A 72,089-nucleotide genomic window follows, 5' to 3' on the forward strand; every position below is an offset into this window, starting at 1 on the left:
TACCTTCTCTCTAAAAATAAATAAATAAAATATTAAAAATAGATTTTATCAATAAATATATAATTTGGTAACTTTAAATATTCCCAGTATTATAAAAGATTAAAATTTCAAAGCACAGTTTGATATGCAGCAGTTTTAAAACTACATATTATAAGTAGTTGAAATGCCTAGATATCACAAAAACCATAAATAACTTCCTTATAAAATCAGCATAATTAGAGCAATTGTTTGCATGGAAACATTACAGAACTCCTTTCTTAGAATTATTATCAAATAGGACTGTCATGTTTATGCTTAAGTAATATGTAATACGCTTATTACTAAGAGACTTAAAACAATGTTTTAAAAATATACTACACTTGTAAAATTTAATGTTCAAGTTAATCTTTGGCATTTTGCCAAATTTGTTTATTAGGTCAAGTAGTTTTTTGGTGGAGTCCATAGGATTTTCTATGCAAATTACTATTTCATCTGCAAACTGACAGATTTACTTCCTCCTTTCTAATTTGGATCCCTTTTATTTCTTTTAATTGTTTGTTCATTGTGGCTAGAATTTCCAATACTATGTTGAAGAGAAGTGGTGAAAGGGGACATCCTTGTTTTGTTCCCAATCTTAGTGAGAAAGCTTTCAACTTTTGCCCATTGAGTATGATGGTCCTCTAGGTTTCTCACATATGGCTTTTATTTTCTTTTTATTTAATTATTGTTCAAGTACAGTTTTCTGTCTTTTACTCCCATCTCAGCCCACTCCCCCATGCTCCTCACCTCCCTCCCATTTCCACCCCTCCTTAGTCATTGTCTATGTGTCCTTCATATTAGTTCCTCTAAATCCCTCTCCTCTTTCCCCTGGAATTCCCTCCCCTCTAGTCACTGTCCCCCTGTTCTCTATTTCAGTTTCTTTATTTTTATTTTGCTTGCTTATTTGTTTTCTTGCTAGCTTCCTGTCAAAGGTGAGAACATATGGTATTTGTCTTTCACCACCTGGCTTATTTCACTCAGCATAATGCTTTCCAGTTCCTTCATACTGTTGCAAAGGGTAGGGGATCCTTCTTTCATTCTAATGCATAGAATTCCATTGTGTATATGTACCATAATTTTTTGATCAATTCATTTACTGACGGGCACCTAGGTTGCTTCCAGCTCTTGGCTATTGTAAACTGTGCTACTGTGAACACTGGGATACATAGGTTCTTTTGGATTGGTGTTGCGGGGTTCTTAGGATATAATCCCAGCAGTGGAATTGAGGGTCAAAAGGCACATTCATTTTTAGTTTTCTGAGAAAATTCCATACTTTTACCTATAGTGCCTTGGCTGTACCAATCTGCAATTTCCACAACAATGAACTAGGGTCCCGTATTCCCCACAACCTCTCCAACAATTGTTTGTTGCTTTGTTTATGATAGCCATTCTGACTGGTGCAAAGTGGTATCTCATTGTGGTTTTAATTTGCATCTCTCTGATAGCTATCAATATTGAGCATCTTTTCATGTGTCTCTGGATCCTCTGTATGTCCTTCATGGAAAAGTGTCTGTTCAAGTTCTTTTCCCATTTTTTAATTGGGTTAGTTGCCTTCTCAGAGTGAAGATCTGTGAGTTCTTTGTATATATTGGAGATTAAAACCTTTGTTTGAGGTATCATTGGAAAATATGTTTTCCCAAAGTGTTGCTTCTCTTTTTATCTTGATACTGTTTTCCTTGCCCCTGCAGAAGCTTTTTATTTTGATGAGATCCCATTTGTTTATTCTTTCCTTTATATTCCTTGCTTAGGGATATCAGTAAAAATGTTCCTGCATCAAATATCTGAAATTTTCCTGCCAATTTTCTCTTCTAGGACTTTAATGTCGTCACAGCTTATACTTAAGTCTTTTATCCACCTTGAATTCATTTTGGTGTATGGTGTAAGTCGATGCTCAATTTTCGTTTTTTTTGCATGTAGCTGTCCAATTCTCCCAACACCATTTGTTGAAGAGGCTATTTTTACTCCATTTTATGTTACTGCCTCTTTGTCAAATATTAATTCACTGCAGAGAGTTGGGTTTATTTTTGGGCTGTCTGTTTTGTTTCATTGGTCTATGTGCCTGTTTTTATGCCAGCACCAGGCTGTTTTGATTACAGAGGCCTTCTAATACAGTTTGATATTAGGTATTGTGAACCCTCCTACTTTCTTCTTCTTTCTCAACATTGCAGCTGCTATTCGGGGTATTTTATGGTTCAATATAAATTGTTGAAGTGTTGGTTCTATGTCTGTGAAATATGCCATTGATTCTTTAATAGGTATTGCATTGAATCTGTAAATTGCTTTAGGTACTATGGACATTTTGATGACGTTAATTCTTCCAATCCATGAACACGATATATGTTTTCATTTTTTTGCGTCCTCCTAGATTTCTTTCTCAGTGTTGTGTAGTTTTCTGCATACAGGTCTTTTACCTCCTTGGTTAGGTTTATTCCCAGATATTTTATTATTGTTTTTGCTATATCGAATGGGATTTTTTTCTTGATTTCTGCTTCTGATGATTCATTGTTAGTATACAAAAATGCCTTTGATTTCTGGATCAAAGGATTTACTTATTTACTAATAAGTAAATTTCTCGAATTTACTTATTAGTTCGAGCAGTTTTTTGATAGAGTGTATAGAATTTTCCATGTACAATATTATGTCATCTGCAAAAAATCACAGTTTTGTTTCCTCTTTTCCAACTTGAATGCTTTTTATTTCCTTTTCTTGCCTGATAGTGGTGGCTAAAACTTCCAATACTATATTGAATAGAACTGGTGAAAATGGGCAACCTTGTCCTGTTCCTGATCTTAGTGGAAAAGATTTTAGATTTTGCCCATTGAGTGTGATGTTGGCTGTAGGTCTCTCACATATGGTCTTTATTATATTGAGGAATACTCCCTCTATTCCCATTTTGCTGGGAATAGAGTACCCATTGAGTACCTTTATCATAAATGAGTGTTATACCTTATCAAACAATTTTTCTACATCTATTGACATGATCATGTGTTTTTTGACTTTGCTTTTGTTTATGTGATGTATTACATTTACTGATTTATGAATATAGAACCATCCTTGCATCCCTGGGATGAATCCCACTTGGTCATTGTGTATGATCTTTTTGATGCATTGTTAGATGTGATTTGCCCATATTTTATTGAGGATTTTAGTGTCTATGTTCATCAGCGATATTGGCCTGAAATTTTCTTTCCTTGTTGTGTCTCTATCTGGTTTTGGAATTAGGATGATGCTGGCTTCATAAAAAGAGTTTGGGAGTTTCCCAATGTTTTGGATTTTTTGGAATAGTCTGTGAAGAATAGGGGTTAGCTCTTCCTTAAATGTTTTGTAGAATTCTTCTGTAAAACCATCTGGTCCAGGGCTTTTGTGTGATGGGTGTTTTTTTTAATACTGCTTCCATTTCCTCTGCTGTTATTGGTCTGCTCAGGTTTTCTGCTTCTTTTTCATTGAGTTTTGGAAGATTATATTTTTCTAGAAATTTGTCCATTTCACCTAGGTTTTCAAATTTCTTGGCATACAGTTCTGCATAGTAATTTCTTACAATCCCTTCTATTTCTGTGTATCAGTTGTAATCTCTCCTCTTTCATTTTTGAATGTGTTTATTTGCTTCCTCTCTCTTCTTTTCTTGATGAGCCTACTTAAAAACTTGTCTATTTTGTTTATCTTTTCAAAAAACAAACTCTTGGATTCATTGATCCTTAGAATTGTGCTTTTAGTCTCTATGTCATTTAATTCTGCTCTGATCTTGGTTATTTCCTTCCTTCTACTTGCTCTGGGTTGTCATTGTTGTTGTTCCTTGAGTTCTTGCAGGCATTGGGTTAGGTTGTTTGTTTGGAATGTTTCTATCTCCTTTAGGTAAGCCTGTATTGCTATGAACTTCCCTCTCAGGACTAACTTTGCTGTGTCCCATTAATTTGGGGTTGTTGTGAGTTCATTTTCATTTGTTTCGAGGAACTTTTTGATTTCTTCCTAATTTCAATCTTGACCCATTCATTGTTTAATAGCATACCATTCAGCCTCCTTGATTTTGGGTGTTTTGGGTTTTTTCCTTTGCGGCTGGTTTACAGTTTCAGTCCCTTGTGGTCAGAGAAAATGCTTGGTATGATTTCAATTTTCTTAAATTTCTTGAATCTCTTTTTGTGTCCTATCATGTGGTTTATCTTTGAAAATGTTTCATTTGCATTTGAAAAGAATGTGTATTTAGCTTCTTTGCAATGAAGGGCTCTATATATATCAGTTAAGTCCATTTCATCTAGGGTGTTGTTTAATGCTGCTCTAACTTTGTTGATGTTTTGTTTGGAAGATCTGTCCATTTTTGACAGTGGGGTGTTAACATCCCCTACTACAATTGTGTTGCTGTCAATATCTTCCTTGAAGTCGTCTAAGATTTTCTTTATATATTTGGGTGCTCCCATGTTGGGTGCATACACATTTTCGATGTTAATGTGTTCTTGGTGGATTCTTCCCTTGAGTATTATGAAGTGACCTTCTGGGTCTCTCTTTATGGCCCCGTTTTTGAAGTCTATTTTGTCTGATATGAGAATTGCTACCCCAGCTCTTTTTTTCTTGTCTGCTTGCTTTAAAAATTTGTTTCCATCCTTTCACTTTTAGTCTGTGATGGTCTTTTGTCCTGAGGTGGGTCTCCTATAGGCAGCATATGTGTGGTTCACGCTTTTTTTATTCATTCAGCTATTCTATGTCTTTTGATTGGAGCATTTAATCCATGTACATTTAAGATCATTATTGATAGGTACTTATTCACTGCCATTTTTGTACCTGTGTTCCTCTCTTTCTCTCTCTTTTCCTTCCTTTCCTTAAAGCAGTCCTTTTAGTATTTCTTGTAGTGCTGATTTGGTGGAGGCATATTCTTTTAGACTTCTTTTGTCTTGGAAGCTCTTTATTTGGCCTTCTATCTTGATTGAAAGCCTTGCTGGGTTAAGTAGCCTCGGCTGTGGGCCTCTGTTTCTCATTATTTGGAATATTTCTTGCCATTCTCTTCTTGCTTGGAGTGTTTCCATTGTGAAGTCAGTAGCTAACCTTATTGAGGCTCTCTTGTATATTACTTCCTATTTCTTCCTTGCTGCCTTTAAGATTCTCTCTTTGTCTTGGAAGTTTGCCATTTTAATAATAATGTATCTTGAAATGGGCCTCTTCGTGTTCCTCTTGATTGGGACTCTCTGTGATTCCTGGATTTGTGTGACTTTTTCTCTCATCAAATTAGGAAAATTTTCCATTATCACTTATTCAAATAGGTTTTCTATCTCTTGTTCTTCTTCTTCTCCTTCTGGTATTTTTATTACTCGGATATTATTACGTTTCATATTGTCTTGCATTTTTCTTAATTGCTTTTCATTCTTTCTGAGCCTCTTTTCCTTTTCTTGCTCTTTCTGGGAATTTTTTTCTACTTTGTCCTCCAACCTACTGATCCAATCTTCTGCTTCATTGATTCTGCTTTTAATTCCTTCTACTGTGTTCTTCAGTTTAGAAATTGTATTCTTCATTTCCTCTTGACCTTTGCTGATAGTTTCTATTTTCTTTTTCATGTTGATATAGTTTTCTGAGTCCATTGTTGTTCTCCTATAGTTTCTGGTAGCTCATTGTGAGCTCTTTGAATTTTCTGATAACCAGTGCTTTGAATTCAATATCTGATAGTGGACTTGCCTCTCTTTCATCTAACATTCTTTCTGAGGCTTCCACATTTTCTTTCATTTGGGGATTTTTTTTTTCTTTCTCTTGTCATTGTTTGTGAGACTCTTCTTGTTAGCCTCAGCTTCTTAAATTGATCTGTTCTGACTCCCTGTATTTATGGTGTGAACTTCTGTGGTAAAATACCTGTGAAATTCGGTGGTGCAGTCTCCTGCAAGTATCTTGATATTTTCCACTTCCACCTACTCCCTTTTGTGTGTGTGTGTGTGTGTGTGTGTGTGTGTGTGTGTGTGATCAGTTGGAGGGGGCAGCTAAATTGTCTATGACAGCAGAATGTATATTATGATATTTACAGTTACTGCCAGTAGAGAAAAGATAGAAGATCTTTAGGCTATGCATAGTGTTGACCATAATCTTCAACCCAACTTTCCACTTTTATGAAAGGACGGACAAAAGATAAGTCTCTTGTTGGGGAGAGAAGGCTTGTGAGTTGGATCCAGAAAGCAGTGAGGTTGCGGGTGGTCAGATTTTGAGGTAAGGTGAGAGTAAAAATAGTTAACAGGTGTAGCATGTGAGCAAGTAGAGTTAATCACTATAGTAATAGAATTCAGGTACCTGTAAATTGGGCTAAGATCTGGCAAATGTGTTGTGAAGTATTTATAGTTGTATAGAACAGCTATTATTTATAAGAATATTAGAGCAACAATCATATGGCAGACTCTATGTGATCTCTCTGAATAGGGGTACAGAGCTTTGGTAGTGTGCCAAAGGAAAACAAGTGGTGTGAAGTAAAGAAAATTAGCAATACACTCCAGAGGAAAGAACAAGGGAAAGCTGCCAAAAAAATACAATATAACCAGCCAAGAGTAAGAAGCCTATACAGAAAGAGGAGAAATACAAAGACACTATTAAAATATAAAAGAAGTGAGAATAATGAAAAATACAAATATGAAGCAACTTGTGGCTTCTCTGCTATAGCAAAGTAAAATTTGTCTCTCTGTCTTTATTTTTGAGATGACCCCTCTTTGGGATTTTTCATAGTTTTTCAAAACACCCCACTCTGGTATTTTCATAGTTCCCAGTTGTTTGTGTCTCTTGTGGTTAAAAAAAAACAACAAAGCAACGAACAAACAAACAAAAAAGCAGGTTAAGGGAGGACAAAATGATAAGTCTAGGAAGAAAGGAAGAAGGACTAAAACAGGAAAAAATAAAGGAGAGGAACAAAGTATGGAAAGATAAAGCAATAATAAAATTAAAAACATATAAGACTACTTAAAAAAAAAAAACCTTCCCTTGTTGGTTTCAAACTGTTCAAACCAGTATTTCTGGTTGCAGCAGGACCTCTCTGTGGGCGAGGATGCAGGCGTGCCAGCCAGGGTATCAGACTGGGGTGCAGGTACCCGCCAGGCTGACTGTGGCCCGCAGGATCTAGCACTGTCCTTCCCAGTCCTGGGGTGGGACTCAAGTGCTTCCCCTGGATCGCTGCCAGGCTGGGTGGGAAGCAGGCCAAGCTGCGGTTGCAGGAGAACACCTCAGTCCATTTTCCAAAAAAAAAAAACTTCTCCAGAAAGCCTGCCTCTCAGCCTAGCTCAATCCCCAGCCTGACCGGTGATGACAATACGCCTCTCAATTCTCCCAGGCTGGGGACCACAGAGTCCTGAGGACAATGACCCTTTGTCTTTGTTACCCTCTCTCTAAACTCAAGCAGACAGGTCTCTGCCTGGCGTTGCTCAGCCTTGCTTAGACTGGGAGGGAGGGAGCTGATGACTGGCACTGGTCACCTACTGATGCTGCTGGGTGCCCAGGCTCCCCGTGACAGACGCCTCCGGCGCTGGTCGCTGGTCCAAGACCGATGCCTCTGGACCCCAACTGTGGCGGCGGCACCGGAGCCACCTGGTCGCGGGGCCGGCCTGCCACCACCGCCACTCCTGTCTCCACTCATGTTCCCAAGACCCCACTGACCTGCCGCTGTCCAGTCCCTCTGCGTCCGTCACAATCTCTGGTCTCCGAATTTCATAAGTGCTGGATAACTGTTGGTTGATTGCACGGTTCCTCAGTAGATCTGCCAGGATTTTCTCTCATGTATGAGGGCTGGAATTCGCTCCATCCTACTCTGTCGTCATCTTCCTGGTCAGCCTTTATTATATTAAGGTATGCTCCCTCTATTTCCACTTTGCTGAGTGTTTTCTTTTAGTAATTTTTTGTACCCAAACCTCCCATGGTAAGAAGTAAATTTAAGTGTGTACACACATTACATTCTAGCTTTCCGGGTTTAAAAAGCATGCTAAGAGTGGATAGTAGACTCTTCTAAATTTTTTTCCTCATAAACTGAAGCAACATTCCTATCTGAAGTAGTAATTTCATGCAGTGAATTCCTGTGGGCATTTTTATCAAATGTGTGTTGTACTTTACCAAATGATTTTTCAGCATCTATGGTATGATCATGTGGTTTTTGTCTTTGGTATTGTTTATGTGGTGTATTACATTTATTGATTTATGTATAATGTATCATCCTTGCATTCCAATGCTGAGACTATACCCTAAGAATCCTGAATCATCAATTCAGAAGAACTTATGCACCCCGATGTTCATAGCAGCATTATTTACAATAGCTAAGAGCTAGAAACAGCCTAAGTGCCCATCAGTAAATGAGTGGATCAAAATACTCTGGTACATTTACACAAGGGAACTCTATTCAGCAGAAACAAAGAATGAGCTCCTACCCTTCACAATATTGTGGATGAAGCTGGAGAGCATTATGCTAAGTGAAATAAGCCAGGTGGTAAAAGACAAATACCATATGATCTCATCTATAAGTGGAACTTAACCAACAAAACAAATAAGTAAGCAAAATATAACCAGAGACTTTGAAATTAATAACAAATTGACAGTAACCAGAGTGGAGAGGGAAGTAGAAGAAGGATCAAGTAAAAAAACATGTATAGAGGACTCATGGACAGGGACAAAGGGCAGGATTGGAGGGGAGCACTAATTGATTGAGGGGGCACTTTATGAGTGAGAAATGTGGGAAAAGGTGGTACAACTGTAACTGTAGAATAATTAAAAAGAAAATAAATGAAATATTACTAAATTAGCAAATAATGCAATAAACATGTCATTATTCCTATTTTTAAGAAAATTAACCCATAGATTAACTAGTATGTTGAAATCATAATTGACAAGAAACAAAAAATTGTCTAGAATTATTCATTGCACATTTGCACATCTCTGTACATTGCACATTTCACTACAACATTTTACCCTCTCATAAGTGTTTTCCATGATTGTTACCAATAGCACTATTTATAACTTGAATTATTAATATAACTATATGTAGAATAATAAATATACTCTTGATTTCTTATTATTTGTCCTTTTGTGTACGGATTCTAAAAATACATGAACAAAAGTTTTCTTGTTTGTTTAGTGCTTTTGAGCAACAAGTTTTTCTTAAAATGTTTAAAAGGAGACTACCTTTAATTCAAGCTGACAGTTAAGGGTCTAGAATAATGAAAGTAACATTTTATGCTAAGACTTTTGAGGGAGAAAACAAAATAAGAATTATGTGCTTAAACAAACATTTACGAACTATGGTTTCAAAATTTATTATCATGAACCTAAATGCCATTTATAAAATTGAAAATGGTACAGTTTTCATCAGCATTTCAGTTTCTTTCCAGTAGCAAATTGAACAAACCCATTAAAGCTAAAAATATATTTCAGCAGGAGAGAGTTCACATAGACTCTTCCTGAACAGACTGTGGTTGGCACCCAGGAAGCAACAAGAAGGTCCTTGATCTCTGATACCTGAAGGAATTTAGCACATGTGATTTATACATTACCTAGTAGCTCTGAAAATTTCTTATATTCTCAGAGTTATGTGTGAAGCGACATCTGCAATTAATTATTTCTGAAAATTACTGTGATATATCATGGGATAATATCACAAGGGTTATTTAACTAAGAATTGCATTTTCTCTGAATTTATTGAGAACTCTGCGCAGACTTTTGGTGCATCTTGGGAACACAAGATGCAAATCTCTCAACTACAAATATTGATTATCTTTCATGAGTGGGGACATCCTGTTCTAGCTATGTTAGGGAAATGATCCTGACTAGACAAATAATGTTCATTTTGTAATATCAGCTGCTATGACAACTCAGCCTCTCGCCTTCCCTGAAGATGACATTCTCATTGAAAGTTTTCCATTTCACCTTGTCATATTTGACTGCATTCTCTTTCCTCTCCTCTCAGCAGCCTCATTTGGACTATTTGGCTTGGTACACACTCTGCAACCTAAAAGGGTTTGACTATAAAATACTCATTAGGCCATGCAAAAATTTTCCTTACTGTTTTGTTTTCTCGTTTATGAACAATCAAGAAAAAAGTTTTCTTCTCCCCCTGGGATATTTAAACACTTACCTTTCCTCAAAAAAACATGGGACTCATTTTTTAAAACTGCAGTAATAGCCCCCTGTGCACAGGTGGTATACCTGGCTGACCTTCTGAAGAACAAAATGAACAGCCAATGATATCCCAGCATATATGAACGTTAGAGGGCAAAATTACAGAGGACATTGAAAAGTAAGGAGATTGCTTTGGGACAGTAAGGTCCCTGGGACCAGCATGGGAACCAGGGCTGCTGCAGCCCCAAGTCTGGTGACTTCCAGGCATGCTGCAGGGGTCTTGGAAGAGAGCCAAGTCAATGGCTCCCTCACTTGACAAACAGGGAGGATAGAGTGGCACCAGGATGGACCTGGATGCTTGAAGTTGCTTGGGGGAATAAGGATGAAGTGACAGATGCACAGGAATAATAAAATTTCTACTGCAACAGAACAGTGATAACTCACAAGGAATGCGACCACAGTGTTTGTATTATTAGATACATAGGTTCATTTAACTTGTCTATAATGCTATAAAAATTTTTGGAAGCTATGGCAACTTTACTTTTCATGGAAGAATATGGATGGAGATGATCAATTTAATCAGTTTTCAGAGAAATCTGATAACCATACCTCTTGAGAGTATAGCATTTAATGTAAGAACAGCGCTTATATTCTTTGTGTGCACATTTAAACAATAGAAGACTAGCTTGGTTTTTTTTAAAAGCACTAGGCTCATTTATAAAATACATATATTACCAAAACTGGTAGGCATTTTTTTCATTATTTTTATAAACTGTCTTCAGGGTAAATTATCATCTCTCTAAAGAAATAAACAATGAAACCATCAAAAATGTTCAAATCTTCCAAATGACATATGTAATACTGAATGTCTGTTAGGGTTTACATATATAAGGAACCTGAGACCAAGCAAAGGTGACCAAGAGACTGAAAAGCTAAAGATACCTCAAATGGGATAAGCTCTGAGACACTCTTCTAATACAGACTTTGTTAAATTTTAACCAGGGTCTTTCTAGTCACTAGGTTGAAAATCCAAATGACCATTAATCCATTTGAACACACATTTTATTCAAATTTGAAAGCAATTATTTGCTCATCTCCCTGAAGTATCTTGTTATTTCTTTTACTGTATGTTATCCATAGACATATCACTTGCTTATCAAATAGCAAGAAGACTGTACAAGATGTTAATATCTAACAGAGATTCACAATATATGGTAACATTAGCAGTGACTCACCATGAATAATGGAATTCCTTCTTTTATTCTTATTTCATTATATAATATAATTAAATGTGGTCTACTTTCTTCTCATTCATAGTAACTCATTATGTACCTCATCCTTATGATTCAGTTATTTGTTGTCTGTAGTTTCCTCACTATTTTACACCTTTAAAATTATTTTGTACATATTTTCTTTTTTAAAATCAAACACTGGCAAACATCCACAGTTTTCTTATATTCTGTGGGGGTGAATTTCCTCGCAAGTCTCCCCATGTGCCACGGATGAGAGTAAATATGCCTGAGACACAATGTGATCTGTTTAGGGAGGAGAAGTGAGCAGTGGCCAGTTTCTCAGGGGAGACAAAGGCCAGCAGTGGCCAGTTTCTCTGAAGAGAAAAAGGTCTCAAACCCCCTTCTCCAGGGCCTTTTATTGGGTTCTAATACACAGGAATACAGGGCAGCAAGGATCAAATAGTAGATAACAATTGAAAGAAATCTGAGGGTTTGGTATGAGTCAGAGTCTGTCAGGAACAGAGCTTTAGGGAACCCCCTTAACAAATGAATGAAAACACTCTTAGCAGAGCAGATTTCACAGGTTTATCAGGAAGTCTTTGTGGTGCCAAATTTTTCCCCAGGACATGCATGATCTAGCAAGGCAAGGAGCTGCACCTCTACCCATCAGGTATTCCTGCTTAAGGGGATTAGAGCCAGGGAAGATTTCTCTCAGAGAACATGGGGACTTGGGCTGTCAAAGCCTGGAGGATGAGGGTCCATTGCTCCCTCTTTGTTGCACCCCCCCAAGTCCTTCCATGAAGGCCTCCCAAGTGATGGAGTCTGGCTTAGGTTGCCCCCCACTGTGAGGGGTTTTACCTGTCATTGACTTCTGAACAAGCTTTGGGGACAGGGAGAGGAAACTGAGGCAGCATTTGCTACCAAAGACAAGCTTTGTTTTCTGCAACTGGCATTACAGAGGTCATCCCTCGACCTTAGCCACAAGGGGTCGAGATACAATTCCTAGAACCAGGCAGAGCGGTATACAACAATATTCAAGAAAAAATTAATTGATTAATATGATTTACTGAAACTTATAATGAGCTTGGGTATCATTTTTATTATTCCTCTTTACAGAATACTTTTTAACATTATTATATTTACTATTACATGCTTTGCATGTGAGTTCATTAGGAAAATTGTTTATTGCATCAGTAAAATTCATTAAATGTATTCTACATCTGTTCAAATGTTTCAAAGAGGAATAGAACCCATGTGAAACCTATCTACAAAAAAAATATTGTTTCTGGTGATACTATGGTATTCAGGACATTAGTTTTTTTCCACCCCTCATTTCCTACATAATTTTAGGTTTTAAAGACCTCTTACAACTGTCAGTCTCAATATTCATTTCACAGTTCATATTAACCAAACGTAGTCTATAGTAAAGGGGGGAATGAGGACAACAGTAACTGAACAGCAAAAAAAGAAAAATAATAAAAAATAGCAAATCTTGATCACATACAACTAGAAAATTTGAAAATGAGAAACAAAAATCACGATATCAATGAAGACAGTTTCCTTTGAATTATGTATAGTATTTAATTAAAAACCAACTCAGAAAAATATATGTATACAAAAGTCTGTCCAGAAGGTATCCATCTATATAATATGAAAAATAGAGACATTTATAGAACATTCAAGATATTAAAAAAAAACCATTGGGGGTGACTGAGGAAGATGGCGATGGGGTAGGACAAAGGATTTTGCTTCCCTCCACTCCGCAGAGAAAAACCGGGCTGACTGGCGGAGGAGCGCAGCAGATACTCAACAGGGACCCAGCATATAGGAAGGCAGGACTCCAGAAAGTGTAGCAGACACTGAGTGACCAGAGGTTGAGGAGAGGAGACCACCGCAGATCAACAAGGTACAAGGGAACAGCGCAGAGGCTGCAGTCTCTCCACCAGGCTGCACCAGGGCCCTGGCCGGGCCACCTTGCTCTCTGAGAGCCGAGGGCAGGCAACAACAACCCTGGGAGAGAACTAGTCATCGGCACCCTCCCCATCCAGCAGGGCACAGATTGGAAAACTCCAGGAGAGATCTATTTGCCTATAGTGGAAGAGAGAGGAGTGGGCATTGGGAAGCAAACCAGAGAGCTCTGATAGCCTGTGGAGTCAGGCTGTGGTTGCCTGCTTGGGGAAATGAGAGTCACCTGTTCGTTTCCGGTAGCGCGGGACCTGAGCTGGCGCTCCCAAAGTCTCGGGGAGCTGCGAGCTACTGGCAGAGACCCTGGAAGAGTGCCAGTCACCAGCTCCCTCCCAAACCAGCCAGCACAGACTGAGAAGCACCAGGAGTCAGGCTGTGGCTGTCAGCTTGGAAGAATTGTGAGATGCCCTGTGTGTTCAGCCACAAAAATGGGAAAGGTCCAAGCTCAAGCCTGCAAGACCAGGAAAGCCTGGCTGGGAGCTCGCACCCTCACCCAGTCCAGGGCTGGAAAGCCTGGGAAAAACCCTGCTATAAGTGGGGCATGGGAGAGCAGCGCCAGTCTGGATCTTGGGAGGGCACTAGCCAGACCAGCTGAGTACACTGAGATGAGAGAAAGGCCACGCTAATAGCGCCTCTGGCTGCTGCAGCTAGTGAGAAAAGAAGAAAAGGTTTGACCAGCTGGAAACCTACAAGAGGAGTAGGTGGAAGCGTAGAACACCAAGATACCTGCAGGAGACTGCACCACTGAATTTCACAGGCATCCTACCACAGAAGTTCAGACCATAAACCCAGGGAACCAGAATAGATGAATTTAAGAAGCTGAGGCCAACGAGAAGAACAACATAAAAAATGGGAAGACAAAGAAACGATCCCCAAATGAAAGAAAAGGAGGAAGTCTCAGAAAGAACGTTAGATGAAATAGAGGCAAGTCAACTATCAGATATTGAATTCAAAGCACTGGTTATTAGGAAAATCAAAGAGCTTACAACGAGCTACAAGAAACTACAGGGGAGCTACAATGAACTCTCTGCAAACTATACCAACATGAAAAGGAAATAGAAACCATCAGCAAAGGCCAAGAGGAAATGAAGAATACAATTTCTGAACTGAAGAACACAGTAGAAGGTATGAAGAGTAGGCCTGACTGGTATAGCTCAGTGGATTGAGCGCGGGCCTTCGAACCACACGATCGCGGTTCAATTCCCAGTCAGGGCATATGGCTGGGTTGCAGGCCAGTTCCCAGCAGGGGACTCACAAGAGGCAACCATACATTGATATTTCTCTCCTTCTCTCCTTCCCTTCCACTCTAAAGATAAATAAATAAAATATTTTTAAAAAGGGATCTATGAGGCAGAAGATCCCATAAGGGAGATGGAGGACAGGGTAGAAAGAATCCCCCTGACGGACCAAGTACTAAAAAAGAGAATCAGAAAAAATGAGGAGAATTTAAGAGAAATGGAAGACAACATGAAACGTAATAATATCCGAACATGAGGAATACCAGAAGGAGAAGAAGAAGAACAAGGGATAAAAAACCTACTTGAAAGAGTAATAACGGAAAATTTTCCTAAGTTGAGGAGAGATAAAGTCACACGAATCCAAGAATTGTGGAGAGTCCCAAGAAGGTGGAACACAAAGGAGCCTACTGCAAGACCCATCATTATTAAAATGGCAAACTTCCAAGACAAAGAGAGAATCCTAAAAGAAGCAAGGGAGAAAAAGTAAGTAACACACAAGGGTGTCCCAATAAGACTGGCTATTGACTTCTCAATGAAAACATCCCAAGCAAGAAGAGAATGGCAAGAAATATTCCAAATAATGAGAAACAGAGGCCTACAACCAAAGCTACAGTACCCAGCAAGGCTCTCAATCAGGATACAAGGCCAAATAAAGAGCTTCCAAGACAAAAGAAGTCTAAAAGAATATGCCTCCACCAAACGAGCTCTACAAGAATTACAAAAAGGGCTGCTTTAAGGAAAAAAAGGAAAAGAGAGGGACGGAGAGGAACACAGGTACATAAATGGCAATGAATAAGTACCTTTCAATAATAACCTTAAATGTAAATGAATTAAATGCACCAATTAAAAGACATAGAATAGCTGAATGGATAGGAAAGCATGACCCACACATATGCTGCCTACAAGAGACCCACCTCAGGACAAAAGACCATCACAGACTAAAAGTGAAAGGATGGAAACAAATTTTCCAAGCAAACGGACGAGAAAAAAAAGCCGGGGTAGCAAATCTCATATCAGACAAAATAGACTTCAAAAACAGGGCCATAAAGAGAGATGCAGACGATCACCTCATAATACTCAAGGGAAGAATCCACCAAGAGCACATTAACATCATAAATATATATGCACCCAACATAGGAGCACCCAAATATATAAAAAAAATCCTAGAGGACCTCAAGAAAGATATTGACAGCAACACAGTTATAGTAGGGGATTTCAACACCCAACTGTCTAAAATAGACAAATCTTCCAAACAAAATATCAACAAGGATATTGCAGCATTAAATGACACCTTAGATGAAATGGACCTAATTGACATATAGAGAGCCCTACATCCCAAAGAAGCTACATACACATTATTTTCAAATGCACATGGAATATTTTCAAAGATAAACCACATGATAGGACACAAAATGAGTCTCAATAAATTCAGGAAAATACAAATCATACCAAGCATTTTCTCTGATCACAAGGGACTGAAATTGAAAACAAATCCCACAGAAAAAAACCCAAACACCCAAAAGCCTGAATGGTATGCTATTAAACAACGTATGGGTCAAGATTGAAATTAGGGAAGAAATCAAAAACTTCCTCAAAACAAATGAAAATGAACTCACAACAACCCAAAACTTATGGGATGCAGCCAAGGCAGTCCTGAGAGGGAAGTTCATAGCAATACAGGCTTACCTGAAGGAGATAGAAACATTTCAAACAAACAACCTAACCCAATGCCTGAAAGAACTCGAGGAACAACAACAAAGACAGCCCAGAGCAAGTAGAAGGAAGGAAATAACCAAGATCAGAGCAGAATTAAATGACATAGAGACTAAAAGCACAATTCTAAGGATCAATGAATCCAGGAGTTGGTTTTTTGAAAATAAAGAAAATAGACAAACCTTTAATTAGACTCATTAAGAAAAGAACAGAGAGGACAAAAATAAACACAATCAGAAATTGAAGAGCAGAGATTGCAACTGATATCACAGAAATAGAAAGAATTGTAAGAAATTACTATGCAGAACTCTATGCCAAGAAATTTGAAAACCTAGGTGAAATGGACAAATTTCTAGAAAAATATAATCTTCCAAAACTCAATGAAAAAGAAGCAGAAAACATGAACAAGCCAATAACAGCAGATGAAATTGAAGCCATAATAAAAAAACTCCCATCACACAAAAGCCCTGGACCAGATGGTTTCACAGGAGAATTCTACAAAGCTTTTAAGGAAGAGCTAATCCCCATTCTTTAAAGACTATTCAAAAAAATCCAAAAGGAGGGAAAACTAACCAACTCTTTTTATGAAGCCAGCGCCATCTTAATTCCAAAGCCAGATAGAGACACAACAAAGAAAGAAAACTACAGGCCAATATCTCTGATGAACATCGATGCTAAAATCCTCAATAAAATATTGGCCAACCACATTCAACAATACATCAAAAAGGTCATACACCATGACCAAGTGGAATTCATCCCAGGGATGCAAGGGTGGTACAATATTCACAAATCAATAAATGTAATACACCACATAAACAAAAGCAAAGACAAAAACCACATGATCATATCAATATACATGTAAAAAGTTTTTGATTGGGTACAAGGCTGATAGGGTACCTTTATGATAAAGGTACTCAGCAAAATGGGAATAGAGGGAGCATTCCTCAATATAATATAGGCCATATATGAAAGACCTACAGCCAACATCATACTCAATGTGCAAAAACTAAAAGCTTTTCCACTAAGATCAGGAACAAGACAAGGTTGCGCACTTTCACCACTTCTATTCAATATAGTATTGGAAGTTCTAGCCACAGCGATCAGAAAAGGAAAGGAAATAAAAGGCTTCCAAAGTGGAAAGGAGGAAACAAAACTGTACTTGTTTGCAGATGACCTGATAGTGTACAGAGAAAATCCTATAGCCTCTACCAAAAAACTGCTCAAACTAATAAATGAATTTGGCAAAACAGCAGGATACAAAGTCTCGATCCAGAAATCAAAGGCATTTTTGTATACCAACAAGGAAACAGCAGAAGGAGAAATGAAAAAAAGTCCCATTCTATCTAGCAAAAACAAAAATAAAATATCTTGGAATAAACCTAACCAAGGAGGTAAAAGACTTCTATGCAGAAAACTACACAACACTGAAGAAAGAAATCAAGGGAGGCACAAATAAATGGAAACATATACTGTGTTCGTGGATTGGAAGAATTAATATCATCAAAATGTCCATACTACCCAAAGCAATTTGCAGATTCAGTGTAATACCTATTAAAGTACCAATGGCATATTTCACAGACATAGAACAAACAATTCAACAATTTATATGGAACCATAAAAGACCCCGGATAGCAGCCGCAATTTTGAGAAAGGAGAACAAAGTAGAAGGGATCACAATACCTGATATCAAACTGTATTACAAGGCCACTGTAATCAAAAGAGCCTGGTACTGGCATAAAAACAGGCACATAGACCAATGGAATAGAACAGAGAGCCCAGAAATAAACCCAAATCTCTACAGTCAATTAATATTTAACAAAGGGAGCAATAACATAAAATAGAGTAAAGATAGCCTTTTCAGCAAATGGTGTTAGGAGAGCTGGACAGCTACATGCTAAAAAATGAAACTCGAGCACAAACTTACTCCATACACCAAAATGAATTCAAGGTGGATAAAAGACTTAAACATAAGCCGTGAAACCTTTAAAACCCTAGAGGATAACATTGGCAGGAAAATCTCAGATATTTCACGCAGCATATTTTTACTGATACATCCCCTAGAGCAAGGGACATAAAGGAAAAAATAAACAAATGGGATCTCATCAAAGTTAAAAGCTTCTGCATGGCTAAGGAAAACAGTATCAAGATAAAAAAGACAACCAACTGTTTGGGAAAACATATTTTCCAATGATACGTCAGACAAAGATTTAATCTCCAAAATATACAAAGAACTCACACAACTCCACTCAAAGAAGATGAGCAACCCAATTAAAAAAGGGGCAAAGGACTTGAACAGACATTTCTCCAAGGAGGATATACAGAGGATCCAGAGACACATGTAAAGATGCTCAATATTGCTAGCTATCAGAGAGATGCAAATTAAAACCACAATGAGATACCACTTAACACCAGTCAGAATGGCCATCATAAACAAAGAAACAAACAAGTGCTGGAGAGGTTGTGGGGAAAAGCCGACCCTAGTTCACTGTTGGTGGTATTGCAGACTGGTACAACCACTATGGAAATCAGTATGGAATTTTCTAACAAAACTAAAAATGAACATGACTTTTGATCAGCAATACCACTATTAGGAGTATATCCTAAGAACCCTGAAACACCAATCCAAAAGAACCTATGCACCCTGATGTTCATAGCAGCACAATTTACAACAGCCAAGAGTTGGAAGCAACCTAGATGACCATCAGTAAATTAATGGATCAAAAAGCTATTGTACATTTACACAATGGAATTCTATGCTGCAGAAAGGAAGAAAGAACTACTACCTTTTGCAACATCCTGGATGGAACTGGAAAGCACTATGCTGAGCAAAATAAGCCAGGTGGTGAAAGACAAATACCATATGATATCACCATTAACAGGAATCTAAACAACAAAACAAGCAAGCAAAATATGAGCAATGACACTCAAATACGGAACAAACTGACTGGTTCCAGAGGGGAGAGAATGATAGGGGAAAAGGGAATGGACTCACATGTACAAGTATAATGGATATATGGACAGTACCTAAGGTGCGGGGGCAGAAATGGGAGGGAGGTGGGGAGCACTGGGTGGGGGATGGGCAGGGCTGGGACTATAAGACCAAAAACTGTACTTGGACAAGAATTAAATAAAAAAAAACATTGAACACAGTGCAGTGATGCCTCAGTCCCCTTCCAAGTAGGCACTTTGGAACCTCATACAGTTCTCCCAATCACCAACAGTTGCCTCATTCTGTTTTCCCAAATTTCATCGATGGTCTGAAATCTCTTCCTTTTCAAAGGTAATTTTAGTTTAGGGAAAAGCAGAAGTCTGAGGGCACCAAATCTCGGCTGTAAGGGGCTAAGTCACCTGGGTGATTTGATGTTTCACCGAAAAACTGTGCATGAGATGTGGTGCATGAGCAGACACATTGTTGCGATGAAGCTGCAAATCACCAGTTGCACACAGCTTCAGGCTTCTGAACCTCCTGAATAGGTTCTGCAAACTATAGTTAATGCAAAATTTGATGCAGATTCATTGCTCTGCTTGCTTAGCCATTTTGAGTCAGATGGCCACGCAGTACACACTCTCACTCAACAGTGTCTGCTGCCACCACCAGCTAGTACAGTGAAGTCATCATTGTTCACACAAACACATTTCAGTTCACTCTCTTTCGCTGCCACTAGTTACATTGATATTATGTAAACCATTCTCATTATATTAACAATGGCTCAACTTTTTTCTGACAGACTTTATATTTGTAATCATTTAATAACAAATACTCTATAAAAATTTATGTAGACAATATAAGTAATTGGGAGCAGTTGACACCTCCTGAAACATTTCTACCAATCATACAATTTTCCAGAATCTCAAAATTACTATTATTGCATCAGTACATTTGGAAGATTGGGAAGTACAATTACTGTATGCCACAATATTTTTTGCTTGTCTTCCATTATTGTTTTTTTCTTACATTATTGTTTTTTCTTCATTTTTTCTTTTGCTCAACTATTTATGATGTTATGTTTGTGTTATATGTGTATAATCCTTTTTTGAAATAAAGAGGATTAGAAAATGTATGAATTAATGAACTGTCAAATACAATCTGAGGGTGAGCTCATTGCTTAAAATTGATGACTTCAACTGTCATCTTAACTTGAGAATCTCAGATTTACCAGATTTCTTGTAGTAAATTTTTCGTTTCTATAAGGTACAGAAAAATTTGGCAGTTCATGGTTTGATTGACATTCTCTAGTAAATATCTTAGGATTTGTAGGTAATATACATTCTTAGTCACATATAGTGTTTTAAAAAAAAACCTTTTAAGTATGTAGTATAACATTCTTAACTGGCAGTTGCATAGAAACAGACATTGGGCCTATTTCAATCAGGAAGCAGTATGTTGTGAAATGATGAAGACCTTACTAAGGTACTCTGGGGGCTCCTTTTTTTCACTCTGGGCTGCTTCACACTAGCATGACATTAACTCTGAAGGAGCCAGATTTCCTGTCACAATCCTTTGTATGCTGCTCTAAAAGAGGTCACATCTATAAGTTCCAGTAATGCTTCTCTGAAACACTCTCTAAACAGGACTCACTAAACTGAGTTCATGAAATGTGCTGAGCTTTGGAGCTATACAAGCCTAGTCCAGATTCTGACTGTGTGACAAGCTGGCAGTGTGTCCTTGTTTAAGTTAAAGGACGAGATATTCAGTTTGCTCCTTAGTGAAATGGAAACACTAAAAGCAGTGTTGTGTGGATGAACTGAAATAAAATAACATTTGAGCAAGTGAGTTCCCAGAGCCTAGAACACTGTATTGGCTCAGACCCTGCCAGGTTCTTCCTCCTTGCTCCAGGCAGCTGCCCAGCAGAAGGAGCAGAAACAAGTACTCTCATTTTGTAAAAATCAGTGCTGCATGGCCCAGGCAATTCCTTTCTCTCAGCAGCTGCCCAGTTCAGTGTTACTCTTTCAGAATTCTTTCTTTCCACTGAACTCACTATCTGCAAACATTTGTCAAGACACAGCTATTTGTCAAGGTACCCAGTCAAAATGCCAGAGCACTTAACTAAGGAAATCTATTCATGAAAGGGTGTTTTAGAAGTCTCAAACTCACCTACTCTGGAATTACCTCTTCCTCACGCTAACCCTAGGAAGGCTTGTTTTGAATATGTAAACTTAATGGGACAATGTCAAAATTGTACTCAATATTTTATGTAAAGAGCTGACCATTTATGCCTTTGCAAGAAATAATGCTGTTTCATCATATTTGTGTGAGAGTAATTAAAGTTGGATTTGATTTTGATATTAAAACTTTGACATGGTTTTATACCTTCTCAGATTGTTCTCTTAAAGTATTCTCATCAAATGTTAGAGGGAGTGGCACACGCTGTTCAGATCAGTGCACAGCTCCAAATATAAGAAGAACTAAATCTTTTGAAATTTCATTTCCTTTCTTGTTATAAAGCATGTAGTTTCTACTGCTAATTATTAGTTCCCAAGACTAAAAAGAAAAGACTCATGCTGATATTCCTAGCAGGTAGTCTAAAATGTTGTTAATAATAAATGTTAACAATTTTAGAAAATATCATATTCTTCTTTTAGACTCATTACACAAGATACAACATGCCTACAGTGCTTGCCAATTATGTGTTATACCTATATGCAAAATTTTTCATCATGGCTCTTAATCCTATGACTACACAGTTAATTAACCAACATTTCATTTGTTGAGCCCTCAGCATCGTGCTAGGACAGGAGTATTTAATCCTGACTTTGCATTGAATCTCTTACAGAAGCAATTTTCAACCACCGTGTCACAGCAAGCACACTGGTGTACGGCAAAAGATTTTAAGGTCTTGAGAGGGAGACAGATGGAGGCCATGACCCTAGGTGAGTTCCACATGGCCTGTGAGATACCCAAGGCTGAAGAGGCTATTGCTGAAGCGCTGGGAGGTAGCAGTGAGGCTCATCAGGGGGGCTGCAAGAGATAACGGGGGAGTGCATAGCCAGGACCATGGAGGGGCAGAGCAGCAGCTGTAAGATTGTGGTGGTCAGGGACATGGATTATAGCAATATTGCCATGGGGAACCTCCCCAGAAATAAGAAGGTTTGGAGAAGCAATGAAGGTGGTGCATGCATGCATCACCCTAGCAACCAGGACAATGTGAGCATAATGCAGCAAAAATAGATACATATGGTTGGTGTCAAAATCTAGGGAGGTGATTGGATGGGAGGGACATAACTTCCTATTTCCTTTTACCATGGTGGGATTATGTGGAGGTCTTTAAAAGTAAAGTGTACAAAAACAATGGGTGCTTTTGCTCCTCCTTTGCCATGTTGGTGTGTCTGAGGCTTGGGGGTAAGGTTTCTGAGCAGGTGGGCCTTGTTGGGAGGATTCCCTGTGCCCCTGCCTAAGCACAGCAGGTTCCAGTAAGAAGGAAGAGGGTGGCTCAGGGTGGTGGGCCCAGGGGGTGTGGTTGGCCAGGAAGCCCCATGCCCCTTTCCCAGATGGGAAGCTATAGTAGCTGCTGCCTGCCCACAGCAAACACCAGTGCTGACCTGTCAAGTGCTCCAGCACTGCCAGGGGACAGGTGCCATTCCCCACCCTGAGAGCTCCAGGCCTGAACAAGAGCACTGAAGGCACTGGGCTGGTCAGAGGAGGGTGGCAGGCTTGCACCAGTGGGTCCTAGTAGCTGGTGTGGCCAGGTAGCAAACACTGTGCATCTCCGGCATGTGTGAAGCTGCGGGACCCTGCAGCGGCAGCTGCCGGTGTGTTCCTCCAACACGGGGGTGCGGAGCATCATCAAGAAACATGTTGTGTATATTTTTAATAAAAATTCCTTTATCCTTTCCACCAGCCTCTGTCTCAGGAGTTTTTTTTTTTGGGGGGGGGTGTTTGTTTGTTTGTTTTGGGTTTTTTTGCCTATAGACATCAAGTAGTAGGACTGCACTGGTTGTTTGGTTACAAGAGTGGCAACCAATATGCAGCCCTAGCTCTTCCAGCGGAAGAGCTTAAGAAAAAGGTGACCAAGCCAAAGAACCTGAATATGATACAGGCATTTCATCAAAAGCCAGATGAGGACTCTTCTAAATTTTTAGAGAGGATCTATAAGGCTTCTAGAAGGCACACTGGTGCTGATCCACAGGCACCAGAGAATGTGCAGATGGTGAACATGACTACTACTGGGTAAAGTGCCTTGGATATCAGAAAGAAACTTCAGAGTATAGATGGAAATTGGGAATGAATCCTTCTCAGCTGGTAGACATAGCCTTTAAAGTCTACAATGCCCAGGAAGCAAGAAAGATAAAGCAGGCCATGGTGTTCTTAAAAAAGGGTGATGAGACCAGAAGTGGTGGGACCCTGAAAAGACAAAGAAAGTCCCACTAAGCACCAATGAATGTGCTTATTGCAAGGAAGAGGGCCACTAAAGAAAGTAGTGCCCGAAATTCAAAAGGGAAAGTAGGGATGGAAACCCTCACGAGAAATGCCAAAAAGGTGAGGGATGTCTGATGACAAATGAAGATGCCCAGGGGCTCCCTTGGACATCTCCCAACCCATTACTATTTCCCCACAGAAGCCATGGATACAGTTGATGATGAGGAAAAGGATCATTGATTTTCTTGTAGCTATGGAATACCCTGTAGATACATACTCATTGTTAGTTACAAAAGTAACCAAGGAAAGTTTGGATACAGTAATGGGTACTGGAGTGACTGGACAGTTACGAAAACAGGTGTTCCTCCCACCCTTGGAATGCCAGCTTTGGGATCAAAACATTGTACATAGTTTCCTCTAAATGCTAGACTGCCCTATTCCACAGCTAGGCCAAGGTTTACTTTGCAAATTGCATGCACACATAACTTTCTCCTGAAAAGCAGCAACTATGTATAGAGGTCCCACTGGACATGCTCTCCAGCTCCAGGTGCTCCTGAATTGCCTGGAAGGTCCCAGAGGTAAACTGGGAAAGGTGAACTCTCCCCACCTGAAATCTATGAAAAGGTTTATTGAACTGTTTGGGCTGATGGAACCCCAAATAAAGTAGTTAACATGCAAGCCACAAAAGTAAACTTAAAAGAAGGGGTACTAATCCCGTGGAAGAAATAGTACTTCCTCAAAAAGGAGGCTTTAGAGAGAATTTAGCCAAAATTGCAGGAGTTCTTAAAATCAGAACTAATTTGGCCATGCCAGTCTCCTTATAACACTCCCATTCTGCTAGTCATAAAGCCTCACACTAACGAATATCAACTTTTTCAGGATTTTAGAGCCATAAATTATGTTGCACAGGTCACTCATCCTATGGTGTCCAACCCTTATATTCTGTTTGCTATGGTGCCTAAAGATAATAAATGGTCCTAGGCTTGAAGGATGCCTTTTTCTGCATCCCAATAGATTAATAGGCTCAGTTACTATTGGCCTTTGAATGGCAGAACCCAGAAACAAAAACCCTGTTCAATACTGCTGGACTGTGCTGCCATAAGGATTTAAGAACTTCCTGACTATATTTGGTGAAGGAACTTTGTGGGTTCTTAGGGATTGCAGGATTCTGTTGAATTTGGAATCCAAACTTTGGACTTACAGCAAAACCACTGTACACTTCATTGAAAGGACAGAATTCTGACCCTTTCAAATGGACATGGAATTTTCAGGTAGCATTTGATACCTCGAAAGAAAAGCTGGTTTTGGCTCACATGCTCAATTTACATAAGCCTTCAAATTGTATATTCATTAAAAGAAGGAGATTGGACAGGGTGTAATAAGCCAGACTCTGGGAAACATCCTCAGACCCATAGCCTATGTCTCAAAGAAGTTGGGTCACATGACAAAAGGATGGCCACCATGTCTTCGAGCAGTTGGCACCTACCTGTAACATTTTACAGGAAGATGAGAAGTTTACTTTGGATTGGCCTACTATTGTATTGATACCACATCACCTCCTAACTTTATTGGTACAGAAAGAGGGTATTGGCTGATGGCTTGGCACATGGGAAATAACAATCCATTCTGTTGGATAATCCAAATGCTACTCTGCAGACTATCACAAATTTGAATCCAGCCACTCTGATTCTGACTCAGAGTGAGAGAAAGCTGCCCAGCATGACTGCTTGTAAATCACAAACCAGTTTTACTCTAGCAGGCTGGATATACTTGACCAGTGCTGGCAGCACCACACTGGGAGCTATATACAGAAGGGAGAAGTTTCATGGACAATGCACAATGATGAGTGGAGTAAATGGTAGTCACTATAGACAAGATAATAGAAGCCCAAGCCCTTGCACCAGGAACCTCAGCACAAAAGGCTTGGTTGATAGCCCTTAGAAGAGATTTAGAACCTTTTCAGAGAAAGGTTAACATCTGCATGAACTCTAAATATGCCTTCATGTTAGCCCATGCCCATGGAACAATATGGAAGAAGAAAGAAATCTTAACCTCAAGGAACAAGAACATTAAACATGTAGAAAATATTGTATAATTGCTAGAGGCAGTGGATCTCCCAGACCAGGTTGCCACGATGAACTGCCCAGGACACTGAAGGGATGGTTGCCAAATAAGCCAGGGGAACAAAACTGCTGATAAAGCAGCAAGACAAGCAGCTGGAGGGCTGCTATGATTGGGGGTCTTGATCTCCTGCTTTGATTTGTCAAACTTTAAGCCCCATTACAGAGAATGAGATGAGGAACTTGCTCAGGAATGGGGATTCACTAACTCTGATCTCAACTCCTCATGGTTGATCCACACCATAGTATAATCTTACTTCCCCAGGCTCTAGTGTATCCCATCCTCAAACACCTACACAAAGGGACCCATTATGGAAGGGATGCTTTGATGAACTTCATTAGGCCACATCTGAAGGGCCCCAATTTGCAAATGACTGTTCAGAGGATTACCCAAGCTCATCCGATATGTACCAAAAACAATCCTAAGACAGAACACACCCCAGCTAAAGAGGAAGTGCCATATAAAGGGTTATGCCTATTTGAAGACAGGCAACTAGACTTTACACAAATGCCTAAAACCAGAGGGAATTTTAAATTTTTAATAGTTTTTGTGAACAGTTTTTTCTGGATGTGTAGAGGAATGGCACAACAGAACTGACAAGGTGACTGAGGTAGCAAAACTTCTTAAAGAATTAATTCCTACTTTTGGATTTCCTCATAGTATTCAGAGTGACAATGGACTATCATTCACTTCAGAGATCTCTCAGAAGATTGGACAGGCACTGCACAGAAGATGGAAATACCTGCATGCTGGAGAGCTCAATTTATAGGAAAGATTGAGAAAACGAATCACCAAAAAAATAAGACCCCGACCAGGCACTTCCCAATGCTTTGCTTGGGATTAGAGTAGCACCCAGAAGTGGGCTTAAGTTGGACCTTTTGAAATAATTTATGGGAAACCCTTCCAAATCTCAGTTCTGGGAGTGCTCCCCAGATTTGGATCATGAATGGAAAATTAAGCAATATTGACAACATTTAGGGCAAACTAAGAATTTTGCACAAGTTTCCTAATTGAAAGTCTGCCTACCCATATGATGAGCCCTTACACCCATTCCAGCCAGGAGAATAAGGCTTACTAAAAACTTGGAAGACTCAAGAACCTGAACAGCAGATAGCTGAGCAATGGACTGTTCCCTATAATGTCCTATTGACAACACACTCTCCTCTAAATCTTGTGGGAATTAAGGCATGGATCCACGACACAGGAATCCATCCAAAATGGGTAACACCTGAGGAATATTCAAATACTGCTTCTGTGGGCGATGCTGAAAAGGAAAGCTGCACTTGCACTCTGAAAGGATGTTTAAAAGTTCTCTTTTAGAAAAATGCAGTGGGCCCCAATGCAAAGTGAAAATATCCCTGTACTTTATTTATGTGTTTGCAAATTTAGGGGATGTTAGCTGCCAGATACAGAGTTTGGGGGTGGTCCATTCCATTGTTAAAAAAAGACAAAGATTGAAAGTGAGTTATTGTTATTCCTGATTGAGTAAGAAGGTCTATGAAGTTTGCGGAAAGTGTCTAGAAAGGTATAAGGCATATATAAAGCTGAATTAAATGTTTGTGAAGGTTGCAGAGGTCATAGGAGGCTGTGAAATTATTTTTTGAAAGAAAAGAAACCTCAGTGTTTGGATTGAATTATTCTTTGATTTAGCTTTTGTTTTGTTTCTTGCTTTCTGATATTTTGGGGACTTTGAGAACTTTGCTGTTTTATGTATATTGAACCTTCATGTCATTTGGGCCTCATAGAGGTGAGTTGAGATACCAGTTAGTCTCAGAACATGTCTCTACCTTTTGAGGCTTGTGTCATTTGAACCTAAGAAAGGTTGTCCTATGCCAGTTAGAGCTGGCTGGGCTAAGAGAGCACATCTCTGTCATGAAACCAGTTGGTAAGATGTAAAACCTCTGCCAGAAAACCAGTGGATGCATTGGTAGGTGAGAGAATGCCTCTGCCATTGGGGCTTCGTGCCATTGGTACCAGGCAGAATCTGGCTGAGGTGAAAACATACCTCTGTCTTTTGGGGCTTTATGTCATATGGACTTAGTAAAGGTCTTCTAGCACCAGTCAGCACTGGCTGCGGAGAGAGAATGTCTTACCATTGGGGCTTCATGCAATTTTAGACCTGGGAAATGTCATTTCTGTGACTGGTTGGTGAGAGAAAAGATTCTAAAGCTAGTTTTAGTCCCCTTTTATCTTTTTTTCATAACTTTGGGTTTTTTAAATTATTTGTTGTTGTTTTGTTTCTGTTTTCAAAGAAATTTAGGATTTCTAAGTGTCAAGAATTTCATATTAAGCTGGAAAGAAAGTAATGTAAGATAAAAGACATGGCAATGCAATTTGGAAAGATATTGACAGAACAAGGATTTTTGCTTTGTGTTATCCTCCTTATCTGATCCCTCTAAATTTTGGACATAAAATTCCCTTTGCACAAAGCCAGTAATACCAGTTTCAAATTGTAGTTTTAATAACCAAGCCTTTGACTGAAATGTCATGCCGGAATGGGGCATTCCTGGGCTCTGGCTGTTACCAGAAAGCCTTGAGGAACAGAGACTGACTTTGGAAGTTAATGAAAGCCCACTAGAGTAATGGCCTAGTATGTTGTTTGGTCATGTGGTTCATGGAAGTCTTTCTAGGGAAGGAAATATGAACGGGATTATCCTAAAAACAAATGGGAACCTTAAGGACCTGAAGAATATAGTTATTACAGATAAAGCCATATGGAGGACTCTGGCTTGTCTTCTGTGACATGAAGGATAAACTAAGGTTCAATCTAAAGTTCCTTATGTAAGTTCCAGCAAAGCAGAATTTTAAAAAGCCTGTATGTTTAGTACTGCTCTTGTTATTTTTGTGTAAACAAGGAGGCAAAATTGAAAACTGGCAGTCTTTTTGAGGACAATGAGGGTAATCTTAGGGAGAGGAATCAGATTTTAAGGAAAATCACAATGCTCAGTCATGAACATTGGACTCTAGTGCAGCTAACTATCTTCAAAGTTTGTTTTCACTTGAGAGTTGATCTGGTTTCACCTGATGATATCAAATTATCACAGTTTAGGATTATTCCAGCAAAGACCTTGCAAGTGAACATCTTCTCAAAACAGTCTTGCAGACTTATAGACACTGTAGATCTTACTTAAGAAATCCATCTGCATTGCTGCCTCCTAGTACTCATTGGTTTGCCTGGACTAAACAGTAGAGTTGGTGAAGTACGATGCAGCCTATCAACTTCACTCTAAAACTATTTTCTTTTTCTACCGAAATGGTTCATGTAGAAGGGGGCCAGAAGTGTTAAAGAGGGGAATCTCAGGATATTGCCCTCAGCCTAATTTAAGTAGTAGGAAATAGGGCTTCAGACAGGTGTGACACACCTTACACACCTTTCTCCAAGAAAGCCATATCTTCTTGATCAGGGACAATGTAGAATTAGTCCATACCTTTGTTATTTAGTTGTTACAGTTTTTATTGTGCCTTCTAACTCTCATGTTAACAGTTTGTCACCTCCAGAATACAACTAGGATGCCAACTCTTCCAGTAAATGCCATCTTTTGATCATCTCACATGATGCTATCCAGGGACAACCAACTGACCTGGACTTTGCAAGAATTTTCTCCCTTGTGTAAAGGTTCACCTCCACTCCAGACCTACCTTTGTTAGGGCCTCTGACCAGCAGCTAGGTAGGCCTAAGTTCTTTGTCTAGCAGGAAGTAGTTACAGAAAACCAAGACCTTCATCCATCTGCCTTTGTAAGATTATAAGTATACAAAGTATTAAAGCGGGGAACCATAATGGGGTAACCCCCTGGTAATGTGAAAGTGTGGAGAAGCAATGAAGATATTCCACTCATGTGTCACCCCAGCAACTGGGACAACATGCACATGTTGCAGCAAAAAGAGGCACATAGGGCTGCCATCAAAAGTTGGGATGGAGATTAGATGGGATGGATGTACCCATCTACTTATGCCATGTGGAGGATTGTAAAGCTGTCTTTAAAAGCAGAGCACTCAGAGATGCCAGACACTTTTGCTTCCCCCTCTCCTGTCTGGTGGGTCTGCAGCTGAGGCACTGAGGTTCCTGAGCTGGTGGGCCTTGCCACTTAGATTCCCTGTGCCCCTGCCAGAACACTCAAAACTATCTGCCAGTTATACTCATGTTCCTCTGCCAACAGGGTGTCCCCATCAAGAAACCTCTTGTGTATATATTTTTTAAATAATTCTTTTCCTTTGCCCTTTTGTGTGTGTGTGTGCCTATGGGTAGCAAGTGGTAGGACCCCCACTGGTTGTTCACTTATAAGATAATATTGAAGGTTTTTGCCAAGGATGCCTACCCAAGGAGTTACGTCCCCAATGCATTGATGACTATACCTCAAACTTTATGATAGACAAGCATTGGAATTTAGCTCAACATGAGGGACACTTTAGGCTCCTCTTACCAGGATAATATCCAGCCCCTGGCCTATCCTGATTCAGGGCTGTGCTCATCTGCTTTGTCATTAGCTGAACAGAAACACTGGATGGTGTCCTTAAGACATGGCAAGGGGAGTCTCAGGGGGTTTGCCCCAATGCCAAGGTTCTGGTTGGCTATAAACAACATGCAAACCAATCTGGCCACACTGAAAGAAGTTTCCAAGAAGTTTATCCCTGTTACAACTGAACAGGGACCTGTGCTGGTCACAGGGGTGCCAGTTGTTTGCTACATGGAGTGCTCCTCCTAGTCCTTTGAGTGCAGCATCAGGGGTGTCTTCCATATGGACATACTGGCCTCCCTCAGCTGTGATCATAGGTAGCTACACCATACTGACTCACTCTGACTCACTATAGCAATCTGCTCCGCTGGCAAGACAACCAGGATAGGGTAACTGTAAGAAAGGCAAGATACACAAAGACTGAGCCAAGAGTTGCAATTTCATGTGAGGAGCCATGGAAGAATAGAGTGTTAGGAAGAGTGATGAATGGCACAACTACTCCCTTTTTTCACCCTGGCTTCCTGGCTTCATGACTGTGGCTGGGACTTCAAGATAGGTTGAGTGAACAATTCTCCTAGGCAAGGGACTAGGAGGCAGAAGGTGCCACAATTCCCCATATCCTCATTCCCCTCCTGTCCATAGAAAGTTGGAAGAGCTAGTAGGGCAGGCATCTGGGCCAGGAGCTTGGAGGAAGCAGTGGGGGTGGGGAAGCTGTTATCAAGCAGCAACCTTGGTTGAGTCTCTGTATATGAAGGGTGCCTTCCCTCCCTGCTGCCAGTCCCCATATTCTGGTCCTGATTTCCCTCCCCAAGGAAAGTGTCTGTTCTATGACCTTCTCTTTCCACTCCTTTCACTTTCAGAGCTGTTCTCACTCATTCTAAACTCCAGGAAACATGCACTAAATTAAAAAACAATTTAAGAAGCCCCATCCACACATGTATCCACCAGCCCTAGTTCCTTCTTCTAGTCCCCAAACAGTCTCAAAACAAAACCATGTCCATGGAAAAAAAAAAACTAAAATATAAAACATGCAATACCTGGCTATTTGGTTAGGGGCACTGAACTCTCTTCCCTTACATTGACAAATAAAAAAACGACAATACCCAAAACATAATAGCCATCCAGTGTGAATGAATCAAAATTACATATATTTTTATAGGATCAGAAAAAAAACATATTTTGTGCTGCAGAATGGTAGCAATTAGTTTACATGTTCCATGTAGTAAAAAAGGTTGACCATTGCTGTCCTATAATAATCTTTCAATATTATATAAATGGCAGATAAAGTTTGTGGTACAAATTTGTAACTGGCATCTTAAAAAAATAATTTGCATGTGATTATGAAGTATACCTAGAGTTGAGAACTTCTGACCGTGACCTTGTAAAGACGCAGAAGAACAAATGGAAAATTGTAATGAAGAATAACTTAACAAGTGCTAAGTCTTGTGATGACTTACTAATTTGTATTGTAACAATCTTCAGTATTATTCTATCAAAGATTCAATTTTTCTACTAGTATCAAAAATTATATTCTAACTATCAAAAAGCTTCTAAGATGGAGTCAGACCTTCTACCCTAAAGCATATGTAATTTCCTTCAGATGAAGAAGGCCACAACATTGTTGAGGCAATGAATCAGCCAGTGACTACAAGGATCCCTGTAGCATCACCCTGCCCAGATCTTGGAAGTGCCCAGTGTCTCAGCTGATACACTGGCTTCTCTCAGCTGTGGTATTTAAGTCATCATCTTGCAAATGGAAACCCACTCAGAGCATAAGCTGATTTAGCCTGAAAAAAACCTCATGTGATTTAAGAAATGCTAATTTTCTAAATAAAATTTAAAATGTATTTTCCTTTACCACACATGACATATCTGGAGGAAGGCTCAAAACAACTTTGATTATAAATATTAAGTAAGATACATTAGGTAATTTTTTCAGCAAAGGGCTTGATGTGGAATGAATACCCTAACAGGTACAGGAATCTCCATCCTGTTTCACCTTTTCCTGAAGGGGGAAACTAAAACAACAAAAACAACAAATTTGACCCTTGCTAAATGCCAACACTGATGTGCCTTCTTTCCTTACAGAATGATGTCTTTTTTTTTTACATGACCATAGCCAACACCTTATAACTCCTACTACCGTATCACAGGCCAGGATCAGCTCCTCTGTGATTATGAACAACTATGACTGAGCTCAATTAGCCACCCAGAGTGTGGCACAATAATTAAAATTTCTAGTCACTGATTTGCATGGCTATCTGTGGGATCATAAGCTTTTCTTCAACCTTAACAAAACCTTTTTGTTATTTACCCCATCACCTTGCCATGACATAAGATACATTAATTTTGAAAAATTTATGATTTATAATTCTATGAAAAAAAGAAAGACATCTGGATTGCATGTTAATCGTAATTCTATTTAAAATATAAAATGAAAATAGAAACATAAACAGCTTTAGACACAGAACAAAGTTAGATGGCTTTCTTCCAATGTGATCTGTGAAACCTAAATTACAACCTGAAGATCTAGATTGAAGATTGTGTGAAGGGTATCCCATTTCTAATGATTACAGGTGTTTTTATAGCCTCATGTCAGTATATTATAGCTGAGTGTTAAATACCACCTACCACCTCCTATTACTTTTACTTTCTATTAATGTATTTGCACATGATTTATTACATATCACTTAAGTGGAATATGTCATCTTTAGCATATCCTACTTCATTTCATGGTTCTCAAAATGAAAAGGTAGGGTGTGAATATAATTTAACTATATAAAATATTTTGACATGGAAGATAATTTGAGGTAATATTTGAGACAAACTTTCTTCTGAAGGCACATATACCATTATATTTTAAACTATACATATGTATATATATATGCATAAACACACATTTTCATCTTTACAAGAACACTTAGATGTGTTTTCAGAAGATGTGTTGTCATCTCTAGAAACACCAATCTACTGCTTACTAATTTGATTTTTCTTACCACTTCTCTATCCTTTCTTTCCAACATCTTTTATAAATGCCTCCTCATGTTCTTTCCTTAGGTCTTACTTTTCACTGTCTTTACCTCTTTCAATATGAGCTCCAGGCAATGTATATTCAATAGTTTAATTTCATACAAATTTTTATTATTTTCTCTAATCCCTATTAATAAGCTCAGTTGTAAGACAAAAGTTCTATTCCCCCCCTTCATTCCCCTCCACCCGGACACCCCCTCCCCCACCATTCCCCCCCCCTTAGTTTATAACCACGTGTCTCAAGTTCTTTAGATTCTGTATTTCCCATACTATTCTTGCCCTCCCCCTATCTATTTTCTACCTACTGCCTATGCTATTTTCTGTACCTTCTCCCCCCTTCTCCTCCCCCCACTCCCCTGTTGCTAACCCTCCATGTATTCTTCATTTCTATAGTTCCACTCCTGATCTTGCTGTCCTCTTGGTTTGCTTTTGTTTTAGGTATGGTTGTTAATAACTATGAGTTTGCTGTCCTTTCACTGTTCATATTTTTCATCTTTTTTCTTTTTTTAATATATTTGATTGATTGTACCATTACAGTTGTTCTATTTCCTCCCTTCATTCCCCTCCACCTGCACACTCCTTCCCCCACCATTCTCCCCCCTTAGTTTATAACCACATGTTTCAAGTTCTTTAGATTCTTATTTCCCCCACTATTCTTGCCTTCCCCCCTATCTATTTTCTACCTACTGTCTATGCTATTTTCTGTACCTTCTCCCCCCTTCTCCTCCTCCCACTCCCCTGTTGCTAACCCTCCATGTGTTCTTCATTTCTATGGTTCCACTCCTGATCTAGCTGTCCTCTTGGTTTGCTTTTGTTTTAGGTGTGGTTGTTAATAACTGTGAGTTTGCTGTCCTTTCACTGTTCATATTTTTCATCTTCTTTTTCTTATATAAGTCCCTTTAGCATTTCATATAATAAGGGCTTGGTGATGATGAACTCCTTGAACTTGACCTTATCTGAGAAGCACTTTATCTGTCCTTCCATTCTAAATGAAAGTTTTGCTGGATAAAGCAATCTTGGCTGTAGGTCTTTGGATTTCATGACTTGGAATACTTCTTTCCAGCCCCTTCTTGCCTGTAAGGTCTCTTTTGAGAAATCCGCTGACAGTCTGATGGGTACTCCTTTGTAGGTGACTGTCCCCTTATCTCTTGCTGCTTCTAGGATTCTCTCCTTCATTTTAGTCTTGGCTAATGTAATTATGATGTGCCTTGGTGTGTTCCTTCTTGGGTCCAACTTCTTTGGGACTCTCTGAGCTTCCTGGATTTCCTGGAAGTCTATTTCCTTTGCCAGACTGGGGAAGTTCTCCTTTATTATTTGTTCAAATAAGTTTTCCACTCGTGGCTGTTTCTTTCCCCCTTCTGGTACCCCTATAATCCGGATGTTGGAACGTTTAAAGATGTCCTGGAGGTTCCTAAGCCTCTCCTTTTTTTTTTGAATTCTCATTTCTTCATTCCTTTCTGGTGGGATGTTTTGTTCTTCCTTCTGGTCCATTCCATTGATTTGAATCCCAGTTTCCTTTCCATCTCCCTTCATTTCAATTAGTTTAGCCTTCATATGTTCCTCTAATTTGTGACTATAATCAACCAGTTCTGTGAGCATCCTGATAAACAGTGTCTTGAACTGTGCATCTGAGAGGCTGGCAATCTCTTGGTCTCTTAGAGTTATTGGCTCTGGGACTTTGATTTCTTCTTGTGCCATCTTTTGGGCTGTTTGTGCCTGTTACGTAGCAGGATCAGAGCCCTAGGTGTTCACTAGAGCAGGGCAACTCAGTGGCTGGGTTGTGACGCTGTATGTGGGGGCGGGGTCAAAGAGGAGCAATGGCATCCCCTCTGCCGGCTCTCGCCACTGCTGTCACAGGTGCTGCAGCTGCCACTGTCACTGGGGCCCATGTGTTTCGTTCCACTGCACGCGAGTGTGCCACCGCCTTCAGCCCTCCACCACTGGGTTCACCCTCTGGGGCCTGCGTGGTTCGTCTCACTGTGTGCAAATGTGCGACCGAGGTCAGTCTGCCCCACACCCTGACTGGGTCTGGGTTGCCTGCGCACCTAGGTTGGGGGATCTTTCCCTTTCAGACCCTGCTCCACTGCTGGCTCCGCCCCTCTTACCGTCCCGGTTGAATGGTTTGTTGTTGTCGGACTTCCGTATAATTCAATTTTCTGTTCTTTGGCTGTGTCTTTGTTCTCCAAACCTTTGTTGTATTCAAACTTGATTGTGGGAGAAGGCACAGTGTTTCCACCTATGCCTCCATCTTGGCAGAAGTCAATTATGCTTCTTAGTCCCTGTGCCTTTTTCAGCTATTCAGCTTTTCTACATGTACAGTGACCTCTTTATTCCTCTGTTAAAAACATACTTTAAATTTTTTAATGCTTTTTAAGTTATTGACAGATCTTCATGTACCATAATCCAGTTGACTCACATTTAGGCATCTTTTCAGTTTCCATATTGCTTTACATTACCATTGTGGCCATATTATAATGGTCTATATTATTATTTTATTTCATAATAAAATGTAGTTTTAGGAGATTTCACACTATTACCATTACATTTTTCTAACATTCTCTTACTTGTTTCAGGAAAAGCTTTTCTAGCATAAGTCAATTTTCTATTATTGAAAATAATATGGTCTCACCATAAGAATGTTAATAATTGAAAATAAAATAGAGTAGACCTGGTTTCCCATTTTGAGAATACAACAAAACTGTAAAACTGTTGTCCCTAGATGCAATAAGCCCTGAAAACTCTGAAGTTTCTAGTCACTAGAGACTTGTATTTTGCTTCTTTAAATCCAAACAAATGGAAATTTAAGCAACTAGCCCAAATGGTTTAACTATATCTTATTTTCTCCTCAGTAAAATGACAAACAGTATCCAGATATTACCAGCTTTTCAACTCTGTTAAGATAGGATTCATCAGTGGTCCCAACAATTCTAGATCTCAAGCTGACAGATCACAACTTGTTGGTTACAGTGTCTGAACACAGAAAGATTTTGCCTGTCATGTATAGAAAAGCAGTCAGGTTTGACAATGGGAGGGCTACAGAAAAAAGGTTGCTCTGTTACCCTCTTAATGTAAGGGTAAACTTTAAAAAAAGGTTGCTCTGTTACCCTTTCTGGGCAAAAATTGGGGGCTCTTATTGGATTCCTGTTATAACATCCTTGACTCTGTTGGCACTGACAGCAAAACTTCTTTGTATTCAATAGTAAAAAATCTAAAACATCTGGTAATGTAATTATAAACAAGGGTGTTTCATTTCTATTTTTCAACAAGATATGTTCTTCCTATCTTCTGAGAAAACAAACTATATATTAGTTTTCTATTGTTTTGTAAGGAATTACCACAAACTTGGCAGCTTAAAATAATGCCCATTTATTACATCATAGTTCTACCATCAGAAGTCTTAGGGCTCACCTAGGTTCTTTAATTAGGTCTCACTAGCTGAAAACAAGTTTTCCGCCAGTATTGACTCTTACGTAGAGGCTCAGGAAGAATTTACTCTGGAGCTCATTCTGGTTGTTGGGAGAATTCAGTGTATTGTAAATGTAGGACTCTTTCATTTCTGGCTATTTGTTAGAAAACACTCTGAGCTTCTAACAGATTACTGACATTCTCTATCAGATTCCAGAGGAAGCCTGCTGCTTTTAAAAAATGTAATGATTGACAATGACAAGATCTGATATGTAAAAACCCTGAAGACTCCACCAGAATCTGTTAGAACTTTTGAGTTCAGTAAAGTTGCAAATACAAAATCAATTATCAAAATCATGGTGTATATATACAAGAATAACAACTATGTTAAAAGTAAATTAAGAAATCTCATTTATAATAGGATCCATAAATTAAATTAAATTAAATTCTTAGAGATAAAAAATTAACCAAGACTGAAAGATTTGCACAGTGAAAACTATAAAACAGATGAAAGCAATTAAAGAAGACAAATAGAAAGGCATCCCGTGCTCAGATTTGAAAAATCTTATTAAAGTGCCCCAATGCCCCAAATGATCCACAGATGCAATGTAAGCCTTATCGAAATCCAGTGGTATTTCCTGCCCTGGCCGGTGTGCCTCAGTGGATTGAGTGCTGGCCTGAGAACCAAAGGGTTGCTGCTTCGATTCTCATTTAGGGCACATGCCTGGGTTGCAGGCCAGGCTCTCAAATAAGGAATGCATGAGAGGCAACCACAAATTCATGTTTCTCTTCTGCTCTTTCTCCTTCCCTTTCCCTCTCTCTGAAATAAATAAATAAAATCTTTTAAAAAATTCAATGATATTTCCTAAATAACCATAAAAATTATCCTAAAATTCATATAGAATCACAAAAGACCCTGCATATCCAAAGAATTCTTTCTCAATCTCTGTCCAAATTCTATTTATCTATCATTTTTAATTATATAAACATATTGTACAGAATTATAGGACTGGAAAAGAAGCTTTAAGTTAACTTTTTATTGATTAAAAAGTACAGTAAGAATAAAAAAAGTGATAAATACTGATCAATGCATATATGAAAGGAAAGTCCTAAGAAATAGAGATACATAATATGATAGTAATATGGCAGAACTTTAAAATTTGCACAACAATCTCATGTACATTATTTCATTTGATTCTTATCATAATCTATATGGTTACTATTATTTTTCCAATTTTACATGTTAAATTTCATGCATCTTTAATTAAAAATATTCTAAGTGTAGTACAGTAATAAATATTCTGTTGTTCTGCTCTCATAACACTAACAACAAATCCCAACTATTGGTAAAGAACAGCAATAAAAAAGAGCAAAAAAAGAAAGAAAATAATTGTAAATATTTTTGATACTAGTATTAAATTGTAATAGCATTAGAACATTACAAGTTACGATTTTAAATAGGTGATGATATGGTGGCTTCTTTCTATTGACATATTTGAATTCATTTTTGGCATTATAATTTGGAAGTAATCTATACATTAATTTATACATTATCTAAAATGTGAATGTATGTTCACATGGAAAAATAAATTGTAAGTAAAAAAAACAAAAGTTTCAATGACAAAAATAGATTAAGAATCAACACACTACAGGTGATTCCATAAAATAGATAAAAGTCATAGCCATCATTCAACAGTTGTCTAGAAGTTCTACTCAAAATAATGATTTTATATTACAAAATCTTTTTTTATTGTTGTTCAAGTACAGTTGTCTCCATTTTCCCTCCATCACTCTCCTCTGATCTTCCCACCCCCAGTCCTTCTCCCCTTTGGCTTTGTTCATGGGTCCCCGACACATACTTCTTGACGCTCCTTCCCTTTCTTTCCCCTGTTATCCCCCTCCCCTCTGGTTACTGTCAGTTTGTTCTTCATTTCAATGTCTCTGGTTATATTTTGCTTGCTTGTTTATTAGATGTTTGGTTTGTTTAAAGACTGAGTTTACTCACCTGTGCACTTGCACATTCTTTCTCCATAGCCATGCGGCAGCCAGCAGCTGTGCTAATGCCAAAACATTCCTGGATGCAGCAGCACCACTGGAGCAGGTGGAAACAAACTAAGCTCCTTGGATGGGGACTGAGACTGCTAAGCAGCTGCCTGCAAGCTCTTTAAACTGAACTTTAATATGAAACAGAAACTCCAAACACTGGCTTTTGTTTTGGCCTTGCAAGGACATGATTGAACTTTTTCCATGGCAGGATGGGCAGAGATGAGACACTGGTAACCCAGGGGCAGATTTCCATCTGAATAAACCTTTGCAGATCACAGATTCCCATGTGTGGGTCTGATTTCCACCACCAACAGCTCCTGCCCTCAAAATGCTTCCTTATTTTCTCACCGTTCTTCTTTTTGGTGACTGCCTAGTTTTAAAAAAAGGTATCAAGATTGCGAGAAGAAGCAGTCACATGTCAGAAATTTGTAATGAATTAAAAAAATTAAGATCTTTAATCTGTGTATGTGAAATTCAAGCAACTTTCATGGAGGGAAATGAGGCCATGTTGGAGACCACTGGAATAGAGGCAAAATTGACCTTGGTGCTCTTTCTGGAGATGGAGAAGTGGTAAGAACCATCAGTGGTAAAATGTGCCTGTACAAAGCATTGTTCAGCCTTGGCTGGACTCTAGGTTGGCACGTACAGCTCCTTAAAGTCCTCTTCTTCAGTCTTGGGCAAGTAAACCCAGCCAGTGTTGAAAGCAACCATAAGCAGTATGGGCATCAGCAGGAAGACCCAAGGCTGTGGGTCTTCTGCCCATCTGCCATCCCAGCCTTCAGAAGACCCAAGAGAGCAGAGGATCCAGGCAGTTGGTATGGCTGTAGCACCTCTGAGACACTTCAATTAACAACTGTGACATGCACAGAGAATCTCAGCTCAGCCCACACCAGGGGACAAGGTGACTCCCACTCCATTGTTCCTAGCTCAGTTTTCTGTTCCTAACTTGACTCTGATGCTGGGAGTGACAATGCTTTCAGATCCAAGTCTGGGGCAACATTAGACAAATTGCAACTCATCTTCATGGAAGGGCCATGTTCTCCAATAGCACAGCAGAAAGTCCCAGAGCAGCTGTGGAGCTTCCATTAGGGAGTAGGTCATGACACTTAGGCCCAATGTGTCTGTGGCTGGTCTGTCCTCTCAGGAGTTCAGCTACTCACATTAGTCATCATCTAACAGCACTACTCCCAGGGACTGCCAACTTTGACTCCTCAGGGAGAGAGGGCTGAGTGTTTTGTTTTTTGTTTTAAATGGAATTTATGTCTTCTGAGATGCCACTGCTACCAACTGTCACTGCTAACTATCACCACTAACTATCTAATACTAAGGTCTTCCCACTTCCACTTCCACTTCCACTTCCACTTCCAGCCTTTATGTTTCTGTTCCAGATTGGGCCTGCTCCAGGACTGTACCTGGGCACTCACCGCCAGTGAAATCAGTGGTGGTGGCAGAGACACCATTGACTAGACTGGAAGTGTCTTCCTTCAGTCTAGTAGCAGCTAGGTGATTTAATGGGGATGCAATAGGAGGGTGTTGTACTACTTGGGGAGATTGTAGCTGTCAAATTGGAGATAATATGACTTTTTTCTGCATGCCAAGCCCCTGCCTATGTGGGACCTTGCGATGTGGGATCCATCCAGGTGGAGAGAAAACACACTTGTATTAGCCCAAAGGATCTGCTGTGGGTGGTGAGATGGCCAGTGAAAATAACAGCAGACCCTGGAAGGAACTGTCCTTGCTGAGTCACTCCCCAGCCACTTCTAATCAGAGCCAGCCCTGTTATCCAAAGCTCATCCTCCTGGTGCACCCCAGAGAAGCTTGTGTGGAATAGGAGAAGTGCTGGAGCAGGAGGGATCTGGATATCCAGACCAACACTGTCATCAAGAACCACGGTCCTTCAGAGGTGTGCCTCCCACATTCCAAGGTGGACCTGCTCATCCTGAAGCTGTGGCAGCACTTCCAGGATCTATGGCAGCAGCAAGAGGGCACTGAGCCCTCTTGGGTATCTTTCAACCATTGAATTCTGGAGCTCTAGGTGTGGACCAAAGCTTTGAACCCTTGTTGCCACACAACTGTGAACCAGTCAGATCATCTTCCATGTTTTGCAAAATTGTGATCCTGTCAGATTATTCAGAATTAAGTTTAGGTAGGAAACCAAATGCTTGCTTTCTAAGTGTGCAGTGGCTTCCAAGTGGCTCATTGAGTCGAGGAGTGCATCCCCTGAGCAGGAGGATGGTCAAGTATAATGTAGCAAACACTTTCCACTGGCTGCAGAAGAACCACTAAACCTCCAAGGAGAAACCTTGAATCACCTGGCACATCTGAAGAAAGTGTGCCCAAACCCCCATGTCTGAGTTCCAGCCAAAGATTCCATGGAGGGCATTTGCAGTAAGATCTACCACATCCCCATGGACTACATAAAATGGATCCAAAAAGGTGCTTTGCCATCCCTAAGAGGTTCAGGCCACAGAGGAGGAGCCCACCTAGTGTACTGCTCCCCAGGACTGCTGGCTGTATCTGGACCCCCCATGCCCAGCACGGAAATGCATTTGGTATAAGTGAGAGATGGTCGAGGTGAGCCACAACTACTTTAGTAAGCTATGGCTCCTTTACCTCTACAGGTGCATCGATGACTCTGCCTATGAGAGGTTCTATTCTCGAGTCTGGTGTATTCTCTGATAGTGCCAGACGATGTTTGGTGTGCACCTCTACAAGAAGATGGGTCTGCAGGGATCGTTAATGGTGCATGTCTTTGAGGCCCTCCACTGACTCTGGAGGTCCTTAAAGTCAGGCCCTCCTGACTTCAAAGCCCAGAATACTTTGCCTAGACCCTTGATTGCTATTTCTGCCAGTGCTGCTCTACCTTCCAAGATACTTTTGCTACCACAGGATCCTCCTGGACTTCTCCCCACTGAGTGGTTCTTTTGAGGCCAACCCTCCATTCTGCACAAGAGTAGGTGTTTGTGTCTCTGGTTTTAGAAGGAACAGAGGCAGCAAACATGCTGGAACTATTCAATGACAAAAAGGATAAGGTAGGAGAAGAAGGTAATGGAAAAATAATAAATTAGGAGGTAGAGGGAGGAGTAAGCAGCTCAGAGTAGTTTGTAGCAACACATAAATGAGGGAATCAAAGCTCACACTGAAAAGAAGGTTCACTCTGTGCAGTCTTTCTATATTCTAACTTCCTAACATCAAGTGTTCATGACACATTGAAAATGGGGAATGCAATAGTATGTGACATTTTATGCTGTTCTGGACTCTGACTGAGGGAGAAACTACTGATAGGCTGTAAGGACATGTACATTGCATGTCTGCTTAACTAAAAAGATGACTGCTAAGAGATAAACTTCACAGTGCCCAAGTACAGTACTCCCAAGAGAGTGCTAACCTGTAATTACATTCTATGATGTGTTCCAAGGTTATATTTCTTTAGTGCCAAGATTAGTTGTGTATGGAGCGAGCTTCACTTAGGTCTCACCAACCCACCAAATGTAATCATTTAAAATTCTCTAGTCTGTAGCAGTAAAGAAGACCGTGGATTTTCCCCTGAGACTCAACTTGCTTTTTAAAAGTACCCAACAGGCACTTTTAGGCACTATGCTGGTGAATATACTTCAGAATAATTTCAGTCTACTAAAATTGATGATACTAAATAATAAAAACTATACTTAAGTGAATCAAGTGACAGTAGACATGAACATTTTAAGTTTTAGAATTCAGTGCATAGAGGAGGAGACAAGTGGGTGGAATATATAATGTCACTGCATACACTAGATCTATTAGTTAGGGAAAATTATTGTGATTTGAGAAAGTCAATTGTGGAGAAACACTTAAAGCTATGTGTGCAAGTGTGAGGACAGCTGTGACAGTAGGTAATTGATGTAATAAAAGTTCTAATCATCTCCAAGCCTTAATGTTCTGTTCCTGAAAGGTTTTATTTTAGAAATAGTATTATTGGGGAATGAAAGTGTATATTTTGATGATTTCATATATGTACATATTCATAAAACCTTCATTGTAATCACAAAAGTGAGCATGCCACTAAAGTTTCCTCCTGCCCTCCCTCCTGCACACCTCCAATATGTTTTCAGAGTTATTCAGAGCATTTGCTTATAATCAATGTAATGTCTGCAGTTTATAGTGATGGCCCTTTTTACATTATTTTTAAAGATATTATTTATTTATTTTTAGAGGGTAAGAGAAGGAGAGAAATATCTGTGTGTGGTTGTCTCTCACATGCCCCCCAGTGGGGACCTGGCCCAGAACCCAGGCATGTGCTGACAGGAAATTGAACCTGCGACCCTTTGGTTCTCAGGTTGGCACTCAACCCACTGAACTACACCTGCCAGGGCCCCTTTTTTATTCTTCATATTTATTAGTTGTGTCTTTTATCCTTTTTGTCAGTCTTTCTAGAGGTTTATCTATTTTATTGATCTTTTTAAAGGACCAGCGTTGATTTTCCGTAATGTTTTTCTGTTTTAATTTTGCAATTTCTTCACTGATCTTTGTTCCCTTCCTTCTACTTGTGTAACATTTATTTTGTTCTTCTTTTTCTAGTTTCTTGAAGAAGAAGCTTAGATTATGATTTGGGATCTTCCCCTTTTCTATGTAAGCACTGAATGCCATCAATTTCCCTCTAACCACTGCATTAGGTGAATCCAACACATTTTGATATATTCTACTTTCATTTGTAATTTTCCTTGAGATGTCCTCTTTGATTCATGAACAACTTAGAAGTATGTTATTTTCCAAGCATTTGAGGTTTTCCTATTTTTCTCTTACTGAGTTCTAGTTTAATTACATTATGTTTAAATAATGAACCTTGTAACAAAGCCAAAGGTGGGTAAGATTGAGGTTGGGAGCCAGTGGGGTGTGGGAGAATAGTGGTGGGGGGGAATGGAGACAACTATACTTGAACAACAATAAAAAATAAAGATCATACCTTACATAATTTCAATTATTTATAGTTTGTTTTATGGCTTAAATTACATGTTTTTCACTTTTATTATTAATTAGCATTTAGTGTATACGATTCCATTTGTAATATCTAAAATAGAATAGAAACATGACTTAAAAGAATAGAAAAATAACAGACTCAGAGTGACTGAGGTTTTGGAGAAAAATTTTACAGCCTGTCTTCCATCATGTGAAAGAAACTAGATTCATGACATCTTTGTAGAACAATGAGCTAAACTTTTCTTCAAAATTTACAATGAAAAGATAGCAGTTTGTATGTATGTTCTCTTCACAACAAGGATATTCCAGGAGGTATTTACCCTAAATTTGTTTCCTTATAGCCTAAGTTCACCTTCTATTTTTCTTTCCTTACTGAAAACTAAGATTGAGTAAACTTTATTTGCCTAAGTTTCAAATTATTAGGAAAGATATAGTATTTATCACAGAGTAATGGAAAGCAACAAATACCTATTTGGGGTCAGAATTTTAAAACTTTGTTCATAGGTATTGCTGGCAGCAATTAGATCCTACTGGTAAAGTCCACTTTATATAATTCTGTGTACTTGTCTCTTAATGAGACTTTGTTTTTCATTGTCTGTGAAATTGGAAACAACTAGCATTAAGAACTACTAGGAGATTACAATAACAAATATCAAAGTATGTTTTAAAGCCACTATAATTAAAATAGTATGGAGCCAAGGCAGAGATAGATAGATTAATAAAACAGAATAGAATCCAGAAATACATTCTTTTCTATATGGAAATTCAGTATATGTTAAAGTTAGCATTTCAAGTTAATGAGGAAAGGAAGGCATTACATACTTAATAGTTGGTGTTATGGTACATCGCTTTCCACAATTTTAGAAAAATTATAAAAATTATAACTAAATTACAAAAAAAACATCATTGAATGTCACCTGAACACTAGCTGAACAGAAGTTCTATAACAAAGGATATAAAGAAGAAGCTACATCAAAACTAGATGCAGTTGCTAAAGGGCAGGCCCCAAGCCCATGGAAAGGTAAAAGGTGGTTAAGAATCTGGAGGGTTGGGTAAGGAAAAAGAAATAAACAAATGGGACTACATCAAACTTTTTGCACATCAAAGTATATCAACAAAATGAAACACAACTTAATGAACAGAGGAATATATTTGCAATTTTTTAATAACCAAAATGTATTTAAAACTCATACAACTTAACACACATAAAAACAAACAATACCAAGAAAAGTGAAACCATACCAAGCATTTTCTCCAAACATAAGGGACTGAAACTGAAAACCAACCCCAAAGTAAAAAACCCCAAACACCCAAAATCATGGAGACTGAATGGTATGATATTAAACAATGAATGGGTCAAGAGTGAAATTAGGGAAGAAATCACAAAGTTTCTGGAGACAAATGAAAATGAACTCACAACAATCCAAAACTAATGGGACACAGCCACGGCAGTTCTGAGATGGAAGTTCATAGCAATACAGGCTTACCTAAAGAAGATGGAAACATTTTAAACAAACAACCTAACCCTACGCCTGCAAGAACTCGAGGAACAACAACAAAGACAGCCCAGAGCAAGTAGAAGGAAGGAAATAACCAAGATCAGAGCAGAATTAAATGACATAGAGACTAAAAGCACAGTTCTAAGGATCAATGAATTCAGAAGGTGTTTTTTTTTAAAGATAAACAAAATCAAAAAGCCTTTAAGCAGGCTCATCAAGAAAAAAAGAAAGAGGATCCAAATAAACACAATCAGAAATGAAAGAGGATATATTACAACTGACACCACAGAAATGCAAAAGATTGTAAGAAATTACTATGAAGAATTGTATACCAAGAAATTTGAAAACCTAGGTGAAATGGACAAATTTCTAGAAAAATATAATCTACCAAAACTCAATGAGGAAGAAGCAGAGGGGAATTTCTGGAAAAATGGCGGTGGAGTAGGATGGTACGACTCCAGTTCTCATACCCCTGGGAGAAAATCCTGGCAGATCTACTGAGGAACAGAGCAATCACTTCCCCAACCAACAATTCCCCAGCATTTATGAAAATAGGAGACCAGAGATAGTGACGGACCAGAGAGCTACAGGTCGGTGGGGTCTCAGGGACGTGAGTAAGGATGGAGGTGGCTAGGCAGGCAGCAGTCGGCCGGCTCATGATGACCCTGGAGCCACGGCTGCCACAGCGGTTGGGGTCCAGAGGCTTCCACCTGCACCCAGCAACAGAGGCGTCTTCCATGGAGGACTCATCGGGAGCCCAGCACCTGTGAGTAAAGACAAAAGCGGCAGCAGCAGGGCCGGCTGCCCTTGGGAGCCAGGCATCCCAGAGTAAAGTCAAAAGCAGCAGCAGTGAGACCAGCAGCCCTCAGCCGGCGCTTAACAGCCTTGGAACTGCTGCTGCCGCAGCTTTCAGGGCCCAGAGGCTTCCATCTATGGCCAGCATTGGGGCGTCTGTCACAGAGTACTCATCGGGAGCCCGGCACCTGTGAGTAAAGTCAAAAGCGGCAGCGGCAGGGCCAGCTGCCCTCGGTCAGGCATAACACCTCAGAGGGGCCGCCTGCTGCCGCTGTGTTACGGGTATAGAGGCTGTTACGGGTGTCCCTCTGCAGCCAGTGCCATGGAGGACTCATAGGGAGCCCAGCACCCAGTGGAGCATTGGGTCATCTGCGGGATCCTTGGAAGAGCTGGCTCCCTCCATCACCATCTAGGCGGGGCCGGGTGGCAGAGACCAGTCTGCCTAGGTGTGCAGGGAGGGTGGCAAGGACAGGGGGCCAAGTTCAGTTGCGATCTCTGTGGTCGCCAGCCCACCAGCCTGCCAGCCCAGGAAATTTGAGAGGATCATTGTCCTAACCAGTCAGGTTGGGGATTGGGATGGCCTGAGAGGCATGCTTTCTGGAGAAGTTTTAACTGGAAAGTGAACTGAGGTGTTCTCCTGTGAAGACAGCTTGACTTACTTCTCACCCAGCCATAAGACTGGGAAGGACCAGTACCAGATCCCGTGGGACTCAGGCAGCCTGTTGGGTGGGCAGGCGCCCACACCCCAGTCTGGTAGCCTGGCTGGCGGGCGGGTGTGCTCCTGGGCCTACAACCCAGCCCACACAGGGGTCCTACCAAAACCAGAAAAAAATGGATTGGACAGTTTGAAACCAACAAGGGAGGGTTTTGTTTTTTTAAACATTTTAAAACTTTTTAAAAACTTTTTTCCCCGTAATCGTATATTTTTTAAATTTTATTGTTGCTGTATCTTTCAGTACTTTGTTCCCCTCCTTTCTTTTTTCCTGTTTTAGTCCATCTTCCCTTCACCCCAAACTTATTGCTTTTTCCTCACTTCTCCTGCCCTTTTTGTGTGTTTGTTTGTTTGTTTGTTGCTTTCTAAACCACTGTAAATACTTCACAACACATCTCTCAGGTCTTAGCCCACTTTAAAGGTTCCTGAATTCTATTACTGTAGTGATTAACTCTACCTGCTAATATGCTACACCTATTTACTATTCTTTACTCTCACCTTACCTCAAAATCTGACCAACCGCAACCTCGCACCTTTCTTGATACAACTCACAAGACTTCCCTCCCCAACAAGAGACTTATCTTTGGTCTAGCCTTTCTTAAAAGTGGCAGATTGGGTTGAAGATTACAGTTAACACTATGTATAGCCTAAAGATCCTCTATTTCTTCTCTACCAGCTGTGACTATAAATATCATAAAGTATGCTCCTGCTTTCATAAACCATTTTGCGTCCCCCTCCAGCTGATCACACACACACACAGAAAGGAGTAGGTGGAAGCGGAGAACATCGAAATACATGCAGGAGATTGCACCACTGAATTTCACAGGTATTCTACCACAGAAGTTCACACTATAAACCCAGGGAGTCAGAACAGATTAATTTAAGAAGCTGAGGCTAACAAGAAGAGTCTCATAAACATCGGGAAGACAAAGAAACAATGTCCAAATGAAAGAAAAGGTGGAAGTCTCAGAAAAAATGTTAGATGAAAGACAGGCAAGTCAGCTATCAGATATTGAATTCAAAGCACTAGTTATCAGGAAATTCAAAGAGCTCACAATGAGCTACCAGAAACTAGACGGGAGCTACCAGAAACTAGAGGGGAGCTAAAATGAGCTCTCCAAAAACTAGATCAACATGAAAAAGGAAATAGAAACTATCAGCAAAGGCCAAGAGGAAATGAAGAGTACAATTTCGGAACTGAAAAACACAGTAGAAGGAATGAAAAGCAGAATCGATGAGGCAGGAGATTGGATCAGAGGGTTGGAGGACACAGTAGAAAGAATCTCCCAGGAAGAGCAAGAAAGGGAAAAGAGGCTCAGAAAGAATGAAAAGCGATTAAGAAAAATGCAAGACAATATGAAACGTAATAATATCCGAATAATAAAAATACCAGAAGAAGAAGAAGAAGAAGAACAAGAGATAAAAAACCTATTCGAGTAAGTGTTCATGGAAAATTTCCCTAATTTGATGAGAGAAAAAGTCACACAAATCCAGGAATCACAGAGAGTCCCAATCAAGAGGAACCCAAAGAGACCCACTTGAAGACAAATCATCATTAAAATGGCAAACTTCCAAGACAAAGAGAGAATCTTAAAGGCAGCAAGGGAGAAAAAGGAGTAACATGCAAGGGAAGCCCAATAAGCTTTGCTACTGACTTCTCAATGGAAACACTCCAAGCAAGAAGAGAATGGCAAGATATATTTCAAATAATGAGAAACAGAGGCCTACAACCAAGGCTACTTTATCCAGCAAAGCTCTCAATCAAGATACAAGGCAAAATAAAGAGCTTCCAAGACAAAAGAAGTCTAAAAGAATATGCCTCCACCAAAGCAGCACTACAAGAAATACTAAAAGGACTGCTTTAAGGAAAGGAATGAAAAGAGAGAGAAAGAGAGGAACTGTGGTACAAAAATGGCAATGAATAAGTACCTATCAATAATACCCCTAAATGTACATGGATTAAATGCTTCAATCAAAAGCCATAGAATAGCTGAATGGATAAGAAAGCATGACCCACACATATACTGCCTACAGGAGACCCACCTCAGGACAAAAGACCATCACAGACTAAAAGTGAAAGGATGGAAACAAATTTTCCAAGGAAATCGTCAAGAAAAACAGCCGGAGTAGCAATTCTAACATCAGACAAAATAGATTTCAAAAAAAGGGCCATAAAGAGAGACCCAGAAGGTCACTTCATAATACTCAAGGGAATAATCCACCAAGAACACAATAACATCATAAATATATGTGAACCCAACATAGGAGCACCCAAATAAGAAAAATCCTAGAAGACTTCAAGAAAGATATTGACAGCAACACAATTTTAGTAGGGAATATTAACACCGCACTGTCAAAAATGGACAGATCTTCCAAACAAAATATCAAAAAGGATATAGCTGCACTAAAAGGCAAAGATATAGCTGCACTAACACCCTAGATGAAATGGACTTGACTGCCGTATATATAGAGAGAGCCTTTTATCCCAAAGAAGCTAAATACACATTTTTTTCAAATGCACATGGAACATTTTCAAAGACACACCACATATAGGACACAAAACGACCTCAACAAATTCAAGAAAATTGAAATCATACCAAGCACTTTGTCTGACCACAAGGGACTGAAATTAGAAACGAAACCCAAAGAAAAAACCCGAAACACCCCAAATCATGGAGAGTGAATGGCATGCTATTAAATAAGAGATGGGTCAAGATTGAAATTAGAGAAGAAATCACAAAGTTCCTGGAAACAAATGAAAATGAACTCACAACAACCCAAAACTGATGGGACATGGCTAAGGCAGTCCAGAAAGGGAAGTTCATAGCAATACAGGCTTACCTAAAGGAGATAGAAACATTTCAAACAAACAACCTAACCAGACAACTGCAAGAACTCGAAGAACAACAACAAAGACAACACAGAGCAAGAAGAACGAAGGAAATAACTAAGATCAGAGCAGAATTAAATGACACAGAGACTAAAAGCACAATTCTAAGCATCAATGAATCCAAGAGTTGGATTTTTGAAAGATTAAATAAAATAGACAAGCCTTTAAGTATGCTCATTAAGAAAAGAAGAGAGAGGACACAAATAAACACATTAAGAAATTAAAGAGGATACATTACAACTGATAAACAGAATCAGGAGAAATTGTATGGAATTACTATGCAGAACTTTATGCCAAGAAATGTAAAAACCTAGGTGAAATGGATAAATTTCTAGAAAAACATAATCTTCCAAAACTCAATGAAGAAGAAGAAGTAGGAAGCTTGAATAGACCAATAACAGCAGATGAAATTGAAGCAGTAATCAAAAAACTCCCATCACACAAAAGCCCTGGACCAGAGGGTTTCACAGGAGAATTCTACAAAGCATTAAAGGAAGAGCTAACCCTTATTCTTCACAGACTATTCCAAAAAATCCAAAATGATGGGAAACTCCCAAACTCTTTTTATGAAGACATCATCATCCTAATTCCAAAATCAGACACAACAAAGAAAGAAAACTTTAGGCCAATATCCCTGATGAATACAGATGCTAAAATCCTCAATAAAATATTGGCAAACTGCATCCAACAATACATCAAAAAGATCATACACCATGACCAATTGGGATTCATCCCAGGGATTCAAGGATGGTTCAATATCCGCAAATCAGTAAATGTAATACACCACATAAAAAAAAAAGCAAGAACAAAAGCCAGATTGTCATATCAATAGATGCAGAAAAAGTTTTTGATAAGGTACAACACCTATTTATGGTAAAAACACTCAGCAAAATGGAAATAGAGGGAGCATTCCTCAATATAATAAAGGCCATATATGAAAGACTTACAGCCAACATCATACTCAATGGGCAAAAACTAAAAGCTTTTCCACTAAGATCAGGAACAAGACAAGGTTGCCCACTTTCACCACTTCTATTTAATATAGTATTAGAAGTTCTAGCCACAGCAATCAGAAAAGAAAAGGAAATAAAAGGCTTGCAAATCAGAAAGGAGGAAACAAAACGGTCATTGTTTGCAGATGACATGATAATGTACATAGAAAATCCTATAGATTTTCTAGTTTTTTCAAAACTGCTAGACCTAATAAATGAATTTGGCAAAACAGCGGGATACAAACTTAATATCCAGAAATCAAAGGCATTTGTATATACCAACAATGAAACAGCAGAAGCAGAAATCAAGAAAAAAATCCCATTCGATATAGCAAAAACAAAAATAAAATATCTGGGAATAAACCTAACTAAGTATGTTAAAGACCTGTATGCAGAAAACTATACAACACTGATGAAAGAAATCAAGGAAGACACAAACAAATGGAAACATATACTGTGTTCATGAATTGGAAGAATTAACATCGTCAAAATGTCCATACTACCCAAAGCAATTTACAGATTTAGTGCAATACCTATTAGAGTACCAATGGCATATTTCACAGATATAGAACAAACACTTCAAAAATTTATATGAAACCATAAACGACCCCAAATAGCAGCTTCAATGTTGAGAAAGAAGAACAAAGTAGGAGGGATCACAATACCTGATATCAAACTTTATTAAAAGGCCACTGTAATCTAAAGAGCCTGGTACTGGCATAAAAACCGGAACATAGACCAATGGAACAGAACAGAGAGCCCAGAAAAAAACCCAAGTCTCTATGTGCAACTAATATTCGACAAAGGCGGCAGCAACATAAAATGGAGTAAAAATAGCCTCTTCAACAAATGGTGTTGGTAGAACAGGACAGCTACCTGCAAAAAAAAAAAAAAAAATTGAGCACCAACTTACACCATAAACCAAAATAAATTCAAGGTGGATAAAAGACTTAAATATAAGCCATGACACCATTAAAGTCCTAGAGGACAACATTGGCAGAAAAATATCAGATATTTCATGCAGCAACATTTTTACTGATATGTCCCCTAAAGCAAGGAATATAAAGGGAAGAATAAACAAATAGAATCTCATCAAAATAAAAAGCTTCTGCATGGCTAAAGAAAACAGTATTAAAATAAAAAGACAACCAACTGTATGGAAAAACATATCTGCCATTGGTACTTCAGACAAAGTTTTAATCTCTAAAACATACAAAGAACTCACAGGACTTCACTCTAAGAAGACAACTAATCCAATTAAAAGATGGGGAAAGGACTTGAATAGACACTTCTCCAAGGAGGACATACAGAGGATCCAGAGACACATGAAGAGATGCAAATTAAAACCACAATGAGATACCACTTTACACTGGTGAGAATGGCTATCATAAACAAAGCAATAAACAACAAATGTTGGAGAGGTTGTGGGGAAAAGGGGACTCTAGTACACTGTAGGTGGGATTGCAGACTGGTACAACCATTATGGAAAATAGTATGGGATTTTCTCATAAAACTAAAATTGGACTTGCCTTTTGACCCAGAAATTCCACCGCTGGGATTGCATCCTAAGAACCCTAAAACACCAATCCCAAAGAACATGTGCACCCCAATGTTCATAGCAGCATAATTTACAATAGCCAAGAGTTGGAAGCAACCTAGGTGCCACTCAGTAAATGAATGGATCAAAAAACTATGGTACATATACACAATGGAATTCTTTGCAGCGGAAAGAATGAAGGAGCTCCTACATTTTGCAACAGCATGGATGGAAGTGGAAAGTAATATGCTGAGTGAAATAACCCAGGTAGTGAAGGTCAAATACCATATTATCTCACCTTTAACAGGAAGCTAAATAACAAAACAAACACGTGAGCAAAAAATAAACAAAGACACTGAAATTGAGAACAGGCTGACAGTGACCAGAGGGGAGAGGGGAGGGAATTCCAGGGGAAATATGGGAAGGATTTAAAGTAACATATATAAAGGATTCATGGATGACAACTGAGAAGGGTGGAAATGGGAGGGAGGAGGGGAGCACGAGAGGTGGGATGGAATGGGAATAATAGACAGAAAACTGTACTTGAAAAATAATTAAATAAATTAAAAAAATAAAAACTAATAAAAAGAATCAGAAAGCCTGAACAGACCAATAACAGCAGATGAAATTGAAGCAGTAATCAAAAAACTCCCCTCACACAACAGCCCTGAACCAACTGGTTTCACAGCAAAATTCTACAAAGAATTTAAGGAAGAGCTAACCCCTATCCTTTACAGATTATTTCTAAAAATCCAAAATGATGGAAGACTTCCAAACTCGCTTTATGAAGCCAAAATTATCCTAATTCCAAAACTATATAAAGACACGGCAAAGAAAAAAAACTTCGTGCCAATGGTGCTGATGGACATACATGCTAAAATCCTCAACAAAATATTGGGAAACCACACCCAGCAATACATTAAACAGATCATACACCATGTCCAAGTGGGATTCATCCCACAGATGCAAGGATGGTTCAATATTCATCAATCAGTAAATGTAATACATCACATAAACAAGAGCAAAGACAAAAACCATATGATCATATCAATAGTTGTGGAAAAAGCTTTTGATAAGGTACAACACCATTTATGATAAAAACACTCAGCAAAGTGGAACTAGAGGGAACATTCCTCGATATGATAAAGACCATATATGAAATACCTACAGCCAACATCACACTCAATGGGCAAAGAATAAAAGCTTTTTCACTAAGATCAGGAACAAGACAAGGTTGTCCACTTTCACCACTTCTATTTAATATAGTATTGGATGTTTTAGCCACAGCTATTAGGCAAGAAAAGGAAATAAAAGGCATCTAAATTGGAAAGGAGAAAACAAAACTGTCATTGTTTGTAGATGAGATGTTAGTGTACATGAAAATTCTATAGACTCTACCAAAAAACTGCTCAACCTAATAAATAAATTTGACAAAACAACAGAATACAAAGTCAATGTCCAGAAATTAAAGGCATTTTTGTATACCAACAATGAATCAGCAGAAGCAGAAATCAAGAAAATTCCCATTTGAAATAGCAAAGACAAAAATAAAATATCTGGGAATAAAGCTAACCAAGGAGGTAAAAGACCTGTATGCAGAAAACTACACAACACTGAAGAAAAAAAATCAAGAAAGACACAAACAAATGGAAACATATACCATGTTCATGGATTGGAAGAATTAATGCCATCGAAATATCCATACTACCCAAAGCAATTTACAGATTCAATGCAATGCCTATTAAAATACCAAGGGCATATTACACAGACATAGAACAAACACTTCAAAAATTTACATGGAACCATAAATGACTGAACAGCAGCTGCAACTTTGAGAAAGAAAAACAAAGTAAAAGGGATTACAATACCTGATGCCAAACTGTATTACAAGGCCACTTAAACAAAAGAGCCTGGTACTGCCATAAAGACAGGCACACAGACCAATGGAACAGAACAGAGAGCCCGGATATGAATCCAAGTCTCTATGGTCAGTGAATATTTGACAAAGGGGGCAGTGACATAAAATGGAGTAAAAATAGCCTCTTCAACAAATGGTGTTGGGAAAACTGGACAGCTACATGCAAAAAAAATATGAAACTCGAGCACCAACTTACACCATACACCAAAATAAATTCAAGGTGGAAAAAATATTTAAATATAATCCATGACATCATTAAAGTCCTAGAGGAGAACAGTGGCAGGAAAATATCAGATATTTCATGCAGCAACATTTTTACTGATAGGTCCCCTAGACCAAGGGACATAAAGGAAAGAATAAACAAATGGGATCTTACCAAAATAAAAAGCTTCTGCGTGGCTAAAAGAAACAGTATTAAAATAAAAAGACAGCCAACTGTATAGGAAAATATATTTGCCAATGATACCTCAGACAAGGGTTTAATCTTCAAAATATACAAAGAACTTATACAACTCCACGGTAAAACGACAAACAAACCAATTAAAAAATGGGCAAAGAAATGAGCAGATAGTTCTCCAAGGAGAACATACAGAGGATCCAGAGACACATGAAAAGATGCTCAGTATCACTAACTATCAGAGAGTTGTGAATTAAAACCACAATGAGATACCACTTCAAACCGGTCAGAATGGCTGTCATAAACAAAGCAACAAACAAAAAATTTTGGAGAGGCTGTGGGGAAAAGGGGACTCCGGTTCATTGTCAGTGGGATTGCAGACTGGTACCACCACTATGGAAAACAGTATAAAATTTTCCAAGAAAACTAAAATTGGATCCTTTGATTCAGCAATTCCACTGCTAGGATTATACCCTAAGAACCCTAAAGCACCAATTCAAAAGAACCTATGCAACCTGTTCATAGCAACACAATTTACAATAGCCAAGAGTTGGAAGCAACCTAGATGCCCGTCAGTAAATGAATGGATCAAAAACCTATGATAGATTTACACAATGGAATTCTATGAAGCAGAAAGAAAGAAGGAGCTACTACCCTTTGCAACAGCATGGATAGAACTGGAAAGTATTATGCTCAGTAAAATAAGCGAGGCGGTTAAAGACAAATACTATATGATCTCACCTTTAACAAGAACCTAAACAACAAAACAAACAAGCAACCAAAATATAACCCAAGACACTGAAATAGAGAACAGGCTGTTCAGAGGGGAGAGGGGAGGGAATTTCTCCGGAAGAGAGGAAGGGTTTACAGGAATAAATACACAGGACACATGGACAAAATCTAGGGGGTGGGGTGGAAATAAGAGGGAGGTGAGGAGCACTAGGGTGTGAGCTGCGATGAGAGTAAAAGACAGAAAATTCTACCTGAACAGCAATTAATTAAATAAATTTTGAAAAACGAACAATACACTTAAAAATGGGCAGAAGACTTGAATAAAAAATTCTCCAAAGAAGACAGAGAGATGACCAATAGACATATGAAAAGATGCTAATGTCACTAATCATCAGAGAAAATCAAATTAAAACTATAATGACATATCACCTCACACCTGTCAGAATACTAATCATTACTTGAACAGACACTTCTCCAGGGAGGACATACAGAGGATCCAGAGACACATGAAAAGATGCCCAATATCGCTAGCTATCAGAGAGATGCCAGTTAAAACCACAATGAAAAACCACTTTACACTGGTCAGAATGGCCATCATAAACAAAGCAACAAACAACAAGTGCTGGAGAGGTTGTGGGGAAAAGGGGACCCTAGTTCACTGTTGGTTGGATTGCAGACTGGTACAATCACTATGGAGAACAGTATGGAATTTTCTAAGAAAACTAAAAATGAACGTGCCTTTTGACCCAATTCCACTCTTAGGAGTATATCCTAAGAACCCTGAAACACCAATCCAAAAGAACCTATGCACCCCGATGTTCATAGCAGCACAATTTACAATAACCAAGAGTTGGAAGCAACCTAGGTGCCCATCGGTAAATGACTGAATCAAAAAGCTATGGTACATTTACACAATGGAATTCTATGCTGCAGAAAGGAAGAAGGAGCTTCTACTCTTTGCAACATCATGGATGGAACTGGAAAGCATTATGCTGAGCGAAATAAGCCAGGTGGTGAAAGACAAATACCATATGATATCACCTTTAACAAGAATCTAAACAACAAAACAAACAAGCAAGCAAAATATAACCAATGACACTGAAATAGGAACAGGCTGACAGGGACGAGAGGGGAGAGTGGAGAGAATCATAAGGGAAAAGGGGAAGGACTCACATGAACAAGTATAAAGGACACATGGACAATAACTAAGGTGGGCGGTGTGGAAATGGAGGTGGGGAGCACTGGCAGGGCAGGACTGGGAATATAAGACAGAAAACTGTACTTGAACAAGAATTAAATTAAAAGAAATAATTACACAAATAGCAAGTGTTGGTAAGAATATAGAGAAAGGGAACCCTCATGGACTATTGGAAATAAAGACTGGTGCAGCCACTATAGAAAACAGTATGGAGTTATCTCAAAAAATTAAAAATGGGACTACCTTATGACCCAGTGATTAAATTTTTGGCAATTTATCCAAAGAAACCCCAAAAATTAATCCAAAAGAATATATATGCTTCTATGTTCATTATAGTGTTATTTACAATAGCCAAGATTTGGAAGCAGCCCTAGTGTCCATTGGTAAATCAGTGAGTGAAGAAGCTGTGATACACTTACCCAATGCAATACTAGTTGACTGTAAAGAAGAAGGAGTTTTTGCTCTCTGCAACAGTATGGGTGGGCCTGGAGAGCATTATGCCGAGTGACATAATCCAGTCAGAAAAGGACAAATACCATATGATCTCATTCATATTTGGAATCTAAGAACAAAATTAATGAAGCAGCAAAATAGAGACAGACTGATAGAGAGAAAGCAGGCTGACAGCTTTGGTGGGTGTCCTGGGTGGGGAAAGTGGAAGGACTGAACAACAAAAAGAAAAAGAACTCATGTCACCAATAAAAGTATAGTGATTGCCTGAGGTGGGAGGTGGAAGAGGGTGTAGGGAGGATAAATGGTGATGACTGGAGACTTGAATTGGGATGATGAACATTTAGTACAGTTTACAGATAATGTTTTGTAGAATTTTTCACAGGAAACCTGTATAATTTTGTTAACCAGTGTCATCCCAATAAATGCATTTAAAAAAACATTTTTAAAGGAAAAAATGAAGATGTGATGAATATATTTGAGAATATACACATACAATGCATTATCTTCATTCTTTTTAAAATATATTTTATTGATTATGCTGTCCCATTTATTTTTCAGTTTCAGATTATGCTGTCTTATTTATTTTTCCCAATTACAGTTGTCCCATTTATTTTTCCCCTTTATTCCCCATAGTGCTGTAACCCCCACCATCATTCCCCCACCTTCATTCATTTCCACGGGTCATACATATAAGTTCTTTTGCTTCTCCATTTTCTATACATTTTTTAACCTCCCCCTATTTTGTACCTACCATAAGAAGTAGGGGGTGTTTCTTATTCCCTGTACTTTTCCCCCATTATCCCTCCCTCTCTTCCCCTCCCTGCTGATTATCCTCCATGTGATCTCTATTTCTGTGAATCTGTTCCTGTTCTAGTTGTTTGCTTAGTTTCTTTGTGTGTGTTTGCTTTTTTAAGTTTGGTTGTTGATAGTTGTGAGTTTCTTGTCATTTTTCTGTTCATATTTTTGATCTTCTTCTTTTTCAGAAGATCTGAAGATCTTTTTAACATTTCATATAATAAGGGCTTGGCAATGATGAACTCTTTGAACTTGACCTTAACTGGGAAGCACTTTATCTGCCCTACCATCCTAAAAGATAGCTTGGCTGGATAGAGTAACCTTGGATGTAGGTCTTTGCCCTTCATGACTTTGAATACTTCTTTCCAGCCCTCTCTTGCCTGCAAGGTTTGTTTTGAGAAGTTAGCTGATAATCTTATGGGAACTTCTTTGTAGCTAACTGACTGCTTTGCTTTTGTTGCTTCTAAGGTTCTCTCCTTATCTTTAATCTTGAGTAATGTAATTATGATGTGTCTTGGTGTGTGCTTCATTGGGTCCAAGTTTTCTGGGGCTTTCTGAGTTTCCAGGACTTCCTGGAAGTCTATTTCTTTCCTCAGATTGGGGAAGTTCTATTTCATTATGTTTTCAAATAAGTTTTCAATTTCTTGCTCTTCTTCTTCTCCTTCTGACACCCCTATGATTTGGGTGTTGACATGTTTAAAGTTGTCCCAGAGGTTCCTAAGCCTCTCCTCATTTATTTTGAATTCTTGTTTCTTCATTCTGTTCTACCTGAATGTTTATTTTTTTCTTTCTGGTCCACACCATTGATTTGAGTTCCAGTTTCTTTCCCACCACTGTTGGTTCCCTGTACATTTTCCTTTATTTCACTTAGCATAGCCTCTATTTTTCCTCTATTTTGCAACCATACTCAGCCATTTCTCTAGGCATTACCATTTCTGTAGGCATTCTAATTACCAGTGTTTTCAACTGTGTATCTGATAGGTTGGCTATCTCTTCATCTCTTAGTTGTATTTTTTCTGGAGCTTTAATTAGTTCTTTCATTTGTCCATTTTTTTTGTCTTGGTGTGCCTGTTATAGTAAGAGCCTTAAGTATTCACCAGGGCGGGGCAACCCTTGTCACTGTGTTGTAGCATGGTATATGAGGGAGGGGTCCAAGAGGGAACAATGATGCTTTCTCAACTCTCAACTATCTTTCAGTCATTTTCCCCGCTACCCACAAGTACATTGAGCCCTTCTGGTGCTGATTCCTAGGTGAGTGTTTTCCATACATTCTAGGATTTGGTGGTCTCTCCAATGAACTCTCCTGTGAGGCTGGGAATTTCTCCTGCTGCCTCAACTCCTACAGATATTTTCAGTCAGAGGTTTTGAAGTCTTATTTCCTCATGCTGGAGCCCTGGTTTGTGCAGTATGTCTGGCTCCCCAGTTGATCTGTTCAGTTTATCCCCCCCAAAATGTGGGACCACCCACTCCACTAGCAGCCATATGACCCACCCTGATCCTCCAGCTGCTGCCTTGCTGTGAGTCCTCCCTGCTGTGGTTGCCCATCCCTGTCCCTCCTACCAGTCTGGATGAATGTTTCTTCTTTAACTCCCTGGTTGTTGGACTTTCATACAGTTTGATTTTCTGGCAGTTTTGTTTATTTTTTGTTTTAAATTTGTTGTTGTCCTTCCTTTGATTATGCAAGGAGGAAAAGTGTATCTACCTATGCCTCCATTGTGGTTGGAAGTCTATTATCTTCATTCTTTTGTAAAGTAAAAGGCAATATTTAAGCTGTTTCCAGCACTTGGCTATTATAAATAATGTTGCTATGAACAAAGGGGTGTATAGGTTCACATCAGTAAATAAGTGGATCAAAAAATTGGTATATTGCCCTGGCTGGTGTAGCTCAGTGGATTGAACATGGGCCTGTGGTTCAAGGCCTGGGTTGCAGGCCATTTCCCAGCAGGGGACTCACGAGAAGCAACCATACATTGATATTTCTCTTCCTAACCTGTCCCCTCTAAAAATAAATAAACAAAATTAAGAAAAAAATGGTATATTTACACAATGGAATACTACATAGCAGAAATAAAGAAGGAACTCTTACCTTTCATGACAGCATGGATGGAACTGGAGAACATTACACTAAGTGAAATAAGCCAGGTGGTGAAAGACATATACCATATTTGTCATTTGAGCTCACCTATAAGTGGAACCTAATGAACAAAATAAATAAATGAGCAATAGAATCATAGACTTGGAAATAAAGAACAAACTGACAGTGACCAAAGGGGAGGAAGGTGGGGGATAATGGGGAAAGTAGAGGAAAGGGTAAAGTCAAGGAAAATGTATAAAGGACCCAATGGACAAAGTCAATGAGGGGGATGATTGAAGGTGAAAGGTTGATGTTGGGTAAGGCAGGGGAGAATAGTGGAGGGCAGTTGGGAACAACTATAATTGAATAACAGTAATTTTTTTAAAAAATAAAAAGTTCAATCTTTTATTAATACAAAGTTAATTTAGGCTATGTTTAATTATTAAAATATAAATAAATTTGCATTTAGTTTTAATAAATTAAAGCTATAGGTATATCTATTAATATATATTTGAAATTATTGAAACAAAATCTTATCCAGAGATGCTTTTTTTCTCATATTCTATTTTTCTGCATTCGTTGGTTCAGATAACATTTCAGTATTAGTTTAATTTAATAAATGTACTAGCAACTACAGACCTTGTTTTATTCTGCTCAGATATTTGGTGCATATGAATAGAATCAGTTGTGGAAGAAAAAAAGCATACAAATGAATACTACAGAAATAGCTTCAAAGGTAAAATTTGAAGCTAATTTCTGTTTAACAAATTAATCTCCCTTTTGGGGGGTCTTGGGTCCCCCAGTTTCCCTGATATCCACATCTGTATGCTGTTCTCAAACATAATTTTTCCATTTTAACCAGAGTTTTAGTCTTCTTAGAATTTACTATTAACTACTTCATCCTATTAGAAAGCAAAAATCATTCTTTTTCAGCATTTTTACTATATAGACAAGTGCTGTATAATTTTTCAGTGATGGATAGCATACATGACAGTGGTATATAGCATTATAGTGTAGATGTGTAGTAGGCTAGTCCAGGTTTGTTTGTGCACTGTATGATGTTCATAGTCCAGGTTTGTGTAAGTACACTGTATGATGTTCATACAGTGATAGAATCAGCTAATGTTCCATTTCTCAGAACATATCCCCATTGTTAAGCTGCACATGACTATATTCCATTGTTTCTAACTTCTATTTTTACCATTTATAGCTCCGTTGGTGGCTATGATGGTGGCAGGCACTGCTATGCCTATCTCATAAACTTTATTTTACTCTTACTAGTAGCATCCCAGTTTTGTTGAAAGTACTCATTAAAAAAATGTATCTATTCCAATATCTTTTCTGGTAAAACCTGGCCATGTGACTAACTTCTGACCAGGGACCATTTTGGAAGGATATTTTTTTCTGTCTACAAGAGATTCACTTTATTATTTTTTTCAGTACATTTTATATTATTTTATTTTATTATTTTTGTTCAAGTATAGTTGTCTCCATTTTCTTTCACTACTCCCTCCTACCACACCCATCTCTACTCCCCTCTCTTGATCCTACCCCCCTTAGCTTCATCCATGTGTCCTTTAAACATATTCCTTGATGACCCTTCTCCTTCCCTCCTACCCTGGTTACTGTCAGCTTGTTCTTTATTTCAATGCCTCTGGTTATGATATCCTAGGATATTTGATATGACCAATATTAATAGTATTAGAAGTTTTATTTAAAATAATATTACAAATTAAACTAGAATTATACAGAGTAACAGTTATTTTATTCATTAGACTTGAGCTTCCAACAAAAGAAGACTTTACCAATATGATAATGTTATCTTGGATTGGGATTTACATGAAGGAGCAAATCTCAGTTAATTATGGATTCTAGTCTTTGGTAGTCATAATCATATGTCCTGTTTCATATTCCAGGGAGGTAGAGACAAGTGTTACCAGTAGGCTCTGGTTATTTAAGTAATGTCTAACCTCTCCTCACCAGTAAAACCCAGGCAGTTTTAATAGGTTTACAATCATAACTGATAATTTTACTTTGTAGTTTTTGTTTATGGATGGGGCCTTAACTATGAAAAAATGTTTATGCAGATTGCATTATGAATTTCTGAAAAACAGGGGCCATTAGTTTCCCCCAAGTTCATTCCTTTAGCTTCTACTGCCAGATTCTAGTCCATTATTGTTTTCACTTTCCATGTGGTGGAGCTTAATAAACAATGCTGATTTTTCAGCATGCATGTTCTTCCCCATTTTTTTCTGAGTATGCTGTCTAATATCTATCTGTTCAGTTGTCTTTATCTAGTTTTCTAAAACTGTGCTACATATTTAAACCATTTGCTATCTTTTTTCCTTCTTGAAATATTATCCCTTTCATACATCCAATAGAGTCCAATAAATCCTTTTCCTCAATATGTTTCTCTTCATTAAAGATAACGAAGGCTATCCCCATACTACTAATCTTACGCCCAGGTCTCCTCTAGTGCATTTTGGCCATTGTTGGTTAATCCACCAAAGATGATAGCCATCTATATTTATTTTATTTGAAAACTAAGAAAGGTTTAATTTTAGAAAGTAGATATTTGGATAAACCTTTATACTTCAGTATGTCATTTGAGTGCGAATGTGAATCTGTTTTAGAGAGATGTAGCTATTAGCAATTCACAGTTCACTACATTCATCAAAATGAATACAAAATAATTGTGTGTTTAAAATTAAATTTTAACATCTTAGAATTTGAAGTTCACCTAAACTGTATGTGGTTTTTATGCTGACCATTAAAGGACACAAAGCTATTAAATAACACTAATTTTAAGTGAGGTTTTTTTCAAAGGGCATTGTTATACACAATGTCTGAATTTTTTAGCTGCATTCCTAAGCCTTATGATACAGATGCACAGTCATGTCTATAAAATTAACCCACATATGAATTTCAATGAAATGTTTTGCCTAGATTCATATACATGTAGTAAAAGTGCAATACTTATTTTAATGGCCCCAGGCTCATGAGAAAATTATGTAAGTCATTGGTCCTCTGAAATACTCTAATGTGACTTAGGAAATATCAAGCAGCAGCCTAAGGAACACAAGACCTATGAGTTTAGATTGTACTCTCAGACCAAGAGCTAGTGAGGTCAAATATCATAACAAGAGGAAAAGCAAAAGAAATAATCAAGGTAGATGTTTACTTAATTTTAAACTTTCTTATTTGGCTGACAAACATTTGAACATATTTTTGAGCTATAAAGACTTCAGTTTATCTCTAGTAAGAAATATTTTTAAAGCCTGAATTTTTCTAACTACTAAATGAATCCCAGTATCCTATGATTTTCTGTAGTCTATTGAATTGTCTAGTACTAAACAACATTTTTTTGGTAAGCAGTTGAATTCTGTCTTATTAGTTTAAAAAGTTCACAGCGGTGCATACAGCTGACCTCAAATTTCATCTTGAAGCCCCAACTCTCACTTTACACAAAAACATACTGCAGTTTTCTTTCTAATTCATCAATCTCTTCTCTTTTCTCAGACATCCCTCTTCTAACTATACTGAACTTTGTCAAAGTCTTTTGAACTCTCTCACCTCTGTGTTTGTGACTATCAGTACTGTGGTTTTTCCACATAGTATATATCAAATGTGTATTAATAATCTAGATGTCTTCTTACCATGTTTTGTTTTCTACTTGTCATCTTTATTGCATACCCTATGTACCTTCCATACTTTAAAAAAAATTTTTCTCTACTCCTGAGGAAAGCCGGATTCAGACAGCTCTGCATGCTCATTTTGGCTGCCCTGTTAGGAGTTTAATAAACAAAAGTTTGGTTGAGTATCAGGTGCTACTAGAAAACTTGTATAATTTGGTGATAAGAAAAATATTCTTTGTACCCATTGTTTACAAATATGTAAAGCAGGAGGGAAGATGGTCTCTTTATTGGAGAATGTTGCTTGGTGAATCAAGCTATACCAAATCTAAGCCCTTAACTCAGTTTCATTAAGTGAGTACATTTCTCCAAAAAGCTTACTTTACTCTTACCCATATGTCCCCTTTCTATGACATTCTTCTGCACAAATACATTTCTCTCCTAGTAAATGACACCATTAATAGTAAAATATTTTAAGTCATGTGCCAGTAGTCACCCTGTGTTCCTCCTCTCCTCCACTTTCACGTGAATTTTATTTATTCTCTTGTCCAATGTGCTTCCAATATATATCTGAAATATATCATCCTACCTACTGCCATTCCTCTGTCCATAGGCCATTATGATCTTAAACTATTGGAAGAACCCCTAACTGTCCTTTTCTCTTTCCTTGCCCTCCTCTTTAATCTATTTCCCCATGCAGCAAGCAGCAAAAGTGATCAACCTCAACTATATCACTTCACTTCTTTGCTTAACATCAGTGGCTCCCAGTGTACTTATAATTGTAGTCACACTTCTTACCAAGATGTATTAGACTTTAATATTAACCCTAACTTTCTCCCTAACTTCATCTCATAGTCTCCCAATGACCACTAAATCAGCAACTTCCCATTTATTTATTTTCCTGGAAAATCTGTACTCTTTCCTGCTTCAAAACTTTTAAGCATGCCACTTCAAATAATGAAGAAGCTGCCTCACTAAGAGCACCTGTTCCAGGCTATGTCTCTGGCCACTCAGCTACTTCATATGCAAAACTCTTTTTAATCTCCATAAGGCATTCCATAACAATTCTAAGGAAATTAGCCCCACCTAAACTTTCAGATTGCCAAATTTGTGGTAAGAACATTTAAGGTCTGCTCTCTTAGCAAATTTCAAGCATATTCATAAAATACAATATTATTAACTATAGTCATCATGCTGTATGCTAGAGCTTCAGAGCTTGCTCATCTTGTAACTGGCAGTTGTTTTTTGTTGACCAACATCCCCCATTCTTCCCCACCCTAACCCTTGGCACACACAGTGGTCTACTTACTCTCTGTTTTATGAGTTTGACATTTTTAAATCGCATATATACGAGTAAAATCACATAGTATTTGTCTTTCTGTGTCTGGCTTATTTCACTCAGAATAATGTCCTCCAATTTCATTCATGTTGTTGGAAGTGGCAGGATTGCCTTTTTTATAGAGCTGAATAAAATAACTACGTCTGTGTTTGTACCATGGTTTTTTTTTTACTTTAAATTTTTGTTTTGTGATCTTAGAAGGTGATTTTTATTAAATTTATCGGGCTTATAGAGGTTAGTAAAATTATATAGGTTTAAGCTGTACAATTCTATAATACATCATCCATATATTGCATTGTGTGTTCACCACCCCAAGTCATGTCTCCATGACCATTTATTCCCCATTTACCCTGTCCTCCCTCCCCCACCCTCATTTCCTTCTGGTAACGACCACATTGTTGTCTGTTTATTAGATTTTTTTATTCCCCTTATCTTTTACATCCAGCTCTTTTACCCTATTTCTTTGACGACTATGAGTTTGTTTCTATTTTGTTTGTTAGTTTATTTTGTTTGTTAGATTCCACATATAAGTGAAATCATATGGTATTTAACTTTCTCTGATTTGTTTTTTTTAAGTTTTATTCTGTTATAGTTGTCCCATTTTCTCTCATGTGATCTCACCTATAAGGGGAACCTAAAGAGCAAAAATAAACAAGCAAAATAGAACCAGAGGCATGGAAACATGGAACAGACTGACTTATTTGTTAATTCAGTCAGACATAAATGGACACTCAGGTTTCCATATTTTGACCATCGTGAATAGTGCTGCAGTCAACATGGTAGTGCAGGAATCTCTTCAACCGCTGATTTCCTTTCCCAAAGTGGGACCACTGGGTCATATGGTAGTTTTATACTTAATTTCTTGAGGAACATCCATACTATTTTACATAATGGCTGAAGCAACTTATATTCCAACCAAAAGTTTACAAGGGTTCCCTTTTCCACACCTCATCAACATTTGTTAGCTAGTCTCTTTTGATAATTGCTTCTTTTTAAAAATATTTTATTTATTTATCTTTAGAGGGGAAGGGAAGGAGAGGAGGAGAGAAGCATCAATGTATGCTTGCCTCTCGTGAGTCCCCTGCAGGGAACTGGCCTGCAACACAGGCATGTGCCCTGACTGGAAATTGAACTGCGATCATGTGGTTCACAGGCCCGTGCTCAATCCACTGAGCTATGCCAGCCAGGGCTGATAATTGCTTCTTAATAGATGTGCAATGCTACATCATTGTGGTTTTGACTTGCATTTCCCTAATGATTAGTAATATTGAGAGCCTTTACATATATAATTTCTGTTGGACACTTGCATTTATTCTTTGAAAAATGTCTATTTGGGTTCTTTGCCCATTTTTAAATTGGTTTATTTGATTTTTTGCTGTGTTATATGAGTTTCTTTATTTCTTTTTTTAAAATATTAACCTCAATTGGATATATCACTTGCAAACATTTTCTCCCATTCTGTAGGTTGTCTTTACTTGTTGTTGGTTTTCCTTTGCTGTTTGGAAGCTTTTTAGGTTTTTGTGCTCTTATTGTTTTTGTTTTGTTTTGTTGCCTGTGCTTTTGGTATCATACCCCAACAAATAATTGCCAAGACTAAAGTCAATTAGCTTTACAAAGAAAAATGAATTACACAAACTTTAGCTGAGATTTAAAAATCATAAGAGTAATTTCTGATATATTATTGAGAAGTACTTCATTAGTATGATTTGTACAATATTTAAAGCTCTAAAAGTCAATTTTTTAAAGTTAGCATGAATAGCCTTTATTAAAAGTGTAAACAGTTACAATAAGGTAATAAGTCTTGCAAAACTGAAATTTAAATTTTTTCTTCTATTATAGAAAGAAAAAGTCTGATTTAGGTACATACTTGCTAGGTGTGCTTATAATTCAATATTTATAATATTAATTCTGTGTTGATTTACAGAATAATTTTCTTTTTTCCTTCCAGAGTAATAATGTCCCTATAGTTTTCGTTTTGTTTCACTAGAAAGTGTTATCATCTTCTTTTTGCGTATTTCCAGTTAAGGATTTATCTTGGTCCAGGTGTTTTTCAGCATTTTTCTGGTGTTGTCTTCTGAAGCTACTTCAAAATGTTCCTTGGCCAGTTTCATAGTTTAGAAAAAAAGAACAAATATTTAGACTAAAATTAAATTTTCTCTATTATTTCCACTTTACTACTCTTTCTGACTTTTCTCCTATTTTAGTGCTGATAGCAGTTTATAGGTATCCTGGTTGGTAATCCATTAAAAATAACACATATTCATAAGAACCATTTCATCCAACCTCTTTTAAAGAGGTAGAACTATTTCTAGTACATATAATTTACAAAAATATATATAAGTCCTCTAATTTGGCTTCATTCTTCCATGACCTGCCAATTCATTTGGTCTTTGGGGTTATTGCAAAGGTCTTTTCCTTACCCATCTGCAGGGTATATTTTATTTAATGATCTTCCCATTGAAATGCTTTTGCAACTCAATTTTACTTGGTATTTTTAACTTGTTTAGTTTCATCAAGATAATATATTTCAGGAAAAATTATAACAAAAAACATCATGGCTATAATTGTTGATTCTTGCTATCAAAATGTGTTGTTATAGCACATGTAAGAGTGGGAATCAGTGCTTATATAGAAACATTGTTGAACCCTTTCATGAAGTCATGTCTATGGTATCACGCAGGATATAATAGCAACCAAGGTTCTGTTCAGTTTGAACATGTTCTCAGCTCATATCCCAAGCAGGAATTTGTTCCTCTAATAATGGAGCCAGCAAAATAATATCCCTTCCATTTTTACAGTGTGAACATGTCACAAAGAAGCAGAGGATAGTTTTCAAAGCACTGTGAGCTTGGATTGAAGGGTAAAATTGCTGCAAATTTAAATGTAAAGGAAGCTTTTCAGAGGACAGCAAGTCATTAACACAGGCCCTTCTTAGAATGTTGTTAGTGGTAACCTCTTCAGGAGTTGAGGAAGACTTTGTAGTTCAAATTGACTTTGAATAAATTCAGATATAGAGATTAAATTATTCTGCACATAGTAATATGTCACAGAAATAATAAAACATCATGTGAAAAGTGAAATTTGACATGACAAGATTAGCCTCGGTAGGATAAGACAAGGATGAGAAGAATCACTATGAGCCTCAGGAACATCCATTGTCTCTCCCCAGTTCCTAGAACAGTGCCTGGGGCAAAGAAGATATTTGACAAATATTTGTTCAGTAGAATAATTCATGTAGAAGATATAAGTCATACTGGATTTTAATAAAGAGAAATTAAAAATTAACTTTGAATGTTCATGTTCAATATTTATGAATTGTTATACTATTTGAACTATTAGTACATTATACTATTTGAAGTATAATGTACTTCATGGTTAAGGACATGGTACTTCATGTCCTTAATTAAGGACAGTTCAAACATCCTCAATTTAACCATTATTTCTTTTTTTAAAGAAAATATCCAAGCATATCTGATTCTTGGTACCTGGGCTTTGTAGATAATTTTCAAGAGTTTGGTGGCCAGAATTAATAAAGCATAGTAAATTGAATTTGTATGGGAACTAGCTTAGCCCAGATGATTTCATTTAGAAAAAGTGTATCTAACATGGAGCCATGTACTGTAGGAGAGTCATCTTAACCACCTTTAGGACATGTCTGGTTGTGGTATTATAACATTAACTAAACTTGAAAACTTATTAAAATACAAAGCTTGGAATAAGCATTTATTATATACTTAAGTTCTTCTGAATTTTATTTCATTTGTATTTCTTTCCCCCTGCCAAAGACTTACCTGTATCTGAAATACTTGCATATTTTATATAGGATTTAATTTGCTTTAGGAAAATTTCATGGCTTCTTTCATTATTTTTTTAATATAATTTTTATTTAATTCTTATTCACATACAGGTTTCTGTCTTATATTCCCAACCCTGCCTGCCCCCCGCCCCATGCTCCCCGCCTCCCTCCCCTTTCCACCCCCCACCCTTAGTTATTGTCCATGTGTTCTTTATACTTGTTCATGTGAGTCCATTCCCTTTTCCCCTATGATTCTCTCCCCTCTCCCCTCTGGACCCTGTCAGCCTGTTCCATATTTGAGTGTCATTGGTTGTATTTTGCTTGCTTGTTTGGTTTGTTTAGAATCCTGTTAACGGTGAGATCATATGATATTTGTCTTTCACCGCCTGGCTTATTTTCCTTTCATTATTTTTATTGAAACAGACTTCAGGTTTTATAGCATGAATTTTTAAACTTAGCATTACTTTTTAGATTTTTTTGGTAAAAGGTAGTGCTTATTTTACAGTGTAAAAATGGGATAAGAAATGTTCTCATCTTTTCTAAAAGTGCTTCTTTTGGAGACTACCTTGGGAGTGATTCTAATGTTTATACTCTTCTCATCATCCAGTCATATATGCTATACCTTTCGTAAGGAGGAGCTGTGCAGGTTTAGAACCAGGATAACTCTGGAGTCAGGGAACCAGAGAAAGAGTGTGAATGTCTGGGATTGATTATGGATTATAGTGTGAGCAGACACAGATAAACACTCTGTTGGAGTGTCGAAACTGGTGAGAGGTGATGTAAAAGGAAAAGTAGTTACATGAGTTATCTCATACATATGGCTAATGGCTGACTTTTGGATATTTTTATGTGGACTTCCTGTAACATTTCTTTTACATAATTTTGAAGGCACTCACATACTTTTATGTAAAAGAGTGTCATGTCTGGTATAGCTACCACATCTAAATAAATAAATTCTTAGAATAGAATTCTTAAAATCTATTCACCAACAAGACTATACATGGTATTAAATTCCATAAGGAACCTGGAAAACACAAGCGGTTTATTAATATGTGGTTAAATATATAGACAATGTAAAGTATATCTAAAATACATTTTAATTTCACTGTATATATTACAAGCTTCAAAATACTAAATGCCATTAGTAGGTAATGCAATTGCCTACTTAGAGATATGTACATATATATAACCTTGACCTCAGTGTAAGCTACTGCAGGGGAGGAAAAGTTACTTATCTTTAATTTTTTTATGGTCAAAGAAAAAAATGCCAGCATTTTTATCTATTCTTCATAGAGGTGAGCGCTGGCTCTACAATTAGCTGGAAATACAGTCTGCACAAGGCAAGTTATATAATTCTGTAGCTAAGATATTTTTCTCCATAATCAAGTTTCAAAGCCACACACATTTAAAAATATTTAGCAGTTTTTAAATAATCTCACATTTCGATTGTCTGTGATGGCCTAGGGAACCACATAGCTCCTTTAGTCCTATTGTCTCAGAGATTTCAATTTATTTTGAAATGTTTAAGTTTCTAGAGTGAATTTATATGTCATTCGAAGATTGTGTTCATATAATATTATAACACCCCAGTAATAGTTATAATGATCTTTTAATGTTCTTTTTATTTTTAATTACATTTTTCTAAAAAAATTTCATTTCCTTATTTTTTTCATGTAAATTTTCCTCAGCCAGATTATTTCAACTATCCTGTACCTAGAACAGCTGTTAACAATTTTTTTAATTTGTGAAAAAATCACACTCATTAGGATGGCTGCTATTAAAAAGATAATAACTATGTTGGTGAGGTTGTAGAGAAATTGGAACTATTGGTGGGAATTTACAGTGGCAGCTACCAATAGGAAATAGTATAGTAGTTGCTGAAAAAAATAAAGATAGAATTACCATATGAAACAGCATTCTCCTTCTGTGTAAATATATAAATTAATTTTAAACAAGATTTGAAAGATATATTTTACACCTGTGTTTATAGCAACATGAACATACAAGAGCCAAAAGAAGGAAGCAACCCAGTGTCCTTTGACAGATGAACAGATAGGCAAAATGTTGTATATGCATTTTGAGGTATTGTTCAAAATCTTGTAAAGAAAGTTCAGACACATGCTACAACATGGAAAAACCTTAAGAACATTATTCTAAGTGAAGTAAGACAGTCACAAAGGGACAAATACTGTACGATTGCACTTTTATGAGGTACCTGAAGTAATCAAATGCATAAAGACAGAAAGTAGAATTGTGGTTGCTTGGGGCTGGTGGTAGGGTAGAATGAGGAGTTGTTAATGGATAAAGAGTTCAAATTTTACAAGATGAGAAAGGTCTGGGGATTGTTTGCAAAACCACGCAAATATACTTAAAACTACTGGACTGTACTCTTAAAAATTAGTAAGTCGGTGTTATGTTTTGTGTATTTTGCAACATGAAAAATAAAATGATGGACTTAAAATAATTGTAGAAATCATTGTATACATTTCTTCAATATGCCAAATTTATATGCTTCTAACTATATAAATTTTTCACTGTGACTGGCACTTTGCTTTTGTATTAATATTTGCTGACTGATTATAATCTAAGTGCTTCATTTGAATGTTTTCATTTCTCAGGAGTGTAATTATTTATCAATATATAGAATCACTTGTTTAATAATTTTGTTGCAATTTATGTCAAATGACCAATACACATACATATATATGCAGACATTTTATAATTAACACAATATAACATGGTGGTTGCAACTATACTTTTAAGAGTGGTAAGAATAAATATATGGTAAACATGTATGTAGTTTTTAGAATACTTTTTGGGTAAGAGACATTTATCAATGCAAATTTACTAATTTTGATTTTGCAAAAATGGCTATTGTATGCTATGATTCATATTTGTTGTGCAGTGTCTACATTACATTTTTGTGTTGTGTCTACAGGTTTTGTGCATGACATTCTATGTTCTCTTTATAAGTTTCTCAAGCCAGAAGTAAAAGAAAAATCCAAGTTTTGAAATAAATTATTTAGACCTCAAAGGAATTACCATGCTAGCCAAATATGTAATCATCTATAAACTTTAAGAAGGGTTGAGTATTGTGAAAGTTTAATTTTATTATTGAACAAAGCTTATTGAAACAGAGATCATTTCAGATAGTACACTTGCTGAGGGCATTTCAATGAAAATGAGTTTGCAGTTATTATAAAGCAATATTTGTTTGGGGTTATCTGATAAATATTCTCATTTCTTTCTCTTCTCTCTCAATTTTCCTAAACCACTTTCTGAGACAGAGAAAGAGAGGCAGGGAGAAAGAGAGAGAGCGCTTTCTGGCACAATACGGGGTATTACAAACAAAGAAGAAAAGATACATGCTTTAAAATGTGTAAAATTTTCTATATACATTAACATTTAATTAGTAATTGTTGGCCAAAGCTAGATTGTAATATCAAAAAACACCTTATTGTATAAAAATTCTTTCAAAATGCTCAGTTAAAAAGACTAAGCTGAATGTGTTTATTTTATGTCCAGTGAGAAACATAACTATATGTCATTTAAATAATCAACAATTAAAAGCTAATTATGGGAAAATATGTGCAACTATGCCTGGTATGCTTGGTAACTGGAAAGATCACATAGGTAGTATCTGAATACAAATTTATTGGAAGTAAGTGATGTAGAGAGCCATTTGGACACCAGTAAGGGGATGTTTCAGACAAGGAAAATAAGAACTTCAAAATCCCTTTTTAA

General features: G+C 38.0%; 2 pseudogenes; both read left to right on the top strand.

Moving 5' to 3' along the window:
- Positions 1-22,928: 22,928 nt before the first annotated feature.
- Positions 22,929-30,597, top strand: LOC118998437 (rho-related GTP-binding protein RhoN-like; annotated as a pseudogene).
- Positions 30,598-39,348: 8,751 nt separating this feature from the next.
- On the top strand, positions 39,349-43,208 carry LOC118998438 (mRNA (2'-O-methyladenosine-N(6)-)-methyltransferase-like; annotated as a pseudogene).
- The last annotated feature ends 28,881 nt before the right edge of the window (positions 43,209-72,089 follow it).

Source organism: Sturnira hondurensis, unplaced genomic scaffold, assembly GCF_014824575.4.
Source record: "Sturnira hondurensis isolate 20B ecotype Veracruz unplaced genomic scaffold, ASM1482457v3 Scaffold0014112, whole genome shotgun sequence".
NCBI lineage: Eukaryota > Metazoa > Chordata > Mammalia > Chiroptera > Phyllostomidae > Sturnira > Sturnira hondurensis.